The sequence below is a fragment of the Anabrus simplex genome, chromosome 9, assembly GCF_040414725.1.
Source record: "Anabrus simplex isolate iqAnaSimp1 chromosome 9, ASM4041472v1, whole genome shotgun sequence".
NCBI classification, from domain to species: Eukaryota; Metazoa; Arthropoda; class Insecta; order Orthoptera; family Tettigoniidae; genus Anabrus; species Anabrus simplex.
The window spans coordinates 100,341,284-100,413,372 of record NC_090273.1 but is presented as its reverse complement, the minus strand read 5'-3'; the positions used below and the strand labels follow the sequence as shown (position 1 = coordinate 100,413,372).

At 44.0% G+C, this 72,089-nt stretch overlaps 5 non-coding genes across 5 annotated transcripts; all 5 read right to left on the bottom strand.

The window, feature by feature from the left end:
* Nucleotides 1-45,167: 45,167 nt before the first annotated feature.
* TRNAR-UCG (transfer RNA arginine (anticodon UCG)) lies at nt 45,168-45,240 on the bottom strand. The gene has a single exon. It is a non-coding gene; the product is annotated as a tRNA-Arg (tRNA).
* A 3,904-nt stretch (nt 45,241-49,144) lies between these two features.
* TRNAR-UCG (transfer RNA arginine (anticodon UCU)) lies at nt 49,145-49,217 on the bottom strand. The gene has a single exon. It is a non-coding gene; the product is annotated as a tRNA-Arg (tRNA).
* A 12,479-nt stretch (nt 49,218-61,696) lies between these two features.
* TRNAR-UCG (transfer RNA arginine (anticodon UCG)) lies at nt 61,697-61,769 on the bottom strand. The gene has a single exon. It is a non-coding gene; the product is annotated as a tRNA-Arg (tRNA).
* A 3,256-nt stretch (nt 61,770-65,025) lies between these two features.
* Nucleotides 65,026-65,098, bottom strand: TRNAR-UCG (transfer RNA arginine (anticodon UCG)). The gene has a single exon. It is a non-coding gene; the product is annotated as a tRNA-Arg (tRNA).
* Nucleotides 65,099-70,149: 5,051 nt separating this feature from the next.
* TRNAR-UCG (transfer RNA arginine (anticodon UCG)) lies at nt 70,150-70,222 on the bottom strand. Its single transcript has one exon. It is a non-coding gene; the product is annotated as a tRNA-Arg (tRNA).
* Between the last annotated feature and the right edge of the window lie 1,867 nt (nt 70,223-72,089).

Sequence of the window (72,089 nt, the reverse complement as noted above, 5' to 3'; positions counted from 1 at the left end):
AAATACGTTTGAAAAAAAGTTCCGCTGTTACGCGGCAACCACTAAATGTTGTAACCGCGTTCCTCTGAAAGCGAAATAGCTGCATTTAACTTTGAAAACTTTTGGCAAGTTTGAGTGAAGTGCAAAAAGCAATATGAAGTACAGATTTAACGTGCACACTCGCCTCTACTCGCCAAAAGTTTAACGTGTTGAATGTATACAACTGCGCTTTAGTTTTGACGAATGATAAAGTGAAACTCACATGTGTGTTGATGTTGTAGTCAGCGTGTTTAAATGTATCTCAAATACTTACCCATAAATTTCATAAAACGATCCTTTTCTATTAAGGAAAAATTCTTGGGAGGAATTAAAATGACAGCTGTATAAATGAGTTCGTCTCTGGGGTATAGTAGTTAGTGTAATTAGCCGCCACACTTAGAGACCCGGGTTTGATTTCCGCCTCTGCCACGAAATTTGAAAAGTGGTTCGAGGGCTGTAAGGTGGTCCACCACAGACTCGGGAGGTCAACTGAGTAGAGGTGGGTTCGATTCCCACCTCAGCCATCCTGGAAGTGATTTTCCGTGGTTTCCCACTTCTCCTCCAGGCAAATGCCGGGATGGTACCTAACCTAAGGCCACGGCCGCTTTCTTCCCTCTTCCTTATCTATCCCTTCCAATCTTCCCATCCCCCACCAAGGCCTCTTTTCAGCATAGCAGGTGAGGCCGCCTGGGCAAGGTACTGGTCATACTCCACAGTTGTATTCCCGGACCCAATGTCTCACGCTCCAGGATACTGTCCTTGAGGCGGTAGAGGTGAGATCCCTCGCTGTGTCCGAGGGAAAAACTCTTAGTTTTGGTTTCAATTAAAAGGTAAATAATGATGTAATCATCTAAGATCATGTCGAAGCTGATTGCAATATATCCCTTCTTATTTAAGACAGATTGAAGATAAATACTTTTTGAGTGCAAATCAAATGTCATAATTAATTACAACCCTCGTATGCTCGTTCAAAAGCACCTTGATTTTATTCATGATATAAACGTAATCATAAAAGTAATAAGAAGGATGTGCTAATAATTGTTCATGATGTGATATTTGATCAATTTATAATAATGATTACTGGTAAAAGGAAAGCGATTTTTACATCAAAGATAAGAAAAGTTACAGCAATAAAGAAAGTAGGCTATAATAGCAATATGGAAAAGAATCACTAATGTGACGTTTACGTATACTGTTATGTGCCAGCCCTAAGGTAGTCCCTTTCGGTACTTCCTGGAAAGGGCTAGTGAGCCAGATGACCGGAGATCTCCCAGCCGGCCTGGAGGGCATGGCCGGCCTTTCCATTTATTGTTCTCTTTGTCTAGTATCCCTGTGCGTTGCTGCGAGAATGTTCCGTTTCTAGCCACATAGCGAATATTCTGCTGCACATTACTCGAGCTAAATAAAGGAGACTAGCCACGAACAGTCAGTAAGTGTTGGAGTCGGAGTTAGACTCGGTGCGTTGGAGTTCGGTTGCTGGGCTGAGTTTGGCAGCGGGGCTGGCTATCGCTAGTCTCCCACCGGAGTCTGAACGGGGAGTTGTTGTAGCATAGGAGTGTCGAGTGGACTGGGACGGCTGTTGGCTGCCGGCAGTGTTCGGTCGGAATCAGCGTATCGTCGAATACGGAACAGAATGCTGTGTGCAGTACTGTAACGGTTCAAATCCCGTTACAAGATGATATCTGTATTTTATTATTTTATCTGTATTATTATTATTATTATTATTATTATTATTATTATTATTATTATTATGTCCGTATTATTATTATTTTATCTGTGAGATTACTATTATTTTGTTATAATTCTTGTTCAGTTCAATTTGCAATGCTTGTCGCTTGCAGGATTGTACTTAGATGTATGCATATATACGTGTGTGGAAAATAACACTCAATGCATGTACAGTGAGAATTGTTATATATCAGATGTTGGATATGACGTTGTTATATTTTGCACTACTGGCGATTCTGCCAAGTCATTGCTACGTCATGGCTACGTCATCGTGAGCTTTTAGCAATTCGCTCGAGACTGAGCCGCCCCAGGGGATTTCACCATTACATGCAACAGTTTGAGGCGTTGTGGGAGTATGTCATTGTTATTTCTGGAGATTACGTAGCTGTGTCAACAAACGTCTATAAAAGGTGAGTGCATATTGTAGCGTCAGTCATTACTTAAACGGAAGCAGTACAGTGAAGAAGTCTACTAGATGAAGAGACCTCAGTCGGTCAGTCAACGAGTGTGAACGAGAGATGGAGAAGACTCAGTGAGCCATTAATCATTGGTCATTGAGAGAGTGAGGCCAAAGTTGGTCCGTCACTTAGTGGAAGACACGGACGCAAGGGCTTACCATGGAGTCAGAGAGGGCAACCCTGGACCTGCCAAGAGGTAATACCATATTGATTTACAAAGAAGTCAGATGATATGGAGAAGAAGCAGTCACAAGGATGTATCACCAAGTTAGGCGTGACACATCTTGAGTAAACACCAGATCAAAGGATTACGTCGTAATTACACTCAAAGTGTTGAAGGTACAGTCAAGTGAATCAGTGAGGGAAATATTTCGTATATATTGTTAAATGTCCGGTCAAGAAGAATTCAAATTCATGCCTAGTTTCTTTCAGTTGCAATGTCATAATTTCATATTCTCATCAGTTTTATAGCAACAAGACTCACTATTTTTCATATATTATTTAAAGAATATATTTTGTTCTATCAAACGAATTCATAGTTTTATTTCATTGACAGTAAAATATCTTAACCTCAAAATTAATGGAGAAACCGAACGCCAATCTCCTTTTCCCAGAACTTATATGGTATGTTGTCAAAAGTAAGCTTATTACCCCACACCCTAGAGATAGTTAAGAGTCTCATTCTATTATTGCTGCACTGAGTGGCAGCTGGCGCCCTTCAAATAACGTATGTGTAAGTAAGCAGGTAACAAGTAAGTGTGAGTACAAGGTCCAACGAGTGTGTAATTTAATGAATGTTAATTTTCATAATTTCTATTTTAAATGCAGATATTCAGATTTTTCAATATAAAGCCGTTTTATATGTTTCAAAATTTAGTCAGCGATATGGGAAAGTAACAGTACCTTACGAAGGGAACCCGATTTTCCAGAAAATTAGCTCTGTGAAAGAGGGATCGAAATAGGCGACACATGTTTTGGCTTATGCACGGCGGTTATCGCCGCAACTTCAATTTTTTATGCTTCGTGTTCAAATCCCAGGGGCTGCCTGGCCGAGGCGGTAAAGGCTTGCTTGGTTCGCCCGGAAGGACGTGGGTTCGAATGCCCGTCAGTCAGTCGTAAAATTTAAGAAACGAAATTTCCCCTTCCGGAGGTGCATATGGCCCTGAGGTCCACTCAGCCTGCACCAAAAATGAGTACCAGGTTAATTCCTGGGGGCAAAGGCGGCCGAGCGTAGAGCTAACCACTCTAGTCCATCACGTGCCGCGGTTAACAATGGAGGAAGCCTTTACATTAGACTCCTCCAAGGGCCTTCATGACCTGTACGTAGGTGACTTTGCTTTGCTTTGTTTTTTGTTCAAATCCCAATTAATTGTTTTTTTGTTTCATTTATCCACTTAAGTCCATTGAAGATTGCTACAAGAATGTTTCTTATCAAGTTAGTGGATACAAGGGCATTATGTTGATTGTGAAATTATAAAATTACAACTGTGAGACCCAGTAAGTGTTGTGCTTTTTCTCAATCCGGTTACCGTCCAGGGTTCGTTTTTCCCTCGAACTCAGCGAGGGATCCCACCTCTAACGTCTCAAGGGCAGTGTCCTGGAACATGAGACTTTGGGTCGGGTGATATAACTGCGATGGAGGACCAGTACCTCGTCCAGATGTTCTCACCTGCTGTCCCGAAGAAAAGCCTTGTGGGGGAGATAGGAAGGTTGGAAGGGATAGGGAAGGAAAAGGGAAGGAAGAGGCTCTGGTACCATCCCGACATTTGCCTGGAGGAGAAGCGGGAAACCGCGGAAAACCACTTGGAGGATTGTTGAGGTAGGAGTCGAGCGCCCCCCCCCCTACACAGTTGACCTCCCGAGACTGAGTGAACCCCGTTTCAGTCCTCGTACCACTTTTTCAAATTTCGCGGCAGAGCCGGGCATCGAACCTAGGCCTCCGGGGATGGCAGCTAATCACACTAACAACTACACACCAGAGGCGGGCAAGTATTATGTATTTATTATATATGTGTGGTTTTTTCAGGGACTAAAATGGTTTGCAAGCTCATTCTTATGTATACTAACGCTTCAGGAAGATACGATGCATTCCCTTGGATGTCACCGATCGTAGGAATATTCGAAACATAGAAATTTCGCATACCACGGACATCGCGCAGAGGTAGATTTGCCACAGTCATATTTCTGGGTGGGAATATCACTCGAGAAACAAACATCGTTTTATTACTGAAGATTTGACGTGTTGCCAATAGGTTTGCGACAAAACCATGCATAACGGAAAATTTTTCCAAAACAATTCCAAATAAATTGTTTCAGTCATTTATTGATGTTTTAAAGTTAATTTACCAGACATTTTTAAAATACTTTGAAAAACATTCGTATAGTAATCGTCAATAGGCAAACGTAAAAAAAGTGAAAAAAAAAGGTCATCGGGATTTGAACACGGGGCGTAAACGTTTGAGGTTACGGCGAAAACCACTACGCATCCGCATCTGTTGAACTGTGTGCGTGCTAGTACGCACGTAAAGCACGTCGCAAACTTCGACCGTCATTTTTTCGGAAATTAATTAATTAATTAATTAATTAATTTATTTATTTATTTACTTATTTATTTATTGCACACTATAGGACTTAGTATCCCAATTGCAGTGGCAACTACGACAGATAAGCTACAATTAACATGGTAAAACTTATACCGTATCTAAACTATATTGTACAATTTTATCCAATCTCCTATAATATTGATATAAAATATGAAAGTATTTTTCTAAAGACTAAAGAACCTTATGTTAATGCGGTGGAACAACACACGACAAAGTAAAATGATAAAATAAATGAAGCAATACATTATATTGCATAATATTATAGAACTTCACCTTACAATTTCCCCTATTTTTATGACTTCATACAATTGCGCGATGAAGTTCAGTTACTTTTTTTTTGCTATTTTGCTTAACGTCGCACCGACACAGATATGTCTTATGGCGACGATGGGATAGGAAAGGTCTAGGAAGTGGAAGGAAACGGCCGTGGCCTAAATTAAGGTACAGCCCCGGCATTTGCCTGGTGTGAAAATGGGAAACCACGGAAAACCATCTTCAGGGCTGCCGACAGTGGGGCTCGAACCCACTATCTCCCGATTACTAGATACTGGCCGCACTTAAGCGACTGCAGCTATCGAGCTCGGTAAGTTCAGTTACAAACTCACTCAATGGCAAACTGAAGTCAAGGCCATTATTTTTCTGAATGGTACTGTTGAATGGTCGAGTGTCTACGGTTAAGCCGAAGCATGTGTTCGCTTATTTCGACCCTTCTATCATTGGGCTAAGTTTCTGGGAAATCGGGTTGTTACAGTTGACGGGTTCCCCTCTAATAGAGTACTGTGTGCGGTGTGTACTTGTGTGAGCTGAGGCCCGTCGTAGAGTCAGTGACAGGAACAGCTGTTGTGAGTGTAATTCGGACATTATTAATGGTCGTTGTTGTAAGGAGTACTGTCATGCTGTTTAAAAATTTTGAGCTGTTACTGTTTAGTAGTTCACTGTGTTTGACTGTGTGCATTTCTGGAATTTCTCTGAAGTCGAACCAAGGAACCATGTTGTATGGCGAATACCCCTTTGTTCAAACGTAGCTGTATACAGTTTCCTGCTGTGTGGGGTGACCGGACTTTTGAGCACGAGGATTAGCCTACCAATCAGGATTACCGTCCCACAGGTAATTCTAACGAGCCGGGCCATCCACTGTGTGAAAAACAGAGACTTTTAAATAGCCAGGAATTACAATAGAACGTTGATATCTCGAATCAGCTCGGGAGCTAAATTTTATTCCAGGTTATCGAAATTATGAGATATAGAGAATACCGTTTTTAATATATATACCGCATAATTATGTATCTACGGACTCAGCATTTAAAAATATACTAACAAACTCATATTTTACGGCATCGCTTTAATTATGATCCTTATTAAAGTAACTTTGTAGAAGAGAGAATAAAGTACATATAGTTGTGAAACAAGAAACATACCTCCGTTAACACCTTTGGAAAAAAAATCGTTAGTCTCTTGTGTTTTTTTACTATTAACCTTCTTATCTTCCACATAACTTTCAACAATATTTATTGCTGTGAGAAACATTGACATTTATATTCGACTGATTCTATATGTATGTTCTAAACGACGCAGCAAAGATTCGTAAATGAAGCTTGTCATCCACGACATCCGGAGTTGCTTTCGTTCGTTCGTTCGTTCGTTCGTAATCTGTTTACCCTCCAGGGTCGGTTTTCCCTCGGACTTAGCGAGGGATCCCACCTTTACCACCTCAAGGGCAGTGTCCTGGAGATTCAGACTCTGGGTCGGGGGATTCAACTGGGGAGGATGACCAGTACCTCGCCCAGGCGGCCTCACCCGCTATGCTGAACAGGGGCCTTGTGTGGGGATGGGAAGTGTGGAAAGGATAGACAAGGAAGAGGGAAGGAAGTGGCCGTGGCCTTAAGTTAGGTACCTTCACGGCATTTGCCTGGAGGAAAAGTGGGAAACCACGGAAAACCACTTCCAGGATGGCTGAGGAGGGAATCGAACCACCTCTACTCAGTTGACCTCCCGAGGCTGAGTGGACCCCTTTACAGCCCTCGTACCACTTTTCAAATTTCGTGGCAGAGCCGGGAATCGAACCCGAGCCTCTGGGGGTGGCAGCTAATCACACTAACCACTACAACACAGAGGCGGAGGAGTTACTTTCGTACATGATGGGTAATGAATTTACACCCGAAAAACAACAAGGCTTCGCCGATTTTCCGATCAGTACAAATTTTTTTATGTAAGTTCCCGTCATATTAGCTCCCAGCATCACTGTAACGCTTTCTTTACTTGCTAAGTGTTTCTCAAAAACTACAAACACTGTATTGCACAGTTAATATTGCACAAATTTCGAGTTACAGAGTATTTTTGCTTCAAGGGAGGAAAAGTTTGCTTCGAGAAATTGAGAAATTCGTGTAACCGAATTGCGAATAATAGAGAAATAAATACACGCGAAGAATAGGACAAATAGCCGGGAAATTGAAGTTACTTCGAGATACTGAAAATTCGAGCAATCGAGATTCGAGATACCGAGGTTCGACTGTAGTTAGTGTGGTCATTCATAGCTGAATAGAATTGTCTTTGTATACAGGATATCCAGGAGGAATGGTCAATACTGAGCGATATAACAGGAACAATAATTTGAAGCAAGAAACTCCATATGGGCATATGCCCTATTTCAATTTAATGTACATTCGTTTTTTTGCTAATTCTGCGTACGTATGTGTCTTAGCCACCCAACCTCTTCGATGTTTTATTCTAATCCAACCTACATCATTTCAACCTCTTTGCTCGGGATGTATTTCTGTCATTAAATTAGCTCGTTGAACGCGCAGTTGTCATTGGTATTTTGTGAGTGAAGTAATGCGCGGGATTGAGAATGTATACAGAGAAAAGCATAGGTAACTGTTATTGTACTCGAGCAGGCTAAACTGCCACAAATCTACGAAGAATATGCAGATACGGTGTATGTTTACAGCTTCTGCGAAGGTAGTGCTCCTGCTGCTATCGAGGAATACCGTGGGCCCTTTCCGACACTTCTAATTGCTGATCGTAGACTGTTTGCCAGAGTTTTCAGCACATTGCGTGAAACAAGTATTGCTCCAAGTTCCCATTTTTCTTCTGAGCGTGTACCTCAACAACCTGCGCAGAAAGAGCAATACATTGTTGAAATGGTGCAGCGTAGTCCTACTACCAGCACACGGTGTATTTCTGCACTTAAGTTATCAATAAACCCCGGATTTTTATGCAGTGACAGGTTAGATTGCAAACTAACTTGGTTAGGAAGGACTGTCGGCCACCCGCTCTTCGATAGTGTAGCAAGAGTAACATAAATTATAGGGGTTGTGATGGACAATACCCCTAATGTTTATGCAAACGCGATAGCTTAATCGTTGTGAAGGTAGACTATACTTGCTACTCGCTTGAGTAAATTTACATTCTAACCTATTAATGCGTAAAAATCCGGGTTCTAGTTATCAATGTCCCAGAAACATGTGTATGACGAACATTACATGCGGAAAACTTGTACCCATTTCAAAACGTTTAAGAGGTTGGGTGGTAAGACACATAACGTACGCACCACTAGCCCAAACTAGGGATATGAGCTGCTAATTTTGGGTAAATGAAATGTAATAGAGTATGAGTATTTTTTTTATTTATTCCTAAAAATTATAATGCTTTTGTTAATCATCGTTATTCGGCCGATTAGATCAGCAGTTCACCTTTTTCAACCACTACAAGCGCTAATATGAGCCAATGCAGAGTTTCATTTAAGCTCTTATAACTACATTCGATGTGGACATTTTAAAAAATTAAAAAATACTGAGGGTGTTAAATCAAGGAACGTACTACAGAAATAATTATGTATATAAGTTAATTTGGGTAGGATATGGATGAAAACTAAAGCAAGTAAGGAAACAAGTGATTTTAGGCTGTTTTTCGGAACTGCATTTAGACCGGAAGTGATTTTCGAAATTTATATATTTAGTTTGGCAGAGCTATCCAAGACTCACAATTTGAAACCTTTCCGGGTCCATTAGCTCTTCAACATTCGGCACAATTGAGGAAATTGATTAATTTTACGTTTTTCGTAGTATGGGCCCGACTTTGTCTGCTGAGAAATATTTTCAGCATTAAAACAAATATACATTAAATGTGTTCTATCTCATAAACCATTCGGAATAGGAAATATGTCCATATGAAGATTTTTGCTTCAATTGATTGTTCCTGTCGTATCCCTGAACATTGAACATTCCTCTTGGGACATCCTGAAAACGTGTGTGTGCATTTATTGGGTCATCTTGAAATAAATTACAGCGACAAAACAGACAGGGCCGATTGTAGAAACGATGATTTGTTTTAAGTCTAGGACAACGTCTACCTAAACAATGTCTAAATCAAGCACCATCTTCCGTTGCATAAACATAGCTTAAAGTTTCAATATTGGTTTGAAAATGGAGATAGAAGTATCTTTCATGCAACTCTTCGCTTGTCGCAACCAATGAAATTCGTCAGTGTGCACGCCGAACGTCAATGAGCTGTTTGTCTTCCTACACATTACTCAAACATGGCTTAGCATGAGCATGACTCGCCCACAGATAAGAGTATCGCTTTTGGTGGAAATTAAATCTCATATTATTGTCGACACTAAAGCGCCTCGCCACCGTACGAGGAAGTGTAACTGTGATTATATCGTTGTTACAGTGAGTGTAGTCTACTCGTAAATACAGTAGCTTCGACGAATGAAAGACGAAGTAATAGTAATGTGTAACCGAGTGTGTTGTACGAGCCGTATAGATGTAGCTTGCATTCTGGAGATCGTAGATTCGAAACGCATCAGCGGCAGCCCTGAAGTTTGTTTCCCGTAGTTCCCTATGTTTACACCAGGCAAATACTAGGGCTGTTATTATTACGGCTCTTCTTCCCCAGTTCTCCTCTTTAAACAATAATTACCACCATCACCACCACTTGCCTTTTTCTATCTGACAGTTGCCGAAAACTTATACGATTATACAGTACATAAAAACCACATACAAGCTACTTTTCAGTTTTCACTATTATGTGTGTTTACTTGGCAGTGAATATAAGTGAATCTCTTCCGGTTGATGTATGTGACAGCCCTCTGACGATTGGGACAAGTAATTCTGATATGTATGTAGTCGAAGTGACCTATAATTCCATGGAAATTACCCCATGTATATAATAATATATCGGTTGCCAAGAATTGTATTCAAGTTCACAGTTATCGGACTGTCCCTTTGTCATTCTCAAGAAACAAGTCTCTTGAAAAGCGAACCTTACAGTTTTTTAAGCTCTATCTCCCCATACATGTCAAGTGAATTGCTGCGATTTAGCAGCGGGCGACCCACACAGAGACCGTCGGACTAACCTTCCCTCCCGGAATCATCTCAACACAATAATACATATTGCATGTTTCATGGTACATAACCTCTGATTGTGATTCGCTCTTCTCATTTGAGGTTAAACAGTGCTCTTGGCAGTGTTTAAACATGACCGGTTGAACATCGCTTTTAGACAGTGTCTAAGTGATAAATAACGTCTCTGCAATGCGGCAGCCATATTTAGGCATGTTTAACCGTAGACATAGTCTAAACACCGTTTCTGCAATCGGCCCATAGTGCTTTATTGGTATCTATACTTAGTCTGATATGAGTGGAGTACAGTGTATTTGGGAGACAAGTATACATATTTTTTTCTGTTGGCTATTGGTAGTGCCCTGAATGCATATGACGTCAATTTTTTTAATTTTTTTTTTTGCTAGTTGCTTTACGTCGCACCGACACAGATAGCTCTTATGGCGACGAGGCGACGATGGGAGAGGAAAAAGGCTAGGAGTGGGAAGGAAGCCTCCATGGCCTTAATTAAGGTACAGCCCCAGCATTTGCCTGGTGTGAAAATGGGAAACCACGGAAAACCATTTTTAGGGCTGCCGACAGTGGGGTTCGAACCTACTATCTCCCGAATACTGGACACTGGCCGCACTTCAGCGACTGTAGCTATCGAGCTCGGTGACGTCAAATTAATTTACTATTTTACCGGGATGGTTAGCTCAGGCGGTAGAGTGCTGGCCTTCTGACTTCAAGTTGGCAGGTTCTGACCTGACTCAATTCGGTGGTATTTGAAGATGCTCTAATACGACAGCTTCGTGTCGGTAGATTTGTTGTTGTTGTTGTTGTTAGTCGTTTAGTCGCTTTCGACTCTCCGTGACCCCATAGACCAAAGTGCGCCATTTCTTTCTGTCGTATACAATTTTCCGAAGTCTTTCTAAATTGAGAGCCATGGCTTCCTTGATGTCATCAATCCACCTCATCCGTTGTCGCCCTCTTCTCCTGTTACCATCAGTCTTCCCCAGCATTAAGGTCTTTTCCAGTGAATCATGTTTTCTCATGATATGACCGAAGTACTTTAGTTTTTGCCTGAGTATTTGACCTTCCAGTGAACAGCCTGGGTTGATTTCCTGTAATATGGACTTATTAGATCTCTTCGCAGTCCACGGAACTCTAAGGAGTTTTCTCCAACACCATAGTTCAAATGCATCTATTCTTCGGCGCTCAGCCTTTCTTACTGTCCAGGTTTCGCTTCCGTACATTGCTACTGGGAAGACCATAGCCTTCACTATACGAATCTTCGTTCTTAATGGCACGTAAAAGAATCCCGCAACTTCAGCGTCTCCGGAAAACGTACCGGTAAATGAGATTTGTACTGCCAAAGTGCACATGGCCCTGAGGTTCACTCAGCCTACACCAAAATTGAGTACCCGGTTAATTCCTGGTGGTTAACCACTCCACCCCATCAAGTGCCGAGGTTACGGACAGTGGAAACCCTTATCTTTCACCACTCTAAGGGCCTTCCTGGCTTGTGTGGAGATGATTTTCCTTTGTTTTATTTATAATGTTTCATTAACAAAATTAAGTTAAATATTTGCTTATTGTAGCACAGGTAGACCTGGGTGGGCAAAATTACACTGGCCCCGAAAATAACGACAATAGGACTGACGCAGGATTGGGTATTTTTATTGAACATCACAGAAGAAGCTGGAAAATGACCTCATCTGAAGAAATGAAAAACTGAGGATCCAAAAGTCTTGACTCCACTTCAGTCAGAAACCACCGGCACCGGGCGAGTTAGCCGTGCGGTTAGGGGCGCGCGGCTGTGAGCTTGCATCCGGGAGATAGTGGGTTCGAATCCCACTGTCGGCAGCCCTGAAGATGCTTTTCCGTGGTTTCTCGTTTTCACACCAGGCAAATTCTGGGGCTGTACTTTAATTAAGGCCACGGCCGTTTCCTTCCAACTCTTAGGCCTTTCCTCTCCCATCGTCGCCATAAGCCATGTCTTTGTCGATGCGACGTAAAGCCACTAGCAAAAAGAAGCCACCGGCAGAACTCAACACACTATTTCAACACACGAAGTTTCGTCTGGAGGTTTGCAAACTTTGCGGGAGGTTTTGCCAAAACACTTCCAAACTTAAACTCTTACGCAAACAGTTCTGCACAGGTTTTCCACGAATCGTGCTTTGCGTAACACTCGACAATGAACACGAACCGTTTTATCGTGAGCATAATTTTAAGTTACATTCAAGTGGGCACTAAACACGTCTGCTCTCGTCTCATCCATTCACACGTAATGACACAGCGAATCACTCGGGAGATGCAGGAGATGCGCACGCGCAGGCTTGTGACAGCAACCAATTGGTGCATCAAAATCACGGTTTCCAGCATTTTCTGTGATTGAAGTTCTTTAACAAGGGTCAGTTCCGCATCAGGATTATAAATGTTTTCTGGGCTAGCTTTATTTTGCCCACCCTGTATTTAATGATGAATGACATACGGCTTTGCTTACATACATTGAAATATTTTCCAATACATCTTGTACCTAGAAAGTTTTCATGCAACTTACGCATTTATACTACCTGAAGCTTCGGTGCAGTAATGTACTTACACATTGTTTCTTCCACATTACGCATCCAGATTACGTCCTAAAGCCTCAATGAAGTGAAGTACATTTTGCCTATTTGGTTACAAGCGAGGAGCTATATGAGGGTGAGGTGTGGACACCGGTCTTAAAAGCCAAAACTAATGGCCGAGAGAATTCGTCGCACTGGCGTACATCATCTCGTAATCTGCAGGCCTTCGGGTTGAGCAGTTGTCTCTTAGTAAGCCAAGGCGCATCAGAGTAGCGCCATGGGGTGTTGATGGCAAACAATTTGAATCCTACCAGAAATAGATGCTCAGTGTCCCTAACAAAGAGTGAACTTCTAATTTCAATAAATACGAAAATATCGTGTCAATAATTCTATACTATGATAACCTGATCCTGTTATAAAATCCGCAGTGCCCTTTATTTTCAAAACAAAATCCCGGTTTTCCAATGAAATGTCGTTATTTCCTTTGGAAACGGTGGCAACCATAATAAATCTTCGTGTAATATCAGATATATGCCATAGAATAAAACTTCTGTGTAGTTTCCTCGACCGTATCTCGTATGCTCTCTGTTTATTTAACATAGTTTTAATGAGAGAAATAAATTCCATTATGAAATGTGGGTTAACTGACGCAATTAACTTCGAGCAAGTAACCAAGCAATGCGGTTATTAAAGTTTAAAAGCAGGGAGTCTTGCTCTAACATGTAGTTATCGCTTAAAATGGCAGGGATCCAGTTCTCTATTGTTCCACTCGATTCTGAAGGGCCTCGTGGTGAAACAGAACGAAATTTAATAACTCGTCTGGCATCATTGTTGTTGTTAATTTGATAAGAGGGGAGTGCGTCTTCGTTTTAAGTACTGTACGTTATTCCTTAATTTGATTAGAGGGGTTTAACACCATGATAGTCAGACTAGGGTAGGAAAGGTGATAATAACGAATAAGAGACAGACAAGTAGGTGACGAAATCTGGGCTAAAGCCCTCTCTTTTACTTAAACATTGTACAATGTATAATATACATGGTGGGTGGGTGTGGGAGAGAGATTCCTGAATCAAAACGAGAAAAAATGTCTCCATGAACATATGCCCTTGAGGTACAAGTCTTGCACTTGACCTTTAACATACCGACGCTTTGTTCACGAACGAGGCCACATTTTCAGTCATCAGCTTACATAACTCGCATATACAATCAGTTTAAAATCGTCATGATACGGTTATTGTTGATCATCAGCAGCGTTTTGGACGCAATGTGTGATGAGGTATTATTCGTGATCAACTGATAGCCCATACATGCTAGCTCAAAGGCTGAATGGAGCAGTGTATCTGACCTTCTTGAGGACACACTTCTTGTACTGCTGAAGCATGTGCCCTTAGCAGTTCGCGGTGCCATGTAGCTCATGCATATTCGGACTCCAGAGGAATTCAGTTTGAATGTGGGCGAGTTTTTGAAGAGCAAATTTCCACGACGATGGATCGGGTGTCGAGATCCAGTGTATTTACCTTCTCTGTCTCTTGACCTTAATCCACTCGACTTTTATGTGTGGGGACACATGCAAGTGTGGTATACGCTACTCAAACTCTTTGAGTATCTGCTGTGATGTGGTCAATGTACGCCCTGTAAGTATGTCACGTGTAATTTAGTAACAGCACATTAAAGAACATATACAGTAATCCTAGATACATTTTTCTGATTTCAATACCAGGAATACTGATTAGTAGAGCCTGGAAGTTAGGCAAAATGCCTTTTATACCTGGGTGGATGTACTGAAGTGTCAAATACAGACAAACATGCTTCCATGCGTTTCAGAACGGCAGGACCAGTTATTATTTTGCCTTTTTTTTTACTATTTTAGTTTCCGGAACCTATTTGATAATATAATGCAGTTTCTTTACTTCTTTTTATCTTGTGGATATTTTCTGCTGTTATTTATGTATTAAAATTAATCACTTGAAAGAAAAAATAATATTTATATATTATATAAATCCAATGTACTGTATTATTAATAAAGACCATTTCCATTTTAACTTAACAGATAAGGAAAACGTCCGCCTCTGTGGTGTAGTGGTTAGTGTGATTAGGGCTGCCACCCCCGGAGGCTTCGCCACGAAATTTTAAAAGTGGTACGAGGTCTGGAATGGGGTCCACTCAGGCTCGGGAGGTCAATTGAGTAAAGGTGGGTTCGATTCCAACCTCATCCATCCTGTAAGTGGTTTTCAGTGGTTTCCCACTTCTCCTCCAAAAAATGCCGGGATGGTACCTAACTTAAAGTCACGGCCGCTTCTTTCCCTCTTCTTTGACTATCCTTTCCAATATTCCCATCACCCGCAAGGCCCCTGTTCAGCATAGCAGGTGAGGCTGCCTGTGCGAGGTACGGGTCATCCTCCCCAGTTGTATCCCCCGACTCAAAGCCTGAAGCTCCAGGACACTGCCCTTGAGGCGGTGGAGGTGAGATCCCTCGCTGAGCCCGAGGGAAAAACCGACCCTGGAGGCTAAAAAGATAAAAAAGCAGACGAAGAAGATAAAATATTCACATAAACGATATGTTCGTATTACACAAATCTCTACAGAAAACTTCACAAGCCAAATGGTCGGGAGGGTTGCCAGGTCCCGTCCTTGTTACGTAAAATTAAGTGCTAGTGGTGATTATTGTTCTAAGAGGATAAACATGTTGGTAACCATCCTCTATTATGAACCATTCTGTTCATTGGTGCAATTATATCAATTTGAGTATTGGATATTGGAATAATACTAGGCCACCCACGAAGCCGATGTCTTACAGTATATGTCATAAAGGGGTCCAGAAGAAGCGTTCTTATGTGAAGTGAGTGCGAGCGTCATTATGAGAAATCTCCAGAACCCATTAGAAGGAGTTATGTCCAAAGCGAAGCCTCTTGATGAAGCTTGAGGACGCGTTCCAGTTCCCGGCTAAACTTATTCTAGGAGGGAAGAATGAAATAAATTAATATCTTTGGTTACAGAAGAGTTGCATTGGATTTGAGACAAGAATTGCAACCTGTATTATATCTGCTTTATTTTGATAGGCATTAGGGCTGCATTAATTAATGCATTCGCTAAGTTGCGCTCATGATAATTAATGCGGGAAAATTTTCCCGGGCACGCTAAGATTGCACGCAGCCAAGTGGCTTGATGACGCCACCCGGAATTATAAATTAAGGCCGCCAGGGCACATCAGAGTCATTCTTGGAACGAGAGGCTGCAGGAACGAATCGTCATACGGCGTGTTGGTACTGAGAACAACGCTTTGTCTTCAAGCTACAACGACTACCTGTACTGCTATTTCTGCAAAGATGTAAGTAATCAACTTGAATATCCAGATGAATTGAAGATTTTACCTGTGAGATTATGCTATGGGGAGATGAGGTACTGCTTATAAGAGACTAATGAACTAGGAGCTTCATATTTCTGTGAGGTCAAAGTATGACGGACGAAAGGCTAGTATTAATATTGGCTCAGGTTAGGAATTCTAAAACTATATGTTGTCCGTGTAATAGGGTGAGAGAACAGTGACGGAGAGTAGTAAAGAAACTCTTGTGTACCAGGTTAAAACTCTGAACAAGACTTGGTCAGTGTAACGTGTGAGACACGCTAGTAGTGAAGACAGGCATCAAGTTTGGACAGTCTGTAATATATGAATTTATTTTCAGTTACCCCAGCAACAAGTCAGAACGAGTGTTTGACAGCATCATTCCAAAGAAGCCACAACCAGGAGCTGAAGCCAACACAACAACGGGCATCGAGCCAGGAACATTGGGAGCACCTGACCAGCACAACATCGAAGAGGACACCTCCCGACTACAGAGGGAGCTGTACGAAGACGCTACACCAGCAAGAATGTCTCCAAGTGGTCAACAGTATCTGATGCAAGCCCGACAGTCTATCAGAATGTGGTAGATCCAGTGGTCCACAGGGATGGCCGCTCCGCTATGTCTTCTATTTTAAGGTCAGAGCTTTCCAATTCTGTTTCAAGCATGTCATTTAAATTTAGATAGGAATATGGGGGCCGTCAGTCAGCATATTTGTGTTAATAGGAGAGTTTCCCTTGTAATATAGAGCTAGGCCTCAAACTCGAACCCCGTACTTTAAGGTAGATGTTATTTGTAGAGTCCTTGTTAACGAATTTATAGTTCATTTTGATTGCGTTATTTTGAAGTACATGTTTGTGTAAGGGTCTGATAGAACTCAGTTGGGCATAGGAGGTTAGTCTACAGATAGGTACTTTTATTAGATCACATTCAGGCATTTGTTTCTGCAGACGTAGAAGTGTATAATTATGACCAAGTCGTGACCAGTAATTCACCCAGATTCATTGATAGAGCGAGCGAGTCCAGGTATTAAGAGATTGGAGCCCATAAGCGGCAAAAGTAAGATTTGCAGTCGGCCTGAGAGAGCCCAACCATTGAGAGTTTATTGAGTATATTTTGGAAATGCCAAGTATGGCAATGTGACGATCGCTTAATGATTAGTGTTTTGTAGCACCAGGATTTAGCCCATGAGAGGCATAAGTAAGATGAGCGAGATTGCTGAAGTATGGAGACAAGGGCAGATAGCCCAGGTATATTTAAATGAGGGCTTTAACAGCTGACTACGTGAAGTGTTCTTTGAGAGGCAAGACTTTAGCCTGTCTTCCCGTTTGAGCTCGTAAATTAGGGAACTGCCGCAAGTGGAGGGGTGAGAATGGAGGTCATTGAGCTTGACGTCACAGGCGGGTGTGTTGGTCGTCTGCAGTATTTCAAGTATGCCAGAAGGGGAAGAAACGACCTTCATGGTTTGAGAGCAGAGAGAGATTTGTTTTATGTCCTATTTGTTTACGTAAGATTTTAACACTGGCCCATTTTATACTGACACCCTTGTATGTGTTGATTGGATCTTTGATATTGTTTGCATAGGTATCTTGGACACCTTACCTGTCATAGGACTAGGGTTCGTGACCGTGTCAGGTCATTGTAAATTTTGTGGTGATTTTGTTTGCACCGGGGTTCGACGGCGCGAGGCATTGTAAATTTTTAAGGGAATCATTGTTTTTGTGTCAGTAAGCAGATATCCATCTTTCTAAACTTCGTGACTTACACTATGGTTACATGCTTGTTGCAGATTCACGTGTTTTTGTGAAGGCAGTGAAATGATAGTCATCGGCTCAGCGTCATTTTTCCATCTCATATTGAAATGATCTTTTATTTGTAAATAATTCAATTTTATGTAATAAATCCCTATTTGTTAAACTTGGAATGCAGCGGTGTTTTCGGTGAGATATTTTATTTTAAATTTTTTTTTAGTCGAATTCTTACCTGAGGAGGCACATGTCCTAGTGTTTTATCTTTATGTTGCCCCATTATACCCATGTTATCCTGAGAAGAGCGCTCTACCGGCTGATTGAAGAGGACAGTGTTCAGGTAAGACTATGTGCACCAGCTCACGTCTGTGAGAGTTCGTTCACTACTGTACTCTGGGTTCGAGACCGGCCTTCGCCTGGACGGAACTTCATAGTGCAGTAGGGCACATAGTATTAATGGCGCCCAATACTCGTGGAGCTCGATAACTTAGTAAAAAGGGGCTCATTAGGCCATAGCGCCATAGTATTAATGGCGCCGAGCAACGTGGTGGCCGAAATTCCGTAAAGGGCTAACCATAGCGCCATAGTATAAATGACCAAGCAACGATGGGGCTCGATAACTTTGAAAAAAGGGCTAACCATAGCGCCATGGTATTAATGACGACGATTAACGAATGGCCCTATATTTCAGTAAAAGGGACCATAGCGCCTTTGTCTACATTGTGAACTTGGTGTGGCTAACTGAGGACCCGATATTGCAGTAAGGAGGGTCATACAGCTTATTTTATTATGCCGTCAGGTGATGCTTGATATTTGTGTAAACGAGCTCACACAACCAAGTGGTATTTTGTTGATTTTCCCCATGAAATAGGGCTATAGGTCATGATGTGTATCTATAAAGGCAGGACCGGATATTTGGTAAATAAAGGTCGTGCAAGGCTTGATTTCAGGCATATGTTATGACAGCTGCATTCTAGTACGTGTTGTGCAGGTATACCAAGTTTGGTATCTGTACTGTTAGCTTGGTGATATATTTGGAGTATGTTGTTAAACTTGTGAGGTTGAATGACTGCCAGTTCAGAGAGATAATTTGGGATGTTCTGTCTTTGATCTTACCATTAGTTTATGGATATTGCTGTTGGTGGTGTTTAGCGAGGATATGCTGATTTAGTGGTTTTCTTGAAGTGATGGATGATATTCGAGCGGGGATTTGACCTGCAAGGTGTTGTGTTTTACAGGTGTATAATCGGATAGCTTGGATTTGTGCATGTGGTAGTTTTTGCTGGTTTATGACATTTTGTGGGAGAATTTTATATTGTGTTGTGTATATATTGTTATATCATAGTGTTGTACTGACGGTTACCCTATGTTTGAATGACATGATATTAGATTGAGGTAGCCAATTTAGGCTTTGAAAGTTCGAGAGTTTAGCAGTAGGAACATGTTGATAAATTAGAAAGAGTAGGAAATTTATAGTATTTGAAATTTAATCGAGGACATACGGAGCGGCTTTTCCCGCCGGACTTTATAACAAGTGAGTTGAATGTCGGTAGACATAGGAGAGATGCTGAGGCACCTGAGCGAACAGTTTGTGGCGCTTAGAGAGGATGTAGGAGAGATTAAAGGACAACAGATTAGGGATAAAGAGCAGATGAAAGAACAATTTGTGGCGCTTAAAGAGGAACTTAGGGAAGATATAGGTGAACGTTTGAACGAACAAGTGACTAGGAATCGTGAGCTATTGGTTCAGAACGGTGAACGTTTGAACGACCAAGTCAGTGCTCAATTTAAAGAACAAGAAATTAGGAACTCGGATCAGATAAAAGAACTTAAAGTACACGTGACCGAACAAATAGTACGCACCGAAAAACGGGTAGCTAACCAAATAACCGAGCTAAGGGAACACACTAGCATTCGTTTGGAGCAATTGGCCTCTGAAAATGAAGCAACTAGGGAAACCATAGCAGAATTAGATACCAAAATAGAGAATGTACGGCTGTGCTGTGTTACCACGACCGAGAAGTTAAGTCAACAGATGGAAGAATCGCACAAAACGGTAGAGAAGCAAATTCAGGAAGTAAAGAATAGTATCGAGGGAATAGAACAGCGTATGGAAGAAAAAGATAAGGAGACCCAGTCCGAATTAGGAACATTCAGAGAAAACTTGGTGGCAGTCGTAGTCCGCATGGATCATACTCAGGAAGAACTAGTCAGAATAGAAGAAAAACTAGAGGCTAGGACTCAAGAAGTGGTAGACAAATATGAAAGGACGACCGAGAAAAATAAGGCTAAAATTGCTGGGCTAGAATTGGATCTGCAACGAACTAGGAAGGAAATCAGCGCGGAGGTCCAGGGTTTGAAGAAGTGCCGTGAGCAGGAACAACGGTCAACTGAGAAACGTATACTAGGGTTAGAAAATGAAATGGAGAATATACGTGACAAGTTGGACCAGTTAAAAATTGAGGAAGACAACGGAGTAAAGAAGCGAAAACTGAGTAGGACTCATAGCCCGATGGAACGCCAATATGGAGATGACAGCCTGAATGAAAGTCAGGAAGAGGGACATGAGATACTAGGAGAATCATTTAGGGCTAAGCCAAGGATAGGAAATTCAACCCTATTCAGTCAAGACAGTGTATTCCCGGGTTACCATTGGATTAGGGCACCCGAGGAGAAACCGAAGAAATTTGAGGGGAATGGAGAGGTCACGCCACGTTCATTCTTGAAAGAGTTAGAGACCTACATGGAAGAAGGACAGATACCACCTGAGCGCAGACTACGCACGGCAGAAAAGTATCTTGGAGGGATTGCTGGAGCTTGGTTTAAAGCGTTTGGGCAATCATTTAGGAATTATGATGAGTTTAAACGAGCATTCCTGAATAAATTCTGGAATCAGGGACATCAGCTGGCGCTCAGAATGGAGCTCTACGCACGAAGATATGCGAATAGTACACCCACTAGACTAAGCGAGTTCTTCATTTCCCAATATTTACGCTTGCAAGAGCTAGATCATCAGCCCGAAGAGCTGGAAATCGTCACAACCATCATCAGACAGCTGCCTGTAGAGGTACAGAGGGCTCTTATCGCGGCTAATGTTACAACGGCGGTAGCCGCGGAAGAAATGCTGAGGCTCTGGGACCAAACGTCTGCACTACATCAACCACGGATACGGGCCATAGAGACGGTCCATAATGTGAACATACAGGCAGAAGCGCAGATGGAAGAAAGAAGCCACAAGGAATGTCAAAATTCCGGCACTCAAACACCGACCCGGAGGGAGCGAGATGATGAAAATCCTAAACCCAGAGGAGATGCGAATTGGCGACCTCGAAGATGGAGCACATGGCAGGAGGAACCGGACCGATGGAAAGGGCAAGAACACCGAAGAAATTCATTCGAACAGCGGCGGAATGACCGGCCGTACTGGAGACGAGACGGTGAACGTTACAACTCTAGAAGCAACCGCCAGCGATGGAATGGGAACCGAGCGAGATACGACAGGCCGAGGGAGAGTTCACTGCGCCCGAGAAATGGTGAGAGACAAAACGGCGTCTACCACTCAAGAGGGAGAGAGTCGGGGGAGATGTCAACGCGCGACACATGGCAAGAAGCGATTCGGAATCACAGTGCTGCTAACTCTCCTGGAGCTGCGAGCTTGGCATACCAAGAATTTCATAATGGCGCCAGGCCGAGGGGTCTCAACCCAAATGCACCTAGCTTTGCCGAGATCGAGAGAGAGGATAAAAAAAAACGAGAAATTTAGTGCCAGGAGATAGAATATTTCGCGAGGATGCCGGTTGGATGACTATAGCTATTCATAATTGGGTCATCACTCCTGATGATCTATTAGAGGATCCTAATAAAAGTAATTTGCCCCGACCGAAAGAATTACCTGTAATTTATACCAGAATTCACGGTTTAAACGTACGCTGTCTGGCTGACACTGGAGCCACGGTCAGTGTAGTATCACAGGCCTTAGTTTCGGACATTCAAAGTAGAGTTCGTATCCCGTCTATACCAATTTCAAAGGTCAAAATTAAAGGGATTATACCTGACAAAGTAACGTCCTGTAAGGAGCAGGTATTACTTGACATCCAGATTGGGGATTTACTGGTGTCCCATCCATGTATTGTGCTGCCTAAAATGGAATACAATCTTATATTAGGAGCCGATTTCTTAAGAGAATACGAAGCTGTAATTGACATGGGTACGAACTCTATCCTGTTTAAATTAAATGGTAACCAGGAACGAGTAGAATTAAACCAGAACCAGGATTACCAACCCGGGGAACGTATTTGGACAATGGACATGCAGACGGAAGAACTTCATTCAGAAAGGTGGCTACAGGATCACGAGGAAATTATTCCTGAGTTCGAAATTATGGTATCCGAATTGGAAGAACAGCGAGAGAAAGAAAAATTTCTAGAACTATTGCCGAGTAAAATCGAAGAAGCAAAGATTAGTCCGGAAGACAAGGGACGGCTGCAGGAGTTATTGATGAGGCATGAGACGGTCTTTGGTTCGAAGCCTGGAAAGATCCCGAATTACCAATACAAATTATGTGTAAATAACTGGGAGCCTTTCAAACAGCGACCATATCCAATTCCAGAGAAGATGTTACCCCAGGTCCGGGAGGTAATCGAAGACATGGAGAGGAACGGGATAATCGCCAAGTCCCCGAGTCCGTTTTTAAATCCATTATGTGCTGTGCCCAAGGCGAATGGAACTGTGCGCGTGTGCCTTGACGCACGATCTTTGAACCAACGCCTAGTCCCCGAGTATGAGAGACCTCCAAACCTTAAGGATATTCTCAAGAAGTTCGGTGATATGGAATTTTTCAGTACGGTAGACATGACTTCAAGCTTTCACCATATCGTCTTGGATCCAAGTACAAATATGCTCACTGGATTTTTATTTGATAACCAGACGTATATTTTCCTACGTCTTCCATTTGGCCTAGTCTCAAGTTGCGCTGCTTTGATACGGGCACTGGAATCGAACCTCAGTCCCGAGGTAAAGGAGTTTACGATTCGGTATATCGACGATATTTTAATCTGCACTAAAACCCTAGAAGAACACATGGAAAAATTGAATTTACTATTTCAGGACCTCGAGAGATGCAATTTCAAGGTTAATTTTGAAAAATCACACTTCTGTCAGCGCAGGGTATTGTTCCTGGGGCATGTAGTCGACGGTCAAGGCATACGGCCCAACCCAGCTAAAATTGCGGCGATACAAAATTTTCCTAGGCCGATCAAGATTAAACATGTTAGGCAGTTCTTGGGCTTAACGAACTTTTTCTCCAATCATTGTCCCGGTTACACGGATACAGTGGCGCCTCTTCAAGATTTGTTGAAGACCAATAATAGATGGAAATGGGGAGAAGAGCAAGAAAAAGCTTTTGCAAACACTAAGGTACTCTTAGAAAATTCTGTAAAATTGGGATACCCTAGCTTCGATAGGAAGTTCATCATACAGACGGACGCTTCTGCAGTTGGAGTCGGAGCAGTGCTGTACCAGGAAACACCCGAGAGGGAGCATAAAATATCATATTTGGCTTTCATGAGTAGAAAATTACGAGGACACGAGTTGAAATACACGACCACCGAGTTGGAGATGTTAGCCATAGTTACTGCCTTAGCTCACTGGAGAAAGTATGTGTACGGATTCCCAGTAGTGATTAGAACAGATCACAAAGCACTTACCTTCATTCTTAAGACGGACATGGCTAATGCACGGGTCAGTAGATGGGCACTTCACGTCCAGCAGTTCGACCTCACGGTAGAACATTGCCCAGGGAAACTGAACATACTAGCTGACGCGTTGAGCAGAAATCCTAATCCGGAGGAACTTACAATACACTTAACTCTGTTAGACCAAGAGGATCAAAATATACTGGAGAGACTGCGGAATATTCGTGAGGAACAGGAAAATTACCCAGAGACCGGACGGCTAATCCAGTACTTTCGGAAAGAACTCCAACCCGGGACTCCACAGTACGCTGAAGCGGAGCGCAAAGCGGTAAATTACCACTATTTTAACAACATTTTGCATAAATTTGTGGAATGGAATCATACGAAATTTAGAATTGTGGTACCTCCGCGATTACAGATTGACTTAATATGGATAGCTCATCACTCTACAGGACATTCAGGAATTGATAAAGTGGTAGCAACACTGCAGGAAACTTTCGTGTGGCCTAAAATGAGGTCGATGGTACAGAAAATCCTGCGTACCTGTGACATTTGTCAGAGGGTGAAACCAAATCCGTACCTTCTGAAGCAACCGCCACGACCACTGATACCTACGGGACCCCGTAAATTATTCGCAATAGACTTCTTCGGTCCCTTACCCTCTGCTACTAGGGGCTTAAAGTACATCCTGGTCTGTATGGACGTCTTCAGTAAATTTGTTACATTATGCCCTATTCAAAAGGCGAATACTCGTTCAACGCTATCGCAGATCAAAAGAAAGATAATACCCATTATGGGTAAGCCTGAGAGCATCTTAAGTAATCATGGGAGCCAATTCACTGCTGCAGGGTTTAAGCGTGAACTAGAAAGACTAGGGATCAAGCATGTCTTATCCAGCATCAGACATCCGCAAGCTAACCCGAGTGAACGTATCATGAGGGAGATATCCAAGTATTGCAGGATATACTGCCCTAGAGAACATTATAAGTGGAACACTGTAGTGCCCATTATTACAGAGTGTATTAACACAACTAGACACGAATCGACCGGTATGATTCCAGCATGGATTCACAATAATGAGCTGCCTAAACGTCCTTGGGAAGATGTAATTCCGTGCCCTAGGGATCCTCAACTAGCTCAAGAGATATGTGTTAATAACGTGGCAGAACACTTAAAAGCACAGGCTGAGAAGCGGCTGCGAAGAACTAGGAATAAAAAATTTCATAGACCTTTACAAGTGGGCGAGTTAGTGTTAGTTAAGACACCCACTGTCTCTAACCCTACCGAGAGATACTACCATAAGTTCGCGGAGCTATACACTGGACCGTATAGAGTAATTCATAGTTATGAAAATAACTCATACAAGGTACAAAGCTTGGACGCTACAGTGACTAAGGTCTTTAACTCATCAAACCTTAAGCCCTTTTTCCAACCTGGCCAATATCAATTAGACAATCAAGAAGAAGAAGAAGAAGAAGGAGGCGAAGAAGAGGAAGAAGAACCTGAGGACGAAGAGACCGAAAATATTGCCAGAGAGGAGGTTATCATTCCGGAAGAAGATGGAAATGACAGCGAAGAAGAACAACCAGAGATACCCAATGGTGAAGAAGAAGAAGAAGAAGGAGAAGTGAATATGATTTCTCCAGGCGACCAGAAACAGCGAGCTGAGCAGCGCAAAGAAACGGAGTGTCAAGACTGCGAGAGTAACCACCGGAGATTTCTAGCTCTGCTGGATGCCTATTACCAAGTTAGGAAGGATAGGGAGGCTATCATGTCTGTAGCTGAAGATAGTCCCATGCCCTGAAGTTTGGAATATTGACAGCAGATATAATTGCAATGAGAAAATGATCTTGGAATTTGGGAAAATAAAATTCTTCACAAAATTTTATTTTGTCGTTCACGGGGGGCTATGAACCATTCTGTTCATTGGTGCAATTATATCAATTTGAGTATTGGATATTGGAATAATACTAGGCCACCCACGAAGCCGATGTCTTACAGTATATGTCATAAAGGGGTCCAGAAGAAGCGTTCTTATGTGAAGTGAGTGCGAGCGTCATTATGAGAAATCTCCAGAACCCATTAGAAGGAGTTATGTCCAAAGCGAAGCCTCTTGATGAAGCTTGGGGACGCGTTCCAGTTCCCGGCTAAACTTATTCTAGGAGGGAAGAATGAAATAAATTAATATCTTTGGTTACAGAAGAGTTGCATTGGATTTGAGACAAGAATTGCAACCTGTATTATATCTGCTTTATTTTGATAGGCATTAGGGCTGCATTAATTAATGCATTCGCTAAGTTGCGCTCATGATAATTAATGCGGGAAAATTTTCCCGGGCACGCTAAGATTGCACGCAGCCAAGTGGCTTGATGACGCCACCCGGAATTATAAATTAAGGCCGCCAGGGCACATCAGAGTCATTCTTGGAACGAGAGGCTGCAGGAACGAATCGTCATACGGCGTGTTGGTACTGAGAACAACGCTTTGTCTTCAAGCTACAACGACTACCTGTACTGCTATTTCTGCAAAGATGTAAGTAATCAACTTGAATATCCAGATGAATTGAAGATTTTACCTGTGAGATTATGCTATGGGGAGATGAGGTACTGCTTATAAGAGACTAATGAACTAGGAGCTTCATATTTCTGTGAGGTCAAAGTATGACGGACGAAAGGCTAGTATTAATATTGGCTCAGGTTAGGAATTCTAAAACTATATGTTGTCCGTGTAATAGGGTGAGAGAACAGTGACGGAGAGTAGTAAAGAAACTCTTGTGTACCAGGTTAAAACTCTGAACAAGACTTGGTCAGTGTAACGTGTGAGACACGCTAGTAGTGAAGACAGGCATCAAGTTTGGACAGTCTGTAATATATGAATTTATTTTCAGTTACCCCAGCATCAAGTCAGAACGAGTGTTTGACAGCATCATTCCAAAGAAGCCACAACCAGGAGCTGAAGCCAACACAACAACGGGCATCGAGCCAGGAACATTGGGAGCACCTGACCAGCACAACATCGAAGAGGACACCTCCCGACTACAGAGGGAGCTGTACGAAGACGCTACACCAGCAAGAATGTCTCCAAGTGGTCAACAGTATCTGATGCAAGCCCGGCAGTCTATCAGAATGTGGTAGATCCAGTGGTCCACAGGGATGGCCGCTCCGCTATGTCTTCTATTTTAAGGTCAGAGCTTTCCAATTCTGTTTCAAGCATGTCATTTAAATTTAGATAGGAATATGGGGGCCGTCAGTCAGCATATTTGTGTTAATAGGAGAGTTTCCCTTGTAATATAGAGCTAGGCCTCAAACTCGAACCCCGTACTTTAAGGTAGATGTTATTTGTAGAGTCCTTGTTAACGAATTTATAGTTCATTTTGATTGCGTTATTTTGAAGTACATGTTTGTGTAAGGGTCTGATCGAACTCAGTTGGGCATAGGAGGTTAGTCTACAGATAGGTACTTTTATTAGATCACATTCAGGCATTTGTTTCTGCAGACGTAGAAGTGTATAATTATGACCAAGTCGTGACCAGTAATTCACCCAGATTCATTGATAGAGCGAGCGAGTCCAGGTATTAAGAGATTGGAGCCCATAAGCGGCAAAAGTAAGATTTGCAGTCGGCCTGAGAGAGCCCAACCATTGAGAGTTTATTGAGTATATTTTGGAAATGCCAAGTATGGCAATGTGACGATCGCTTAATGATTAGTGTTTTGTAGCACCAGGATTTAGCCCATGAGAGGCATAAGTAAGATGAGCGAGATTGCTGAAGTATGGAGACAAGGGCAGATAGCCCAGGTATATTTAAATGAGGGCTTTAACAGCTGACTACGTGAAGTGTTCTTTGAGAGGCAAGACTTTAGCCTGTCTTCCCGTTTGAGCTCGTAAATTAGGGAACTGCCGCAAGTGGAGGGGTGAGAATGGAGGTCATTGAGCTTGACGTCACAGGCGGGTGTGTTGGTCGTCTGCAGTATTTCAAGTATGCCAGAAGGGGAAGAAACGACCTTCATGGTTTGAGAGCAGAGAGAGATTTGTTTTATGTCCTATTTGTTTACGTAAGATTTTAACACTGGCCCATTTTATACTGACACCCTTGTATGTGTTGATTGGATCTTTGATATTGTTTGCATAGGTATCTTGGACACCTTACCTGTCATAGGACTAGGGTTCGTGACCGTGTCAGGTCATTGTAAATTTTGTGGTGATTTTGTTTGCACCGGGGTTCGACGGCGCGAGGCATTGTAAATTTTTAAGGGAATCATTGTTTTTGTGTCAGTAAGCAGATATCCATCTTTCTAAACTTCGTGACTTACACTATGGTTACATGCTTGTTGCAGATTCACGTGTTTTTGTGAAGGCAGTGAAATGATAGTCATCGGCTCAGCGTCATTTTTCCATCTCATATTGAAATGATCTTTTATTTGTAAATAATTCAATTTTATGTAATAAATCCCTATTTGTTAAACTTGGAATGCAGCGGTGTTTTCGGTGAGATATTTTATTTTAAATTTTTTTTAAGTCGAATTCTTACCTGAGGAGGCACATGTCCTAGTGTTTTATCTTTATGTTGCCCCATTATACCCATGTTATCCTGAGAAGAGCGCTCTACCGGCTGATTGAAGAGGACAGTGTTCAGGTAAGACTATGTGCACCAGCTCACGTCTGTGAGAGTTCGTTCACTACTGTACTCTGGGTTTGAGACCGGCCTTCGCCTGGACGGAACTTCATAGTGCAGTAGGGCACAATTATCACTAATCAGAAGGAAAATGTTGAGATCCGATACTTCGAAAAATGAAGGTATCGGCAAATGAAAGGGAAAAACCTCCAAGAGCGCAAACGTGAAAGACTCCCTTGGCGTCGCAAATCTAATACCGCTGGGGTCGGAAAAGAACAAGAGTTGAGCAAGGGAGGTCAGACAATAAAGGTGAAAGCGAGGAACCTGACACAAGTAAGTGGAAGCAACGCCAGACTCAGCTGGGGTAACCATGGTCGCCAAACCACATTCTCATGTTGAGAGGCCCTGGTCGCTCTTTTAGTCACCTCCTCTTACGACAGATAGGGGATGCCGTTGACGTTATTCTATCGCACCCACGAAAGTACTAAAATGTGGTTTAGATGTGTGTTACGTAGCTTACGTTAAAACATTTTTATTATCTTAGTGCTCATTTTTGTCATTATAAATGCCCGTTTTAATTACTTTACTGCATATTTCCTAAATGTTAAGTGCTTTTTTGCCTGCCTATTTTAGAAAAACTAAACGTCTGAACTTCAGGCCTCTACTGTAGTTACACTTTCCAGGCTTTATACGGTATTAGATGGAATCAAAACATGCGTGGTAGCATTTCCTTACAAATCATATTGAGTGCAGTTGTAGCTCGGAGTTGTACTTTGAAGTCTATGCATCTGCGTACTCTTGAGATGAGCTTGCTATCCTACTGACAAAAGTAGATGTTAGCCTAACATAAGGATTAGACATCAATCTCACCCCCCCCTCATGGCACTACAGCCCTTGAAGGGCCTTGGCCTTCAAAGCGACCGCTGATCAGCCCGATGGCCTGCAGATTACGAGGTGTCGTGTGGTCAGCACGACGAATCCTCTCGGCCGTTATTCTTGGCTTTCTAGACCGGGAGACATCAATCTCAGCAAGTCCAAACTTGTGATAATTTATCGAGGAGCACAGGTACAATTCATAGGTCGATTAAGGGACTTGGAGATTGTACATTCTTTTTTGCCTATCTTGGGTCAACCCTCTGTGACACGGGAAGTTGTGAAGATGAGATAAGAAGACAGATCACGTTATGTGAATTTAGTGGAAACGTAATCCAGACATTCGCAGGAGATCGGGCATGCGCAAATAGAATATGGGAGCGGTCAGGTAGCGCTGTTATCGATGTGTAGTTTACAGTAGTTTGTTAGGATTGTTGTTGCTGTGCGGCGTTGAAGTGAAGAGTGTCGATTTCACCGCTCTAAAGCATGTTTTTAAAAGGTAATCAGCGTTCATTGATTAAAATCTAGGTTGCCTGTGGGAAAAACGGATCAGAATGTTATTGAAGATGACGTAAAGCCTGTGGCGAGAATGCATTACCTTATAGGAGGGTTGCATGATGGGTCAAGGCGTTTCGTGGTATTTGCAATCAGGGTACAACGGTGGCATTGAGAGGTCTTGGAACACTCTCTGTATTCACCGGACATGAGTCCGAAGTTGAAGTACCCCTCCGAGGCCGCCGATTTCCTAATGTAGCATCTGTACTCCGCGCTGTAGGGCGCTCCGTCGCTGTCATCAACAGAGAACGCCTTGCCAACGGTCTCCAACGGCCTCCCGACATTTGCACTTGACTACATTGAAAGAATATAATGCAATTGTACTTGTTAGTTCGTTAAATACTGCGTTCTGTCAATATTGCCCCTACTTTTTTTACAGGCATCGTAGAAGCTCAGCAAAATCTGTCAGAACAGGGCGATCAGTAACAGTACAAAGATCTGCCTGGTTGAAACACTCGTGTTTTTCGTCTTCTAATATGCTTAAAAAACATGGACTCTCAAGGCCAGAGAGTGTTGTGTATTGATGCATTCAAGCCTTGGTGCTGGCACAGAATGCTACGGATAATACGGACCGAAAAGGGAACGAATGCGTCCATTGTCAAATAACTTAATTTCCCCTACCGCCTTGCTTCCTCTGTGACCGAAAAATTCTCCAGTTCATTTGGCATATTGTGAAAAGAAATGTAGAAAACTTGGATAAATTGGGCATGGAAGGTATAGTTTTGACACACGCTATATAAGTGCATTGCACAGAGTACCGAAGTTGCGAACGTGTTATGCACACCCGTGCACGCTTGTACTATCTGATAACATCGTGGCTAGCGATCGTAACAACTGTTTCTCGCGTGCACGCAGAGTTATCAGTCAGCTTGACATAATTGTCTTAAAGCAGGGCCTCTCAAACGCCCAATATCTCACGCGTGCAAAGTGGGGCGCAGAGGGGCGCAGAGTACCTGTGCACAGTGCATCGGTCACTCTCAGCTCGCCTCGGACCAACGCCTCGTCTCTGGGCTACTCGGCTAAGCTCGGCTCAACTCGGCTCGGATGTGTAGCGCTACGGAGCAACTGAGGAAGAAGGAGACAGGCGGATCGAGCGGGACAGGCGTGGGGAAAGAGAGAGACAGCGCTATTGCTCCAAATCGAGGAGTGGGGGTCTGCATTCTGGTCAACCAAGCGAAGTCGTCTTTTGCACCGTGCACAGTGCATGCCTGCTGGAGAGGTAAACTGGTTATATTCTCGGCTTGGTCTACCCACCTGCTCACTGTTCTCCCACTCGGTCTCATGCTGTCTCTCTCTCTTTCCCCACGCCTGTCCCGCTCGATCCGCCTGTCTCCTTCTTCCTCAGTTGCTCCGTAGCGCTACACATCCGAGCCGAGTTGAGCCGAACTTAGCCGAGTAGCCCAGAGACGAGGCGTTGGTCCGAGCCGAGCTGAGAGGGACCGATGCACTGTGCACAGGTACTCTGCGCCCCCACTTTGCACGCGTTAGATTTTGGGCGTTTGAGAGGCCCTGCTTTAAGACAATCATGTCAAGCTGACTGACAATTCTGTGTGCACGAGAAACAGTTGTTACGATCGCTAGCCACGATGTTATCAGATAGTGCAAGCGTGCAGGAGTGTGCATAACACGTTCGTGACTTCGGTACTCTGTCCAATGCACTTATATAGCGTGTGTCAGAACTATACCGACAAAAAATAATTCAGGGATGCTTTTCGTGTTTTGCTAAGAACGATAGTGCAATCGCATTGGCGGAGGACATTTTAATTTTTGATAAGATGAGGTTATTTTGTTACTTTCGGGCACCCGATTGAAATTGACGAACTCGCCATATTTTCTGCGCCAGAGCTCAAACTGATATCGTGCTTCAAGGAAAAGAAAGGGAGGGAGGATAAGCGAGGTGTATGATGGAGACAGAGATAATGCTCCGCATGCACAAGTTTCCTCTTTCGAGTCTCACAAAATTGTTCTTGTCTCTTACAGACAATATCCACAGTTCTTTTATCAAACAGTCGTAACTGCACACACAGTACAAGAACACACTGTAATCACGACACACTTGTCACTCAAGGAATACACCAAATAGTTTCCCCTCTCGTCTGTTGGTGACAGAAACGTTCTTGATTACTTCACATGCTCGAAGAGACAACACTGGCACGCTACGATTGTGAATTCCTTCACTCACAACATTATAAATGGAATGAGATATTAAACGATGGAAACAATACGCTCAATGGTTCGATTAGAGAAAATTTATAATATGTTCTCTCCTACTTCGATGCACAGTTCACAACTTTTGGACTCTGTTCAGGATGTGTGGTGTGTCGCGACGACCTGGACAGCTGCCCGTATTCGAGATACAAGTTCATCTTCTCTTTCTGCGGGGCTGGGAACCAACTCGACTATGCAAAAGGAACGAGAACGAGAAAACTGTGCAATCACACCGAGCACTACGCTTAGGGTATAGCCACACAGAAAGCGTTTTGAAGCAGCAAGCATTAACAAGCGGTCTCGAGCAGTTGGACGCGTAGAATCAAGCCTGCGGTTGCGCATGACCAAACAGAGAGCAGAATTAGTGCCCAACGCCGCTTCAAGTCATATCAGTTCGTTTCTTGCTGCTCAGCTGTAAGCATGTTGTCCCGAGCTCACTATAACTTTTGGAACAGTCGAATTGATTTCGTCTGTTTTTAAACGGTCGGTACTGTAAAATGTTCTTTCTTTCGGTCTTTCTTTCTTAATCTGTTTACCCTCCAGGGTCAGCTTTTCCCTCGGACTCAGCGGGGAATCCCATCTTCACCACCTCAAGGGTAGTGTCCTGGAGCGGGAGACATTGGTTGTGGGGATTCAACTGGGGAGAATGACCAGTAAGTACCTCGCCCAGATGGCCTCACCTGCTATGCTGAACAGGGGTCTCGTGGAGGGATGGGAAGATTGGAATGGGTAGACAAGGAAGAGGGAAGGGGGCGGCCGTGACCTTAAGTTAGGTACCATTCCGGAATTTGCCTGGAGGAGAAGTGGAAAACCACGGAAAACCACTTCCAGTATGGCTGAGGCGGGAATCGAACCCACCTCTACTCAGTTGACCTCCTGAGGCTGTTTGGACCCCGTTCCAGTCCTCATACCACTTTTTCAAATTTCGTGGCAGTGCCAAGACTCGAACCGGAGCCTTCGCTGGTGGCAGCTAATCACGCTAACCACTACACCACAGAGGCAGACACTGTAGAATTTATCTCACAAATATTTTAAAGACAGGAGCGTTACCTGACTGAAGTTGTTAAATTTTGTCCGTTGTTCTGAATATCATTATGTATCCTTTACCTTTATATGAAAATATGTTTCTAAGCCTGCCTGGTGGCCATGATCGTTAAGGCGTTGAAGTCTACAAGGTCTCACACTCTGGTTATCCGGTTCAAGTCCAGTAGGTAGAAAAACATTTCACCATCAGAATGTTGGATGGCAGGGTGAGGGGAGTGGTGGTATACAATTGTTAATAACTAGATTGCGTGCCAAAAGCCTAGATTAAATTCCAAACATTTCCACAGTGCTCATATGGAGTGAGGGCATATGACGCTGTTGATGGTGATTCGTCCGTCGGATGGAGACGTTAAGCCTTGATCTTGAGCAAACTTCTTGGTGCTGCTCGACAGGAGTAGGCTATGTGCCGGCACAGGGTTTCACCCTCTCCCTACCTACGATCATATATCACGTCATGCATTTAATCTCATTAACTCCTCTGATGAGGATGACGTCAGAAAGGGCATCTGGTCATAAAAACTCACCACGACTCACCTCATACCCGACCCCGCAGAGAAGTGGGACATGGGTGGGATAAACAAACAAACATATGAAAATATGCTTCTTTCAGTTAATAAAAATGCAACAATTTCTGTAGTGACGTAATGTTATTTTCTTATAGATTTAGTTTCCTTTATTAATGGTTATGTTTAATTTTTTAGTTTAAACAAAGTTCCATGCATAAATGATTTAATAGGTACAGTATATACATTTTTCACCTTTATAAGAACTTCTGCTTCTTTACTGATCTTTTATGAGTATTTTCTTACTTAATTCGAAAATGTGCTTCTTCCAGTGAATAATGTACTATTTAAAATACAATAGAACTACTGTTGATATTTTAAATATCTCTATTAACAACAAGTCTCTACTCTACCGTGATACTTTTTCTGTAATTTAGTTCCATTCTCTGCAGCCTGGGTTTCAGTTTATGTAATAATTTATCAAATTTCTGCAACATTCGCAAGTATTCAACAACATCTTTCACCCTTGTTCTGTAATTCCTTATACAAATTATTCAACTCGCCGAGTTCTTCCCCTCGTAATTAATTTCATGAGTCCACTGTCTATGACTGTCAATCAGATCAATCCAATCTCGTAAATCATGATAGCACTGGTGGCATGTTGTCCGTACAACTGCTGTTGCAATCCTGCTTCCTGTCTGGTCAACGTACCAGCACAGCTCAACGTTGCTTTCCTGCTTGCTCTCGCTTTTTTACTTCTCCAAATTTAAACCTGCTTTCTGCGTGGCCTTAGAGGGCAAGTTTTGATACTAGTGCTTTAAGACAAGCTGGTAACCGTACGGGATGGCGTCGCTTAGCTCACAGGGTCACGCCGCTCAGCTATGAGTCCAACGACTTATGAGGTTATTGATTATACTACAAATTAACGAGATAGTTTACGCATATAAATCAGCATGTTAATTAAATGATAAGGGCGTCATTTACAGCAAGCCACTGCAAAGATTTAGGATTAGTATATCGCAATTAGAATGATTTCTTTTCCTTTAATATTCAGGTGATTAATGACATTCTAAACAAGGAATTTACTTTCTAGATTGCCATGTTGCATACACATGGTCGTACGATGTCTAATAACCCAATCCCCAAAAAGACCACGACTGGAAGTGGCGATATTTAACGAACAATTTCTATTAGGTCATAGAAAATGTTAACTCCACACTTATGCTCCGAAACAAGAGTTCAAAACAATTACAGCAGACCGCACATTAAGAAACAGAAATGTACAGAATGAGTGATAGAGATCTGAAATAGAGAGCTCTCGGGTGCGCATCTAAAGTCAGACAACTTTAGTAGTATAATGCAGGGATTCGGCGGCCTCCTACGCCGCCCGCGGCGCGGGAAATTTGAATTCTGGCGGGAAATTTAAATTTTGGCGGGAAATTTGAATTTTGGCGGGAGATTTGAATTTGTAAACAAAGCCACGTGCTTTTTGACAGCTGTCATCGACAACAACGCATCGCTAACCTCACTGCTGCCATCTTGACGGGCCTAAACCTCACTAGTGCCAACTTAACCTAACTAGCATGAGGTAAACAAAGCCACGTGTTTTCTGACAGCCACGTGCTTTTTGACAGACAACAACGCATCGCTAACCTCAGTACTGCCATCTTGACGGGCCTAAACCTCAGTAGTGCCAACTTAACCTCACTAGCATGAGGTAAACAAAGCCACGTGTTTTTTGACAGCCACGTGCTTTTTGACAGATTTGTAAACAAAGCCACGTGCTTTTTGACATACAACAACGCATCGCTAACCTCAGTACTGCCATCTTGACGGGCCTAAACCTTAGTGCTAACAACTTAACCTAACTAGCGCGTGGTAAACAAAGCCACGTGCTTTTTGACAGCCACGTGCAGCTGTCATCCGCCATCTTTAATCCAGAGAGCACAGTGCTGCCCTCTTTAGCTACTTACCTTTGACAGCTGTCATCCGCCATCTTTAATCTAGAGAGAACAATACTGCCCTCTATGTGGTGGCGGCAAATTCCACGTGCTCTTGTTTGGAAACAAAGCCACGTGCAGCTGTCATCCGCCATCTTTAATCACAGTGCTGCTCTCTTTAGCTACTTACCTTTGAAATGTGGTGGCGGATAATTTGAAAAATGCTTTTTGACAGCAGCCATCTTTGAGCACCGTGCTACCCTCTTTAGCTACTTACCTTTGAAATGTGGTGGCGGTAAATTCCACGTGCTTTACAAACCTATATGCTTTTCTGACAGCTGTCATCCGCCATCTTTAATCCAGAGAGAACAGTGCTGCAATCTTTGTGGTGGCGGCAAATTCCACGTGCTTTACAAACCTATATGCTTTTCTGACAGCTGTCATCCGCCATCTTTAATCCAGAGAGAACAGTGCTGCCCTCTATGTGGTGGCGGCAAATTCCACGTGCTTTACAAAGCCATGTGCTGTTTTTGACAGCTGTCATCCGCCATCTTAGAGCACCGTGCTGCGGGCAATTTCGTCAGTTGTCATTCACCATCTTTAAACACCGTGCTGCCCTCTTTATGGCTACTACCTTAAGCACGTAGTAGCGGGCAATTTGAAAAGTTCTGTTAGCTATCATCCGCCATCTTTGAGCACCGTGCTGCCATCTTTAGCTGAAATGTGGCGGCGGATAATTTGAAAAAATGCTTTTTGACAGCGGTTATCTTTGAGCACCGTGCTACCCTCTATGTAGTGGCGGCAAATTCTACATGCTTTACAAACCCACGCGCTTTTTTTGACAGCCATCTTTAAGCAACAGAGTACAGTGCTGCCCTCTTTGTTGTGGCAGCAAATTCCACATGCTCTTTTGACAGCTGTCACCCGCCATCTTTAACCAACAGAGCACTATGCTGCGGGCAATTTCGTTAACTGTCATCCGACATCTTTAATGAACAGAGCACCGTGCTGCCCTCATGAGGGGCAATTTCGTTAGCTGTCATCCGCCATCTTTTAATAAACAGAGCACCGTGCTGCTCTCTGTAGTAGCGGGTAATTTGAAAAGTTCTGTTAGCTGTCATCCGCCATCTTTGAGCACCGTGCTGCCCGGTGGCGGCAAATTCCACGTGCTACGCGCAGCTGTCATCCGCCATCTTACATCGCAAACCTCAGTGCTACACTCTTTAGATAATTTTAAAAAGAAAAATTCTACAGCAGCCATCTCTCGACGTTAATTGCACAAGATGGTGGCTATACATGACTCCTTAAAGGTGCTTATGCAAGATGATCGCTATACATAGACGCCCTTGGGATGCTTGCGCAAGATGGCGGTTATACAAGGCTCCTTATGAGGGATGCTTGCGCGAGATGGTGGTTGCTCTTATGAGGCGGCTTAAGGATCCATGGCTGGAGACGCCCTAAGGATGCTTGCGCAAGATGGCGGATGCAAGATGGCGGCTATACATAGTTCCTTATGAGACAGCCAGTACTCGATACAACATGTGATCAGAACATTGATTGATGTGTTCAGAACACAAAATAAGTAGAATCGAACACTGTACTCGATACAACATGTGATTAAGACATTGTGTGGTGTGTTCAGAACACTACATAAGTAGAATCGAACGCTGTATTAGGGGATACCTTTGTTTAGATTGAAACATAACAAGACTAGAATTGAACACTGCACATTGATTGATGTGTCCAGAACACAAAATAAGTAGAATCGAACACTGTACTCGATGTCGTTAACTTCAACATGTGATTAAAACATTGGCTGGTGTGTTCAGAACACTACATAAGTAGAATCGAACGCTGTACAACATGTTAGGGGATACCTTTGTTTAGATTGAAACATAACAAGACTAGAATTGAACACTGCACTCGATGTCGGAAGATCAGATTGAAACATAACAAGACTAGAATTGAACACTGCACATTGATTGATGTGTTCAGAACACAAAATAAGTAGAATCGAACACTGTACTCGATGTCGTTAACTTCAACATGTGATTAAAATATTGTCTGGTGTGTTCAGAACACTACGTAAGTAGAATCGAACGCTGTACAACATGTTAGGGGATACCTTTGTTTAGATTGAAACATAACAAGACTAGAATTGAACACTGCACTCGATACAACATGTAATCAGAACATTGATTGATGTGTTCAGATCACGAAACAAGTAGAACCGAACACTGTACAACATGTTAGGGGATACCTTTGTTTAGATTGAAACATAACAAGACTAGAATTGAACACTGCACTCGATACAACATGTAATCAGAACATTGATTGATGTGTTCAGATCACGAAACAAGTAGAACCGAACACTGTACAACATGTTAGGGGATACCTTTGTTTAGATTGAAACTAACAAGACTAGAATCGAACACTGAACTCGATGTCGTTACATGTGATCCGATACAACATGTTAGGGGATACCTTTATCCTAAGAACCGAACACTGTACAACATGTTAGGGGATACCTTTGTTTAGATTGAAACTAACAAGACTAGAATCGAACACTGCACTCGATGTCGTTACATGTGATCCGATACAACATGTTAGGGGATACCTTTGTTTAGATTGAAACATAGCAAGCCTAGAATCGAACATTGTTTGATGTGTTCAGTACAACTTCAATGATTAACACACACTGTGCACATATTGCATAGCTAAAAACACACTGTGCACATATCGCATACCTAACACTTCAAATGATTTGCTTAGTACGAAAATAAAAAAATTTATACCGCGTAGCTAACTCGTTCATCACACTGCTAAGACGCTTAGTAATTGTGAATACACTCATACGAAAATCAAGAAAGCACACTGCGTAGCCAACTCGCTCGGCTCACTCGCTTAGTAATTGCAACACTGATACACACACGGATAAGAATGTTCCGAGATACTTACATGTTTTTTAAGGGGGGTGAAAGATCATAAATTATATGTACACATGTTGTCTCCTCCAAGTTGTAAGATGAAATAGACGCAGTACTGCGAGTTTCCGCTCTAGCTGGCGAACGGAAGTAGCATGATATCTCAGCAAAAAATAATACGCTGAGCTTGCAAGTCAGACACAATGATGGATACCGCGATTTAAATCCTGGCAACTTATGCCGTCGGGAAGGGCATCCGGCGAGCATCTAGCTGTAAATCCCCGATTCTCGACAGATTCTTAATCCCAGTTCTTTGACGTCAGGAAGGGCAACCGGTCGAAAACAATAGTGTATGATGTAAGAGGCTAGATACTGCTAGTTTTGCGTCAGGAGGGGCAACTCAACAAATTCTTGCGATTTAAAATCTTAGTCAGGAAGGGCATCCCGCTGTAGTGATACAGCGATTTAAAATCTAAGAAGAGCATCTAGCTGTAAAACCCCCGATTCTCGACAGATTCTTAATCCGAGTTCTTTGACGTCAGGAAGGGCAACCGGTCGAAAACTATAGTGTATGATGTAAGAGGCTAGATACTGCCAGTTTTGCGTCAGGAAGGGCAACTCAACAAATTCTTGCGATTTAAAATCTTAGTCAGGAAGGGCATCCGGTAGTAAAACAATAGTTCGTGATACTGCGATTTAAAATCTAGCAGTAAAACCCCCGATTCTCGACAGATTCTTAATCCAAGTTCTTTGACGTCAGGAAGGGCAACTGGTTGAAAACAATTATCGAACACGCATCGCGAAGGCAAGAGTGTGCAGCGATATGCTTGTTTAGACTTGCAGATTACGAAAGAAACATAACAAGACTTGAGTCTTAAAACAAATTCTTGCGATTTAAAATCTTAGTCAGGAAAGGCATCCGGTAGTAAAACAATAGTTCGTGATACTGCGATTTAAAATCTAGCTGTAAAACCCCCGATTCTCGACAGATTCTAAATCCGAGTTCTTTGACGTCAGGAAGGGCAACCGGTCGAAAACAATTATCGAACACGCATCGCGAAGGCAAGAGTGTGCATCGATATGCTTGTTTAGACTTGCAGATTACGAAAGAAACATAACAAGACTTGAGTCTTAAAACAAATTCTTGCGATTTAAAATCTTAGTCAGGAAGGGCATCCGGTAGTAAAACAATAGTTCGTGATACTGCGATTTAAAATCTAGCAGTAAAACCCCCGATTCTCGACAGATTCTTAATCCGAGTTCTTTGACGTCAGGAAGGGCAACCGGTTGAAAACAATTATCGAACACGCATCGTAAAGGCAAGAGTGTGCAGCGATATGCTTGTTTAGACTTGCAGATTACGAAAGAAACATAACAAGACTTGAGTCTTAAAACAAATTCTTGCGATTTAAAATCTTAGTCAGGAAGGGCATCCAGCAGTAAAACAATAGTTCGTGATTTAAAATCTAAGAAGTGCATCTAGCTGTAAATCCCCCGATTCTCGACAGATTCTTAATCCGAGTTCTTTGACGTTAGGAAGGGCAACTGGTTGAAAACAATTATCGAACACGCATCGTGAAGGCAAGAGTGTGCAGCGATATGCTTGTTTAGACTTGCAGATTACGAAAGAAACATAACAAGACTTCAGTCTTAAAACAAATCCTTGCGATTTAAAATCTTAGTCAGGAAGGGCATCCGGTAGTAAAACAATAGTTCGTGATGCTGCGATTTAAAATCTAGCTGTAAATCCCCCGATTCTCGACAGATTCTTAATCCGAGTTCTTTGACGTTAGGAAGGGCAACTGGTTGAAAACAATTATCGAACACGCATCGTGAAGGCAAGAGTGTGCAGCGATATGCTTGTTTAGACTTGCAGATTACGAAAGAAACATAACAAGACTTGAGTCTTAAAACAAATTCTTGCGATTTAAAATCTTAGTCAGGAAGGGCATCCGGCAGTAAAACAATAGTTCGTGATACAGCGATTTAAAATCTAGCTGTAAAACCCCCGATTCTCGACAGATTCTTAATCCGAGTTGTCAGGAAGGGCAACTGGTCGAAAACAATAGCGTATGATGTAAAGCTTAGATACTGCCAATTTTGCATCAGGAAGGACAACTAGTCTTAAAACAAAACAGATTCTTAATCCGAGTTCTTTGGCGTCAGGAAGGGCAACCGGTTGAAAACTATAGTGTAAGAGGTTAGATACTGCTAGTTTTGTGTCAGGAAGGACAACTCAACAAATTCTTGCGATTTAAACACATTTTTATGGGTTTTATGGGTTTGTTCTACTGTCCTTGAAGTCGTATCAGCGCAGAGCGAGCAGCGGAATGCATGTGTTGGCTGAAATTGTACACGTATCTTCCGGCTGTAGTAGTAACCTTGGACGAAGACACGGTGTGCTGATAAGCGACTTGTAACTCACGAACGTCTTCTTAGCTGAGTAGCATTCAGCCCATGTAAGCTCAGTACGGAGAGGTTAAAACACAGTACCAATTAAGGTTGTAAAATATTCTGTTCTGTAAAACTGAAATAGTCCTCCTCTGTGGTGTAGTAGTTAGTGTGATTAGCTGCTACCCCGGAGGTCCGAGTTCGATTCTAGCCTACTCCTACCGAAGAAGCCTGCGCAAGGCTTATTGCCTCCATCCGACAAATGAATCACCCTCAACGTCTTGTACTCAAAAAATCATTTTCGAAGGAGTCTGCACAAGGTTTAACGCCCCCATCAACAGCCCTTACTTATTGCTAGCTTTTTTGCACACCCCGCCTCTTAGATCATACACCATAGTTTTACGACCGGTTGCCCTTCCTGACTAGGATTTTAAATCGATGTTCCGACATAGCCTATTCCTACTGAAGAAGCCAGCACAAGGCTTATTACCTCCATCCGACAAATGAATCACCATAAACGTCTTGTACTCAAAAATCATTTTCGAAGGAGCCTGCACAAGGTTTAACACCCCCTATCAACAGCCCTTACTTAATGCTGGCTTTTTGCACACCCCGCCTCACACCATAGTTTTATACGACCGGTTACCCTTCCTGACTAGGATTTTAAATCGATATCCCGACATAGCCTACTCCTACCGAAGAAGCCTGCACACAGCTTAACGCCTCCATCCGACAAATGAATCACACTCAACACTCTTCAATCATTCTCACTACTTCGGGGGATAGCGGGTTCGAACTGGAAGCCGTAAATGCTAGGCGAGGGACCTGCGCGATCGTCATTACATGATCTAGCCACCACATAGAGTGTAGCACTGAGGTTTGCGATGTAAGATGGCGGATGACAGCTGCGCGTAGCACGTGGAATTTGCCGCCACCGGGCAGCACGGTGCTCAAAGATGGCGGATGACAGCTAACGAAATTGCCCCGCATGAGGGCAGCACGGTGCTCTGTTCATTAAAGATGTCGGATGACAGCTAACAAAATTGCCCGCAGCATAGTGCTCTGTTGGTTAAAGATGGCGGGTGACAGCTGTCAAAAGAGCATGTGGCTTTGTAGAGCACGTGGAATTTGCTACCACAACAAAGAGGGCAGCACTGTACTCTGTTGCTTAAAGATGGCTGTCAAAAAAAGCGCGTGGGTTTGTAAAGCATGTAGAATTTGCCGCCACTACATAGAGGGTAGCACGGTGCTCAAAGATAACCGCTGTCAAAAAGCATTTTTTTCAAATTATCCGCCGCCACATTTCAACTAAAGATGGCAGCACGGTGCTCAAAGATGGCGGATGATAGCTAACAGAACTTTTCAAATTACCCGCTACTACATGCTTAAGGTAGTAGCCATAAAGAGGGCAGCACGGTGTTTAAAGATGGTGGATGATAACTGACGAAATTGCCCGCAGCACGGTGCTCTAAGATGGCGGATGACAGCTGTCAAAAAAGCACATGGCTTTGTAAAGCACGTGGAATTTGCCGACACCACATAGAGGACAGCACTGTTCTCTCTGGATTAAAGATGGCGGATGACAGCTGTCAGAAAAGCATATAGGTTTGTAAAGCACGTGGAATTTACCGCCACCACATTTCAAAGGTAAGTAGCTAAAGAGGGCAGCACGGTGCTCAAAGATGGCTGCTGTCAAAAAGCATTTTTCAAATTATCCGCCACCACATTTCAAAGGTAAGTAGCTAAAGAGAGCAGCACTGTGATTAAAGATGGCGGATGACAGCTGCACGTGGCTTTGTTTCCAAACAAGAGCACGTGGAATTTGCCGCCACCACATAGAGGGCAGTACTGTTCTCTCTAGATTAAAGATGGCGGATGACAGCTGTCAAAGGTAAGTAGCTAAAGAGGGCAGCACTGCGCTCTCTGGATTAAAGATGGCGGATGACAGCTGTCAAAAAGCACGTTGCTTTGTTTACCTCATGCTAGTTAGGTTAAGTTGGTACCACTAAGGTTTAGGCCCGTCAAGATGGCAGTACTGAGGTTAGCGATGCGTTGTTGTCTGTCAAAAAGCACGTGGCTTTGTTTACAAATCTGTCAAAAAGCACGTGGCTGTCAAAAAGCACGTGGCTTTGTTTACCTCACGCTAGTGAGGTTAAGTTGGCTCTACTGAGGTTTAGGCCCGTCAAGATGGCAGTACTGAGGTTAGCGATGCGTTGTTGTCTGTCAAAAAGCACGTGGCTGTCAAAAAACACGTGGCTTTGTTTACCTCATGCTAGTTAGGTTAAGTTGGCACTAGTGAGGTTTAGGCCCGTCAAGATGGCAGCAGTGAGGTTAGCGATGCGTTGTTGTCGATGACAGCTGTCAAAAAGCACGTGGCTTTGTTTACAAATTCAAATCTCCCGCCAAAATTCAAATTTCCCACCAAAAATTCAAATTTCCCGCCAAAATTCAAATTTCCCGCGCCGCGGGCGGCGGAGGAGGCCGCCGAATCCCTGCATTATACTACTAACTTTAATGATTATTCACTCGACAGCTGTACTGAACACCATCGCAGCGCACACTAGCGATGAACTTCTTCGTATTTTACAGCTGTAAACAAACAAACGCGCGTCTCAAATACCGCACAGTTGTGCCACCACTTTCTTGATTCTCATTGTTCGCATTTCTGGTGGAAATCAACGTAATAGCCAAAACCGCCCAGGGCAGCGTTGATGAATACAGCCTCTGTGGTGTAGTGGTTTTTGTGATTAGCTGCCACCCCCAGAGGTCCGAGTTTAATTCCCGACTATGTCACGAAATTTCAAAACTGATATGAGTAATGGAACGGGGTCCACTCAGCTTCTGGAGGTCAACTGAGTAGATGGGGTTTGATTCCCACCTCAGCCATCCTCGAAGTGTATTTCCATTGTTCCTAATTCTTCTCCAGGTCACTTCCTTCTCTCTTCGTAGCCTATCCTTTCAAATCTTCCTATCCTCCACAAGGGCCCTGTTCATCACAACAGGCGAGACCGCCTGGGAGAGGTACTGGTTCTCCTTCCCAGTTCTATCCTTGACCCAAAGTCTCACGCTCCTGGACACTGCCCTTGAGGTGATAGAGGTGGGATCCCACGCTGAGTCCGAGAGAAAAACCAACCCTGGAGTGTAAACGGCTAACAAATAAAGAAAGGAAAAGAAAAAAAAAATGTTCACGCATTAACTAACAACAGCATGCGTCCATTGTTGCTGGAAACGTACAGCGACACCAGCGCACGAGAATATTGTTTTCAAAAGTTATAAACAAAATGTTTATTGCCTTTCGGAGCTTTCCTACTCTGAAAACCCAACAGTTCTTCAGATATGTTTGGGGTGGATCCTTCCGTTGTTCATTTGCGGGTGCAAAGGAACAGAAAAATGGCGTGAAACGATACTTGAATTAACATACAGGAGTGATGCTTCCTTTATGATTGCAAGGGACCCACCATCCAGCCCCTAGAAGTATTCCTTTTAATCCGTTCACTCTCTAGGGTTGGTTTCTCCCTTGGACTTAGCGAGAGATTTCAACTGTACCGCCTCAAGAGCAATGTCCTGCACCCTGGGATATTTGGTTGGGGATACAATGGAGGGGCAGCAGGTAAGCTGAACAGGACCCTTGTGGGGGTGAGAAGATGGAAGGGTTAGGGAATGAAGAGGGAGAGAAGCGGTCGTGGCCTGAAGTTGGGTACGATCCAGGACTGGCACATGATTGGCACTCCGATGACCTCCCGAGGCTGAGTGGATCCGGTTCAAGTCCTCGTATCACATTTCAAATATCGTGGCAGAGCCGGGAATCGAACTCGGGTCTACGGGGGTGGTACAATTCTTCTTCCCTTTTCCTTTCTTCCTTAATCCGTTTACCCTTCAGGGTTGGTTCTTCCCTCGGACTCAGAGAGGGATCCCATCTCTTATCACCTTAAGAGCAATGTTTTGGACCTTAAGACATTTGGTTGGGGATAAAATTGGGGAGGAGAATGAGGACCTCGCCCAGGTGGCCTCATCTGCTATGCTGAACAGGGTCCTTTTGAGGGGATGGGAAGATCAGGTGGCATAGAAAGGAAGAGAGAAAGAAGTGGCCGTGGCCTTAAGTTAGGTCCATCCCGGCATACACCTGGAGGAGAAGTGGGAAACCACGGAAAACCACTTCGTGGATGGCTAAGGTGTCAATTAAAACACCTTCTACTCAGTTGACCCACTGCGGTTGAGCAGATCCTGTTTAGTCCTCGTACCAAATTAAAAACTTCGCGGCAGAGCCGTGAATCGAACCCAAGCCTCCGTGGATGGCAGCTTATCACACTACCAACTACACCACAGAGGGATATATATAATCCGAAATCCCAACCCTTCTTCAGTTATAATTGGTGTGAACGTTTCCATTGATGACTCATGGGTCAAAAAGCATAGAAAAATGACGTTAAACGTTACCTGAAGCGAAGAAAGCAGAGGTCCTTCTTTTATGCTTGCGAGGGACCCAAAAAAACCGACCCTAGAAATATTCTTACTTATATAAAAGAATTAAAATGGAGACTGTGCAATGCGAGAATTACGACCAACTACGGCTGTGATGTGGATAATTTTCCTATTTCTACTTGGTAAGCAACTGGCAGCAAGGTAAAAATAATCGATCGTGACAGGACTCGAACCTGCAATCTTCGGATCCGAAGTCCGACGCCTTATCCATTAGGCCACAAGGTCACTGCCTGCAACAACCGTAGTTTGGCCCCACACCTTGCAATACAATAATATTTCTCTTTTGAAATAATTCGCCGGCTGTGATGAAGACAAGCTTCCTATTGTCTCCGATAGAGCTCGTGTCGTGTTTACCACTGGGCTGCTGCGTTCAGTGAACGTAAGAAAGCCACACGCGGTTTGAAGTTGTTGCGCTAGAGTCACTTGAACCTTATTTTGTGTTACTTTGTCACATTTTAGCATGACTCCAAGCGATGCTAGAGGCCTGTTGACCGCTTCGCTTGCCATCAGTCAATTCAAACATCATTAATGATTTGCATTTAGGGCTGTCGCCCAGGTGAAGGATTTCTTTCCGCCCTTTCCGCGTCCAGGATAGGTGACGTAAAGAAATACCGACCAGTTCTCAGGGTTCTTTCTTGCTTTCTTTCTTTCTTAATCTGTTTACCTTCCAGGGTGGTTTTCCCCTCGGAGTCAGCGAGGGATCCCACCTCTACCGCCTCAAGGGCAGTGTCCTGGAGCGTGAGACATTGGGTCGGGGGAGACAACTGGGGAGGATGACCAGTAACTCACCCAGGCGGCCCCACCTGCTATTCTGAACGGGGGCCTTGTCGGGGGATGGGAAGATTGGAAGGGATAGACAAGGAAGAGGAAGGAAGCGGCCGTAGCCTTAAGTTAGGTACCATCCTGGCATTCGCCTGGAGGACAAGTGGGAAACCACGGGAAACCACTTCCAGGATGGCTGAGGTGGGAATCGAACCCACCTCTACTCGGTTGTCCTCCCCAGGCTGAGTGGATCCCGTGCCACTTTTCAAATTTTGTGGCAGAGCCCGGAATTAAACCCATGGCCTCCGGAGGTGGCAGCTAATCACACTAACCCCTACACCACAGAGGTGGACAAAATTGTGAAACTAAGTTTGGAAATTAATTCATCTTTGTTCTTCTGAAATGTACTAATCATCTAGGCTGCCACCTGGGCGGCTGCCCTAAATGCAGATCAGTATTGATTGATTGATTGAAGACAGGTTAGTACAACGCAACTTTCGAACCTCTTATTTTCTTTGATCATGTTGTTAGTCCGCCTGTCTGATCTCCTTAAAATGCTCGATTGAAAAGACAAAATATATTGATGAAATCAGCTGTTGACATTTTATCGTTTTCAAAATCTTCTAACATAATTTTACTATTTAATTCCGATTAATATTGCTTCGTATAATCTCAGTTGCTATTAAATCTCCAATATATCTGCTAATATTTCAAGTTTATCTCGTATAGAATGGCTTTTCTAGTTATTGATCGATTATGCTGCGATGTATTGAATGTCTGCTTTTATAGTCATGGCCTTGTCTTTGTAGATTTTCTATGCCGCTGCTAGTCAATTTACAAGTCTCGTATTTTAATATTTCACGCGTATTATTTAATCCTGGTATATAATCTTCTATAACATTCTTCTTGTTTAGACATTAGATATATCTTTCTCTTCTTGAATTCTTCTCTCGTTATTAATTTCGTATATGATTTATGCCTTTCTTGCTCCGAACACGTCCAATCCCTTGAGTTAGCTTTTCATTTGTATATTTAAACAGTGTCCGCCTCTGTGGTGTAGTGGTTAGTGTGATTAGCTGCCACCTCTGGAGGCCCGGGTTCGATTCCCGGCTCTGCCACGAAATTTGAAAAGTGGTACGAGGGCTGGAACGGGGTCCACTCAGCGTCGGGAGGTCAACTGAGTAGAAGTGGGTTCGATTCCCACCTCAGCCATCCTGGAAGTGGTTTTCCGTGGTTTTCCACTTCTCCTCCAGGCAAATGCCGGGATGGTACCTAACTTAAGGCCACGGCCGCACCCTTTCCTCTTCCTTGCCTGTCCCATCCCTCCACAAGGCCCCTGTTTAGCATAGCAGGTGAGGCCGCCTGGGCGAGGTACTGGTCATCCTCCCCAGTTGTCTCCCTGACCCAATGTCTCACGCTCCAGGACAATGCCCTTGAGGCGTTAGAGGTAGTTTTCTTCGCTGAGTCAGAGGAAAAATCCAACCCTGGAGGGTAAGCAGATTAAGAAGAATAATATAATATAATATTCTTGTTTAGACATTATATATATCTTTCTCTTCTTGATTTCTTCTCTCGTTATTTATTTCGTATATGATTTATGCCGCTTCTTGCTCCGAACACTTCCAATCCCTTGAGTTAGCTTTTCATTTGTGATATTTAAGCAATTCGAATATCTATTTTGTCTTGATCACTGCCATCACGTCCGACTCCATGCCTAAATGGTTAGCGTGCTGGCCTTTGGTCACAGGGGTTCCGGGTTCGATTCCCGGCAGGTCGGGAATTTTAAGCATCGTTGGTTAATTTCGCTGGCACGTAGGCTGGGTGAGTGTGTGTCGTCTTCATCATCATTTCATCCTCATCACGACGCGCATGTCGCCTACGGGTGTCAAGTCAAAAGACCTGCACCTGGCGAGCTGAACTTGTCCTCGGACACTCCCGGAACTAAAAGCCATACGCCATTTCATTTTTACTGCCATCACGATCTCATTCATTCCGACTTTGCGTTACTCTCAATTCCCTTGACATTTTATATAATTCATTAATTGTGTTTAACTTCATTACTAGTAATCAGTTTAATTTCTGGAATAGTGGAATGGCACATTACTTTAATTGTTTTCAAAAACCTACCAAATTTATCCTCGTCCTAAAACTGAATATTTGCTAAAAATTTTCCCTCACTCCAGTTTATTCGTCTCCTAATAGCATTGCAGGTCATCTCTCCACTGATAGCTCGGAACATACTGCGTAGTCGACCAGCTTGTCTCCCTACTCCCAAGTCTTCCCAGCCAAATGTTTGCAACATTAGTCCTTTGTCGGAATTCACCAAGAACAAACCGTGATGGTTTCCTTGGATTTTTTCGAGTTCTCTTATCAAGAAATCCTGGTGTGGGTCCTGTATTCATTGTGGTCTTATCAGAGACATATGTCACCCCCGGAGTCCCGGGTTCGATTCCCACCTCAGCTATTCTCGAAATGTTTTCCATGTTTTCCGACTTCTTCCCCAAGGCAAATGCTGACAAGGTACCTATCCTATGTCCCCGACCCCTTATTTCTCTCTTTCTTGTCTAACACGTCCAATCTTCCCATTCTCCGCAAGGTGGTGGTGGTTATTATTGTTTTAAGAGGAAAAACCACAAGGCAACTATACTCTATATAACACTAATCAGAAAGAAAAAAATGGAAGGTATCCGACACTTCGAAAAGTGAAAAATATCGTCAAAGAAAGGCTAGAGCCACGAAAGGCGTGAAAATGACTCCCTAGCCTCGAATGCTATAATACCGCCGGGATCGGAAAAGCACAAGAGTTGACCAAGATAGGTCGTACAGGATAGATGAAAGTGAGGAGCCTAGTACAAGTAAGTCGAAGCAATGTCAGGACTCAGCTAAGGGTCCTATGGTAACCAATCAAGTTGTGAGACCCTGTGACTCCCTTTTATTCCCTCTTTATCCCCTTTTACGACAAAGTGGGATACTGTGTGTGTGTGTTATTCTACCCCTCCTACTCACAGGGTGACCTCCGCAAGGCCCATATTCAGCATAGAAGGTGAGGCCGCCTGGGCGAGTTACTGGAGGTACTGGTCCTCCTTTCCAGTTATTTCCCCGACCAAATGTCTCACGTACCAGGACTATGCCCCTGAGACGGACGAGCGGAGGAGTGGGATCCCTTGTTGAGTCCGTGGGGGGTGGGGGTGGAGACCAATCCTGAAGGATAAACGGATTTATAAGGAAGAAGAAGACAGCTCTCGAAGAAATTAGGCATTTCTCGTAAACAAATATCAATACTGGAACACGCACAACCGAATTGATGTCCATACTAGAAAGCATTGTTTTGTAGCTGGTAAGCGAATGACAGTAAGGTAAAAATTTTCGACCGTGACAGGACTCGAACCTGCAATCTTCGGATCCGAAGTCCGACGCCTTATCCGTTAGGCCACACGGTCACACACCACAAATTTTGTAGTTTCCATAGACGAATAGTCCACTGCTGCAATATACAACTCGAATATTTTGAAATCACTCGAGTGCGCCTTCTGGTACTAAAAAGGGGAGATCATTCCACTAATGTTTCTCTAGGAGAATGTATGTCACTGTTTCTGCCTCTACTATTACCTGTTACACCTGCGATAAAATCGCTAATTTTCTACACAGTCTGATAATATAATCTCTCCATACTGTTTCCACATAGCAATTCTCCCAGGAGAATATTAATTTCTCAGCGCGAGAAATAATTCCCATGCTGAATGTTTGAATATTGGTATTTAACTTTCACTTTCACTTTAACACTTTAACATCCATTGTTGAAAACGTACACTGAGAGCAGCGCGCGAGAATATTGTTCTCTTCTCCTTCTACTTCTTAATCTGTTTTCCCTCCAGGGTCGGTTTTCCCCTCGGACTCAGCGAGGGATCCCACCTCTACCCCCTCAAGGGCAGTGTCCTGGAGCATCAGACTCTGGGTCGGCGGATACAACTGGGGAGGATGACCAGTACCTCGCCCAGGCGGTCTATTACCTGTTACATCTGGGATAAAATCGTTACTTTTCTACACAGTCTGATAATATAATCTCTCCATACTGTTTCCATATAGCAATTCTCCCAGGAGAATATTAATTTCTCAGCGCGAGAAATAATTCCCATGCTGAATGTTTGAATATTGGTATTCGAGGGTTGCTATGCTGAACAGGGGCCTTGTGGAGGGATGGGACAGGCAAGGAAGAGGAAAGGGAGCGGCCGTGGCCTTAAGTTAGGTACCATCCCGGCATTTGCCTGGAGGAGAAGTGGGAAACCACGGAAAACCACTTCCAGGATGGCTGAGGTGGAAATCGAACCCACCTCTACTCAGTTGACCTCCCGATGATGAGTTGACCCCGTTCCAGCCCTCGTACCACTTTTCAAATTTCGTGACAGAGCCGGGAATCGAACCCGGACCTCCGGGGATGGCAGCTAATCACGCTAACCACTACATTGTTTTCATGTACGCCTCTGTGGTGAAGTGGTTAGCATGTTTAGCTGCCACCCCCAAGGACCGGGTTCGTTTCCCCGGCTCTGCCACGAAATTTGAAAAGTGGTACGAGGGTTAGAACGTAGTCGACTCAGCCTCGGAATGTTAACTGTGTAGAGGGTTGTTCGATTCCCATCTCGGCTATCCTCGAAGTGGTTTTCCATGGTTTCCCCTGCCAAATGCCGGAATGGTACCTAACTTAAGGCCACGGCCGCTTCCTTACCTCTTACTTGTATATCCCTTCCAATCTCCCCATCCCCCCACAATGCTCCTGTTCAACGGATTAAGAAGAAGGCAGGAAAGAAAAGTGATGTATAAAATAACGTTATTACATTTCGGAGCTTTCCTACTCTGAAGACCCTATTGTTCTTCAGTTACAATTGGGGTGGACACTTCCGTTGCTTTTTCGCGATTGAAACGACATGGAAAAATGACGTGAAGTAGCGTGGAAGAGTGATGCTTCCTTTGTGCTTTTCAGGGACCCACCAGCCCACCCCTAGAAGTATTACATTTTGATTCGTTTACACCCAGGGTTGGTTTTCCCTCGGAAACAGCGAAGGATCCCACCTCTTCTGCCACAAGGGCAGTGTCTTGGAGCCTGAGACATTTGGTAATGGTTACTATTGTCCAGGAGGACCAGTACCTCGCCCAGTAGGCCGCACTTGCTATGCTGAACAGAGATCTTGTGTGGGGATGGGAAGATCGGAAGATAAGGAAGGGAAGGAGGCCATCCTGGCTTTAAGTTAGGTACCATCCTGGCATTTGCCTGGAGGAGAAGTTTGAAACCACGGAATACCACTTCGAGGAGGGCTGAGGTGGGAAGCGAACCAATCGCAAACCCCTATACTCACTTGACCTCCGCAGGCTTAGTGGAAGTGGACACCGTTCCAGACCTATCACCACTTTCCAAATTTCGTGGCAGAGCCGGGAATCGAACCGGGCCTCCGGGGGTGGCAGTTATCACACTAACCACTACACCACATAGGCATAGAGGAGTCTTGTTCTTCTCAAGGGAAGTGTCCTGGAGCTTCAGACTCTGGGCCGGGTTGATACAACTGGGGAGGATGACCAGTACCTCTCCCAGGCGGCCTCACCTGCTATGCTGAACAGGAGCCTTCTGGGGGAATGGGAAGTTTGGAAGGGATAGACAAGGAAGAGGGAAGGAAGCGGCCTTGGCCTTAAGTTAGGTACCATTCAGCATTTGCCTGGAGAAGAAGTGGGAAACCACGGAAAACCAGGATGGCTGAGGAGGGAATCAAAACCCTCTCTACTCAGTTGACCTCCCGAGGCTGAGTGGACTCCGTTCCAGCTCTCGTAGGACTTTTCAAATTTCGTGGCAGAGCCGGGAATCGAATCCGGTCCTCCGGGGGCCGCAGCTAATCACACTAACCACTACACTACAGAGGTGGACTATGGCATTTCTCCCAGGAGAATATTAATTTTTGTAACGCTACTCTTTTGTCGGAAATCACACAGAACAAATCGAGCTGCTTTTCTTTGGATTTCTTTCCAGTTCTTGAATCAAGTAATCCTTGTGAGGGTCCCATACACTGGAACCACACTTTAGTTGGGGTCTTACCAGAGACTTACATGCCCCCTCCTTTACATCCTTCCTACAACCCCTAAATACCCTCAAAACCATGTGCAGAGAACTGTACCCTTTATTAACAATCATATTTATGTGGTTACCCCGATGAAGGTCTTTTCTTATATTAAGACCTAGGTACTTACAATGATCCCCAAAAGGAACTTTCACCCCCTCAAGGCAGTAATTAAAACTGAGAGGACTTTACCTATTTGTGAAACTCACAACCTGACTTTTAACACCATTTATCAACATACCATTCTCCACCGTCCATCTCACATTACCGAGGTCACCCAGCAGCCTTTCACAATCTTGTAATTTATTTATTACTCTGTACAGGACAATAACATCTGCAAACAGCCTTATCTCTGATTCCACGTCTTTACACATATTATTGATATACAGGGTGAAGCGTAATTCGCGCACTCGGGCGTCGCAGCACGACTCCTCACATGCCAGCAATAAAAAAATGTCTCTTACAAAATTTCGTCTTCCGAGTATATCCGGCAGAAAAACGACTTTGAAGAGTAGCAATCTGGCAACACTGTAACCACATGTAGGGTAACTACCTCTGTCAGCAGAAGTTAGTCGTACTGTACAGTTGGTGCAGTGGGTAGAGTATTTGGTTGGCATGCAGGAGGTCGATGGTTCGATCCTGGGTTGAGGCACATTTTTTATTTGCTAATTTCCATGTGACATTACCTATTGTAATACAGTAAGACACCGTTTCTGAGGTCACATGTATCCTACATTTACAACATTTTGTAACGCTGAAACAACGTAACGTAACGTAAGGCCCCAACGAAATGTAATGGACCTGAACGAGGCAAGAATAATAGTTGGTACTAATCTATAGGGTCCGCCTCTGTGGTGTAGTGGTTAGCGTGATTAGCTGCCACCCCCGGAGGTCCGGGTTCGATTCCCGGCTCTGCCACGAAATTTGAAAAGTGGTACGGGGGCTGGAACGGGGTCCACTCAGCCTCGGGAGGTCAACTGCGTAGAGGTGGGTTCGATTCCCACCTCAGCCATCCTGGAAGTGGTTTTCCGTGGTTTCCCATTTCTCCTTCAGGCAAATGCCGGGATGGTACCTAACTTAAGGCCACGGCCGCTTCCTTCCCTCTTCCTTGCCTGTCCCATCCAATCTTCCCATCCCTCCACAAGGCCCCTGTTCAGCATAGCAGGTGAGGCCGCCTGGGCTAGGTACTGGTCATTCTCCCCAGTTGTATCCCCGACCCAAAGTCTGAATCTCCAGGACACTGCCCTTGAGGCGGTAGAGGTGGGATCCCTCGCTGAGTCCGAGGGAAAAACCGACCCTGGAGGGTAAACAGATTACGCACTAATCTATAGGACCATTGGAGGAGGGTACAAAGAAGGGTACAAAGAAAACAGGTTTCAGATCTAGTAGATGAAGTGGTGCGAATAAATTCACGCCCACGACGTGGAAAGGGCTGACCAATGAAAACGATAGTTCGTTCATTTTTAGGATCGTAGTATGTAAGAGCAAATGGTTTCTAGAGGACCCACTGCAATCGCTGTTGACGATTAAGATGCCAGATACCATATCACCTGGACTACATTTCATCATCATCATCATCATCATCTGTTTACCCTCCAGGTTCGGTTTTCCCTCGGACTCAGCGAGGGATCCCACCTCTACCGCCTCAAGGGCAGTGTCCTGAAGCTTCAGACTCTTGGTCGGGGGATACAACTGGGGAGAATGACCAGTACCTCGCCCAGGTGGCCTCAACTGCTATGCTGAACAGGGGCCTTGTGGAGGGATGGGAAGATTGGAAGGGATAGGCAAGGAAGAGGGAAGGAAGCGGCCGTGGCCTGAAGTTAGGTACCATCCCGACATTCGCCTGGAGGAGAAGTGGGAAACCACGGAAAACCACTTCCAGGATGGCTGAGGTGGGAATCGAACCCACCTCTACTCAGTTGACCTCCCGAGGCTGAGTGGACCCCGTTCCAGCCCTCGTACCACTTTTCAAATTTCGTGGCAGAGCCGGGAATCGAACCCGGGCCTCCGGGGGTGGCAGCTAATCACGCTAACCACTACACCACATAGGCGGACTGGACTACATTTACGAAATAAAAAAACATACGCCTCAACCCAGGATCGACCACTCGACCTCCTACATGCTAACCCAAAACTCTATCCACTGCACCAACTGTACAGCACGAGTAAGGTGTGCTGACAGAGCTAGTTACCCTTCATGTGGTTACAGTGTTGCCAGATTGCTACTCTTTTCTGCCGGATATACTCGCAAGACGAAATTTTGTAAGAGACATTTTTTTATTGCTGGCATGTGAGGAGTCGCGCTGCGATGCCCGAGTGCGCGAATTACGCTTCACTCTGTATATAAGAAAACATAAAGGTCCAATAACACTGCCTTGAGGAATTCCCCTCTTAATTATTACAGGGTCAGATAAAGCTTCGCCTACTCTAATTCTCTGAGTTCTATTTTCTAGAAATATAACCACCCATTCAGTCACTCTTTTTTCTAGTCCAATAGCACTCATTTTTGCCAGTAGTCTTCCATGATCTACCCTATCAAATGCTTTATATAGGTCAATCGCAGTACAGTCCATTTGGTCTCCTGAATCCAGGATATCTGCTATACCTTGCTGAAATCCTACAAGCTGAGCTTCAGTGGAATCTTCTTCTTCTTCTTATGACGCCGTCTCCTTCCGAAGGTTGGCGATCCAATTGATTATGATTACACGCGAAACGGCAGCACGGAAGATTTCTATTGACGTATGTCCATACCACCGCCGCAAGTCTTTCAGCCAGGTATTTCTCCGTCTTCCCACAGATCTCTTCCCATCAATCTTCCCTTGAATGATCAGTCGGAGAAGTTCGTATCGTTCACCTCTCATGATGTGGCCGAGATAGCTGAGCTTACGCTCCTTGATGGTTATGAGAAGCTCTTTCTTCTTGTTCAAGATGTTGAGGACTTCTTCATTTGTCTTCTTTTCTACCCAAGATATTCGGAGTATTCTTCTGTATAAGTACATTTCAAAAGATTCAATACGCTTCTCCAATAAAGGGCTAAGCGTCCACCCTTCGAAACCATACAGAAGGACAGGAAAGACATAACACCGTAGCATTCGAACTCTGAGCTGGAGGTTGAGTTCTCGGCTGGTGAATAAGGTCCTCATGGTATTGAACATATTTTTTGCTTGTCCAATCCTGGATAAGATTTCGCATTTTGAATCACAATGCTGGTTAACTATTGTTCCAAGATATTTGATAGAAGATACTTGTTGGACGATGTTGTTGTTGATGTTAAGGGAGGCCTGTTTTGGTGTTTTCGAGAATACAATCAGCTTGGTCTTGTTAATATTCAAGGATAAACCGTAGGTTTCACTGGTCCTCACGATGTTGTTTATAATGATTTGAAGATCACAAGGTTGCTGGCTAACACAATCGTGTCATCAGCAAATCGGATGTTATTAATGACAAAGCCATTGATCTTGATACCTAGATTAACATCTTCCATAGCCTCTCTGAACACAGCTTCAGAGTAGATGTTAAAAAGGAGTGGGGACAGGACACCTCCCTGGCGGACACCTCTTCGTATAGCTATGTCCTCAATAGTAGTTCCTTCTATTTTGACCTCTGCCGTTTGATTCCAGTACAGATGGGAAATGATACGAAGATCACCAACATCTACACCAGTAGATTTTAAAATCTCAACAAGTTTTGCATGAGATACGCAATCAAATGCTTTTCGGTAGTCGACGGAACAAGCGTGCACATCTACATTCATATCTAGGCATCTCTGAGTCAAAACATTCTAGGAGAAAAGAGCCTCACGAGTACCCAGTCCATTCCTAAAGCCAAACTGAGTATGTCCAACTTGGTGTTCGCTTTTGAGGTAGATTCGAGTGTGGATAATACGCAGAAATACCTTTAGCACATGGGACATTAGACTGATCATACGATAATCATCACAATGTGATGATTATCGTATGATCAGTGGAATAACTTTTCCTAATCCCAAACTACCTTCTGTCAAACCAGTTATTAATTACGCCAACATGTCTAGTATAATCAGAAAGAATGCTTTCCCAGAGCTTACATGCAATTCATGTCAAACTGACTGGCCTGTAATTTTCAGCTTTATACACAGGGGCTACTATAGCAACTCTCCATTCATTTCGTATAGCTCCTTCAACCAAACAATAATCAAATAAGCATGTCAGATATGGTACTATATCCAAACCCATTGCCTTTAGTATATTTCCAGAAATCTTATCAATTCCAGCTGCTTTTCTAGATTTCAAATTTTGTATCTTACTGTAAATGTCATTGTTATCATAGGCAAATTTTAATACTTCTTTAGTGTCCGGCTCCATGGCTAAATGGTTAGCGTGCTGGCCTTTGGCCACAGGAGTCCCGGGTTCTATTCCCGGCGGGGTCGCGAATTTTAACCATACTTGGTTAATTTCGCTGACATGGGGGCTGGGTGTATGTGTCGTCTTCATCATCATTTCATCCTCGTCACGACGCGCAGGTCACCTACGGGAGTCAAATCAAAAGACCTGCATCTGGCGATCCAAACTTGTCCTCGGACACTCCCGGCAGTAAAAGCCATACGCCATTTCATTTCAATACTTCTTTAGTGTTATTCACCTCCGCTATCTGGACATTACCCTTGTAACCAACAATCTTTACATACTACTGACTGAATACTTCTGCCTTTTGAAGATCCTCGCATACATCCCCCTTGTTCATTAATGATTCCTGGAATGTCCTTCTTTGAACCTGTTTCTGCCTTAAAGTACCTATACGTACCCTTCCATTTTTCACTAAAATTTGTATGACCACCAGTTATGCTTGCCATCATGTTACCATTATCTGACTTCTTTGCTAGATTCAATTTCCTAGTAAGTTCCTTCAATTTCTCCTTACTTCCATAACCATTTCTAACTCTGTTTCGTTCCAAACTGCACCTCCTTCTTAGTCTCTTTACTTCTCTGTTATAATATAGTGGATATTTACCATTCCTTACCACCTTTAAAAGTACAAACCTATTTTCCCATTCCTCAACAATTGTTTTAAACCCATCCCAGAGTCTGTTTATATTTTTATTTACCATTTTCCAGCGATCATAGTTACTTTTTAAAAACTCCCTCATGCCTGTTTTATCAGCCATGTGGTACTGCCTAATAGTCCTAATTTTAATACCTTCCTTTCTTTCACATTTATTTTTAGCTTCGACAAAAACAGCTTCGTGATCACTAATACCATCTCTTACTTCGGTTTCTCTACAGAGTTCATCTGGTTTTAGCACCACAACAACCAAAATATTCTTCCCTTTAGTTGGTTCCATCACTTTCTGAATGACCTGTCCTTCCCATATTAACTTATATGCCATTTGCCTATCATTCACATTCCCTTTGGTTGGTTCCATCACTTTCTGAATGACCTGTCCTTCCCATATTAATTCATATGCCATTTGCCTATCATTCACATTCAGTTGACATTTGGTAAATTGAGATCACTTGCTACAATCACATTCTTCTCCATATCATTTCCCACTCAGCTGATTATCTTATCAAATAATTCTGAATCTGCGTCAGCGCTACCCTTTCCCGGTCTGTACACTCCAAAAACATCAAGTTGCCTGTTATCCTTAGAGATGAGCCTTACACCCAGAATTTCAAGTTTTTTATCCATAACTTTTTCGTAGCTTACAAATTCTTCTTTCACCAGAATGAATACTCCCCCTCCTACCATTCCTATCCTATCTCTACGATACACACTCCAGTTCCGTGAGAATATTTCTTCATCCATTATATCATTTCTCAGCCATGATTCAACTCCTATTACAATATCTTGTAAGTATGTTGTTCAGTCCTCAGCCCGAAGGTCGCTTGGATCCTCAACAGCTCCGCCATCAGCTGTCATAGATGGCCTAGGCATGACTGAAGAGGCGTACTAGGGAAATGAGGAGTGAGGTAGTTTCCCGTTGCTTTCCTCACTTAGCCAGAAGTTGCTGTTACATATCAGTCTGCCAAGCCCACTGAAATGCATGCACCAACCTACTCTATGAGCAATATTTTCACATCATTCATAGCAGGGACTGGCTGCATAAGGAATGGCATTACTAGCATCACTCATACCTCAGTCACTTTCATTTTGTCAAAGCCAAGGATAAAGCTGAGACAGATAAATGAAAGTACCAAATTGCTCTAGCCCATACCAGAAGACAGAGTGCACTGTAAACACTAGGTCCCGCCAGCAAAGGCACCTGGTAAGTATATATCTATTAAATTACTTAATTCGATTCCTCTGTTTACAATGGTTCTACAGTTGAGCACTAACATTTTTATGTCATCCCTACTTGATTTCCAGTTCCCTGCTCGCTTAACACCGCTCCCTAGGCCACCCCGCTTCACTGACTGTACCTGCCCATAACCCTTCTAAACATGTTTCTTAACTTGTATGTACCACTGCGGTTTAAGTGAAGACCATCTGAGCGCAGATTCCTGTCTCCTACCCACCCATTAGGATCTAGAAATCTCACTCCCAGTTTCCCACATACCCACTCTATAGTCTCATTTAAATCCCCAATCACCTTCCAGTCAGTATCCCTCCTACACAGTATTCCACTGATAACAATCTCTGCTTTCTTAAACTTCACCCGTGCTGCATTTACCAGCTCCCACACATCCCCAACTATGTTGGTACTGATACCTTCTTGCCTTACGTTGTTAGTACCAACGTGATACACTACCACCTTCACCTTTCCGTCTTCCTTCTCTTCTACTTTCCTCAACATCTGCCTCAACCTCATTCCTGGATAACACTCTACCCTGGTTCCCTTTCCTCCACACACTTTCCCCACATGTCTGGCGATGGAATCCTCCATGACCAGAGCCTCAACCTATCGGAAATGAATGGCAACAGAAGACACAAAGCACATCACAACAAACAATTGTCAGTGTAATGTTATTGTTGATCAATTTTATGAGCTTTCTATAATTCAGGCTTTCACATTTAGTTTTCTTTCAATTGTGTGATATTAGGGCGTCTTATAAAATGATATATAGCGTAGATTGTAGTACCTTATTCTCCGACTTTACATATCGAAAATTCTGTTTAACCATTTTCTCTTGACTCGGTGCTGATATGGACTTAATAAGAAAATCCAAATTCATGAATATCTCTGTGATCATAGTCGGTACGGTAACAATGTATAAGATATAAATGATCGTAAATTTAATACTATATAACCTTAGTTATGTAGTATTTATCGATACGACCACTAACGACAAATATTTGAGAAATAATTTTAGGCCTTCTCCTGACCTACCATTTTACTCAGCGTGAATGAAATTATTTATGATCTAGTTTATAGCGATTTATTCCCCGACTATGCATTTTCATTAAGATAGGACCACTAATAACATAAATACCACGTATTATAGAATTAAATTTAAGGTCTTCCCCTAAACTACCAATTCACTCAACCTGAATAAAATATTTATGGCCTAGATTATATCGACTTATTACTCCGACTTTGCATACCGATTTTCATTAAGATACGACCAATGACAATATAAATATTTGATAATTTAATTTTAGTCCTTCCCTAAACTCTCATTTCACCCACAGTGAATAAAGTGATTTATGGCCTAGATTGTAGCGACTTATTTTCCAACTTTGCATACCGATTTTCTTTAAATTCTCTTTGGCCGTTTTCTCGTGATGCGTGTACATACATACATACATGCAGACAGACAGACAGACAGACAGACAGACAGACAGACAGACAGACAGACAGACAGACAGACAGACAGACAGACAGACAGACAGACAGACAGACATAAATTACGGAAAATTAAAAAGTGCATTTCTTTGTTACTGTGGACACGACTGCTAGAGAAATACCAAAAGCAAAGCAAAGTCATCTCCGTACAGGCCATGAAGGCCCTTGGAGGGGTGGAAGGTAAAGGCTTCCACCATTCGTAACCTCGGCACGTGATGGGGTGGGGTGGTTAGCTCGACGCCCGGCCTCCTTTGTCCCCGGGAATTAACCTGGTACTCATTTTTGGTGCAGGCTGAGTGAACCTCAGGGCCATATGCACCTCCGGAAGTGGAAATCTCGTTCCTTAAATTTTTACAACTTCCTGTCCGGGATTCAAACCCGCGTCCCTCCGGGCGAACCGAGCACGCCTTTACCGCCTCGGCCAGGCAGTCTTTAGAGAAATACCATACTTTTTAAATTCTGAGCAATGTACAGACAAAACTATTATTTTATATACGAAGTATACATATTACCAATGTTTTACTCTTCTCTGATGGTGGTGGTGATTATTCTTTTAAGAGGAAGTACAACTAGGCAACCATCCTCTACTCTTCTTTGATCTAATGTAAACATTTTCGAATTATGCTCCATCAATTTGCAACAATTTTTAAACATAAATCTACTGATATAAGACAAAAATACAAAAAGTGCGGCAACTCTACCCAAATTATCAGAGACATATGTCACCCCCGGAAGACCGGGTTCGATTCCATCTCAGCCATGCTCGAAATGTTTCTCCATGTTTCCCCACTTCTTCTCTAGGCAAATGCCGGGATGGCACATAACTTATGTCCACGGCCGCTTCACTCCCTCTTTCTTGTCTACTCCTTCCAGTCTTCCCATCCTCAAAAAGGTGGTGGTGGTGGTGATTATTGTTTTAAGAGGAAGTACAAACAGAAAACCAACCTCTATATAACATTAATTAGAAAGAAGAAATGGAAGGGATCCGCCCCTTCGAAAAAAGAAGGTATCGACCATGAAGGGTGTGAAAATGAAAGACTCCCAAACCTCGAATGCTCTAATACCGTCGGGCTCGGAAAAGAACATGAGTTGACCAAGAAATGTCGTAGAAGTTAGATGAAAGTGAGGAGCCTGGTACAAGTAAGTCGAAGCAATGTCAGGACTGAGTTAAGTGTCCCGTGGTCGCCAACCTACGCTCTCAAGTTGAGAGCCACTGTGACTCAATACCGTAGGTTTTATTCTACCGTCGCCACCCACAGGGGGACTTGAGCAAGTGAGGCCGCCTGGGCGAGGTACTGGTCATCTTTTCCATTATTACCTTCTTCTTCTTAATCCATTTACCCTCCAGGGTTGGTTTTTCCCTCGGACTCAGCAAGAGATCCCACCTCTGTCGCCTCAAGGGCAATGTCCTGGAGCTTCAGACTCTGGTTCGGTGGATACAACGGGGGAGGATGACCAGTACCCCGCCCAGACGGCCTCACCTGCTATGCTGAACAGGGGCCTTGTGGGGGATGGGAAGATTGGAAGGGAGATACAAGGAATCGGCCGTGGCCGTAAGTTAGGTATCATCCCGGCAATTGCCTGGAGGAGAAGTGGGAAACCACGGAAAACCACTTCGAGGATTACTGAGGTAGAAATCGAGCCCACTTCTACTCAGTTGACCTCCCAATGCTGAGTGGACCCCGTTCCAACCCTCGTAGCACATTTCAAATTTTGTGGCAGAGCCGGGTATCGAACCCGGACCTTCGGGGGTGGGAACTAATTACACTAACCACTACACCACAGAGTCGGACGTTCAATTGTTATCCCCGACCAAAAGTCTCACCCTCCAGGACACTGCCCCTGAGGCGGTAGAAGCGGAATCCCTCGCAGAGTCCAGGGGAAAAACCAATCCTGGAGGGTAAACGAATTAAGAAACAAGAAGACATCTGTGGAAGTAACCCGGGATCTCTCGTTAACAAGTTGCCATACTGTAAGACGCACAACCGAATTGACATCCGTAATACAAGGCAGTGTTTTTTACCTGGTAAGCAAGTGACAGTAAGCTAAAAAACTCCGACCGTGACAGGATTCGAACCTGCAACCTTCGGATCCGAAGTCCGACGCCTTATCCGTTAGGCCACACGGTCACATACTATACGTAGACCAATAGTCCGGTGCCACACCATACAACACCACAATAACTTTAAATCACCCGAGTCAGTCTGGTACTATAAAAGGGAGATCAACCTACTAATGTTTCTCCAGGAAAATGTATGTCACTGTTCCTGGTGCTAGGGCGAATTTTATACGTTATCACGGCGAGTTGGCAGTGCGGTTAAGGACCCGCAGCTGTGTGAGCTTACATCCGGGAGATAGTGGGTTCGAATCCCACACTCGGCAGCCCTCAAGATGGCTTTCTGTGATTTGCCATTTTCACACCGGGAAAAAGATGGGGTCAGCCTCTGTGGTGTAGTGGTTAGCGTGATTAGCTGCCACCCCCGGAGGTCCGGGTTCGATTCCCGGCTCTGCCACGAAATTTGAAAAGTGGTACGAGGGCTGGAACGGGGTCCACTCAGCCTCGGGAGGTTAACTGAGTAGAGGTGGGTTCGATTCCCACCTCAGCCATCCTGGAAGTGGTTTTCCGTGGTTTCCCACTTCTCCTCCAGGCAAATGCCGGGATGGTACCTCACTTAAGGCCACGGCCGCTTCCTTCCCTCTTCCTTGTCTATCCCTTCCAATCTTCCCATCCCTCCACAAGGCCCCTGTTCAGCATAGCAGGTGAGGCCGCCTGGGCGAGGTACTGGTCATTCTCCCCAGTTGTATCCCCGACCCAAAGTCTGAAACTCCAGGACACTGCCCTTGAGGCGGTAGAGGTGGGATCCCTAGCCGAGTCCGAGGGAAAAGCCAACCCTGGAGGGTAAACAGATTAAGAAGAAGAAGAAGAAGAAGAAGAGTAAGAAGAAGAAGAAGAAAAAGATGGGGCTGTAGGGCCTACCATAGTTAAGGCCCCGACTGCTTCCTTCGAAATCCTGGCCCTTTCCTATCTCATCGTTGCCATAAGACCTATCTGTGTCGGTGTGACGTAAAGCCACTAGAAATAAACTATATTTCAACACTGTCTTAAAATATCATCTCTTCATATTTCCATATGGCGTTTATTTCTTTCTTTCTTAATCTGTTTACACTCCAGGGTTGGCTTTTCCCTCGGACTCAGCGACGGATCCCACCTCTACCGCCACGGGGGCAGTGTCCTGGAGCTTCAGACTCTGGGTCGGGGGATGCAGCTGGGGAGGATGACCAGTGCCACGCCCAGGCGGCCTCACCTGCTATGCTGAACAGGGACCATCTCTGCCACGAAATTTGAGAAAAGTGGTACGAGGGCTGGAAGGGGGTCCACTCAGGGAGATGCTATGCTATGGGAGATGGGAAGACTGGAAGGGATAGACAAGGAAGAGGGAAGGAAGCGGCCGTGGCCTTAAGTTAGGCACTATCCCGGCATTTGCCTGGAGGAGAAGTGGGAAACCACGGAAAACAACTTCCAGGATGGCTGAGGTGGAAATCAACCCACCTCTACTTAGTTGATCTCCCGTTCCAGCCCTCGTACCACTTTTCAAATTTCGTGGCAGAGCCGGGAATCGAATCTGGTCCTCCGGGGGCCGCAGCTAATCACACTAATCACTGCACTACAGAGGCGGACTATAGCATTTCTCCCAGGAGAATATTAATTTTTCAGTGCGATAAATAATTCCCATGCTGAATGTTTGAACATATCCGACTCATTGGCTGAATGGTCAGCATTGAGGCCTTCGGTTCAGAGGGTCCCGGGTTCGATTCTTGACTGGGTTGGGGATTTTAATCGCCTCTAATTAATTCTTCTGGTTCGGGGACTGTGTGATTGTGTTTGTCCCAACGCTTTCCTCATCATATTCAGACAACACACAACACTACCAACCACCACAGAAACACGCAATAGTGATTTCATCCCTCCATATAAGGTTGGCGTCAGGAAGGGCATCCAGCCGTAAAATCGGGCCAAATACACCTGTGCGACACAGTTCGCGACCGCGACCCCACAGGTGTGGGAACAGCGGTAGATAAAGAAGAAGAAGAAAGGGATGCTGAATGTTTGAACACCGGTATTTAATTTTCACGTCCGCATTTATGTCTCGTTTTGATCAGGTATTAACTAAACTACGCGTCCATTGTTGTTGAAAACGTACAATGAGAGCAGCGAGCGAGAATATTGTTCTCAAAACGGATAAATGTCCGCATCTGTGCTGATGTGGCTAGCATGTTTAGGCTGCCACCCCCGGCGGCCCGTGTTCGATTCCGGGCTCTGCCACGGAATTCGAAAAGTGGTAGGAGGGTTGGAACGTAGTCCACGTAGCCTCGGAAGGCCAACTGTGCAGAGGGGTGTTCGATTCCCATCTCAGCTATCCTCGAAGTGGTTTTCCGTTGTTTCCCCGGCCAAATGCCGGGATGTTACCTACCTTAAGGCAACGGTCGCTTCCTTCCCTCTTACTTGTCTATCCATTCCAATCTTCCCATCCCCCACAAGGCCCCTGTTCAACATAGCATGTCAGGCCGCCAGGGTGAGGCACTGGTTCTCTTCCCCTGCGTATCTCCCCGAACCAAAATCTCATGTCCAGGACACTGCCCTCGAGGCGGTCGAGGTGTGATCCCTCGCTGAGTCCGAGAGAAAAACCAACCCTGTAGGGTAAACGGATTAAGAAAGAAAGAAAGAAAGAAATAGAGTGATGTATAAAATAATGCTTATTGCATTTCGGAGCTTACCTACTCTGAAGAACCTATCGTTATTCAGTTACAATTGGGGTGGACTCTTCCGTTGCTCATTCGCGATACAAAAGGCATAGAAAAATGGCGTGAAGTAGCGGGGAGGGGTTATGCTTCCTTTATGCTTGTCAGGGATCCACGAACCCACCCCTAGATGTATTACATTTTAACATGTTTACCGCCCAGGGTTGGTATCTTCCCTCGGACACAGCGATGGATCCCACCTCTACCGCCTCCAAGGCAGTGTCTTGGAGCCTGGGACATTTGGTCAGGGTTACTATTGTCCAGGAGGACCAGTACCTCACCCAGTAGGCTTGTGGGGCCTTGTATTGGGATGGGAAGATCGGAAGATAAGGAAGAGGGAAGAAAGCTGCCCTGGCTTTAAGTTAGGTGGATTTCCGTGGTTTCCCACTTCTCCTCCAGGCAAATGCCGGGGTGGTACCTAACTTAAGGCCATGGCTGGCTCCTTCCCTCTTCCATGTATATCCCTTCCAGTCTTCCCATCCCCCCGCAAGGCCCCTGTTCAGCATAGCGGGTGAGACCGCCTGGGCGAGGCACTGGTCATCCTATTTCTACTTGGTAAGCAACTGGCAGCAAGGTAAAAACATTCGACCGTGACAGGACTCGAACCTGCAATCTTCGGATCCGAAGTCCGACGCCTTATCCATTAGGCCACACGGTCACTGCCTGTAACAACCGTAGTTTGGCCCCACACTTTGCAATACAATACTATTTCTCTTTTGAAATAATTCGCCGGCTGTGATGAAAACAAGCTTCCTATTGTCTCCGATAGAGCTCGCGTCATGTGTATCACTGGGCTGCTGCATTCAGTGAAAGTAAGAAAGCCACACGTGGTTTGAAGTTGTTGCGCTAGTGTCACTTTAACCTTACTTTGTGTTACTTTGTCACATTTTGTCACATTTTAGCATGACTCCAGGCGATGCTAGAGGCCTGTTGACCACTTCGCTTGCCATCAGTCAATTCAAACATCATTAATGATTTGCATTTAGCGCTGTCGCCCAGGTGAACTACGCCATTTCCGCGTCCAGGATAGGTGACGTAAAGAAATACCGACCAGTTCTCAGGGTTCTTTCTTGCTTTCTTTCTTTCTTAATCTGCTTACCCTCCAGGGCACAAATTGTTTAAATACCGATATATTGAAAACTTATTTTCGATAATAGATATTTATTGCAGATAATATATCGTATATTCAAACGATATCGATATATCGTTAATGGTAACCCAAGAGTCCAAGACCAACAATATCAACAGACCTGGTTGGTTGAGTTTATCTTGCCACTGGAATTCGCGGTTGAATTATCCATGGAATATATCCATCAACGGCTGCTAAATTCAGATGACTACCAGTCTGCACGGTTGCTAAGGTCATACTCCCGAAACGCAAGGTTTCATTGATCCTCAGCCACCACAAGATATATTTATGTCAATAGGCGCCAGCAGTCGAGGTATAGATCCTGAATAATTAGCTTTTTGAAAGAACTGAGTACACCTGTGAAAGAGAGTGAAAAAATAGTGCCAGTAATGCTTGATTAAGTTCATATAAACCTTGTAAAATATAAACCTCTTAAATTAGTAGGCATGGCCGAAAATACCTGTAGTTAAGAATATGATGCAGAATCTACCGCGCAAGTATTTATGGCTTTATCATTGCATTAGTCCACCTCTGTGGTGTAGTGGTTAGCGTGATTAGCTGCCACCCCCGGAGGTCCGGGTTCGATTCCCGGCTCTGCCACGAACATTTGAAAAGTGGTACGAGCGCTGGAACGGGGTCCACTCAGCCTCGGGAGGTCAACTGAGTAGAGGTGGGTTCGATTACCACCTCAGCCATCCTCGAAGTGGTTTTCCATGGTTTCCCACTTCTATTCCAGGCGAATGCCGGGATGGTACCTAACTTAAGGCCACGGCCGCTTCCTTCCCTCTTCCTTGTCTATCCCTTCCAATCTTCCCATCCCTCCACAAGGCCCCTGCTCAGCATAGCAGGTGAGGCCGCCTGGGCGAGGTACTGGTCATTCTCCCCAGTTGTATCTCCCGACCAAGAGTCTGAAGCTCCAGGACACTGCCCTTGAGGCGGTAGAGGTGGGATCCTTCGCTGAGTCCGAGGGAAAAGCCGAACCTGGAGGGTAAACAGATGATGATGATGATGGGAATAAAGATGGCATTGGTCTTTTTTCTGGTGAATAACATTAACTCAGACACTTAGGTGTTAGAATTCATGATTGAATTGGGTTTTGATGTTTTGTATTTCACTGGTGATACCATTTTACACAAAATATTTTGGTCATTATATTTGATTATCTTGTTTTTCTTGGAACTGCCGTGGTCCCCGTTTTATAGAACTTCAATATAATTTCAAATCCTTGTATTTTGAAAAAAAAGAAAAATTTGAAATCGAGATATATCGATATTTTGTTTTGATAGTAGGATAATATCGGCATGTCGATATCGAAGGAAATATCGATATTTTAGTACGGTATATCGGACGTCCCTAGGTGTTATCGTTGCCTACGAGATAAGTAAAGGCCTCTACATGCACGGTCTCTTAAAGTACTAAATTGGCAGAGTAGCAGCAGTTCAAATAGCGCCGCTGGATGTCAGGTTTTCCCTCCATCCCTGAGCACGTTTCCAATTGGCATTACGAGAATAACTTGCACATAAAAGCACATTACAAATATAAAACATTGCGTTTTGAGTAGGAAAGTGATATTTCTATGACGTGTAATGAAGGAAAATAAATGTATCACCCAGTAATTCAAGATGAGCTCATACGAATCAGGTAGTATCATTTCAACCGGAAAGTTCACGTCCTGATAAAAATGAAAATACTCCATAGTATATTTTAAAACACTGCAGTATTCACATAACCTATGTCGATGAATGCAGAGTGGATCTCGGTCCACAAGTGGCCACGGCTAGTCCGTGGTCCCACAGCTCTGCACTCCGACCGGCCAACCGAAGGGTGGAGGGGTGGCCACGGCTCTACCGTGGCTCTTCACCTCTGTATTCGGAAGACGGGACAGGGCTGGACCTCACGGATGCTCCCCACTGTCGACTGTCCTGAGAATGGTTTTCCGTGGTTTTCCATTCTCCTGCACTAAGGCGAATGTCGGAACAATTCCTAGTATAGGCCATGGCCGCCAACACTTTCGCCTTCTCCGAGCATCTCCTTTACCGTAACAAAACTCCCGGCCTGAGAGACGGCGTCATCGTCTAAGAGGCCCGCCTCCTCCTTCAGGTGAGGAATGAGAACAGTTTAGTAGTACATAGCCTAGTCTTGCCATGCAAATATGATGGATACCCTGAAAAAAGTGTTGGCATTGATTTCGGCTAGTTTTAGTAGTAATGCTAAAGCATGCGCTTTCATGTACACTACATACTACAGACTTCGAGGAAGGTTGCCACATGCTATTTTTCTCGTCACCACGACATGAAATAATTTTAACCCATTTTTCTCGTAGTTCTACGTTTGCTCGTGGAAAGAAATGCCACTATCTCTCTGAAATTTATTTTGGCATAATGGTACACAGCAATAAACCATTGTTTATCACGCGCAATAAACATCCTGTGAATATAATGTTTACAATAAACTCTCTCTCGGCTCTTGTATATTTATCAATATGCACAAAACATTTTATTAATGTAAATCCTCAGCTTGTTTAGTCATTTGAACGTGTCAGGAATGGAACGAATTAAGCCCCATCTAGCGGCGAGGATGGGAACTGTGCCGGCTGTCGAAGCCTGTCACACTTCTCTGGGGCAATAATTAATGACTGACAGATGAAATGAAATTATAGTGGAGAGTGTTGCTGGAATGAAAGAGGACAGCGAAAACCGGAGTGCCCGGAGAAAAACATGTCCTGCCTCCGCTTTGTCCAGCACAAATCTCACATGGAGTGACCGGGATTTGAACCTCGAAACCCAGCGGTGAGAGGCTGGTGCGCTGCCACCTGAGTCACGGAGGCTTCTATTTTCTTAATCTTACGTTTAAATATAAACCATATACTCATCCCAAGCTGAATACACAAATCAACGCCTTTTATAATTAATTTTAAGGCTAATCTCACCTAAAAATTCACTAACCATTTTGCTTCACAGTTTCCTTATACGAATGTGTCGTTAAACAACGGAGGGTTAACACGAAGTCTAGCGACGACTCTGGAACTAGAACCTATTTCGCGCTGTGTAAACTGCCATGCGGAGGCCTTATTACTAATCACGTAGGCAACGGTGTTACATATTCCACCGTTTGTATTCGAATTATAGTCCAGCCTATCAAAGGCTCAGAGCAAGGTATTGATTAAATTGGATATTTCAAGGTTGCAATTCCACCTTCATTAGGACCATCTCTTGAAGAATTATCGGCGTTCTCTACTGCGGATGTTGTTAATGAAAACAATAATTCAAAGAAAAACGATACATTTATGGAAAAACCGATATATTATGCGATAAATTGAATCAAAATTTCGGTATCCATATATCGGTAAATCGAAAGGAAAATATCGGTATTTCGTAAAAACCGATATATCGTTTGCCATCGCTGAGGGTTGGTTTTTCCCTCGTACTCAGCGAGGGATCCCACCTCTACCGCCTCAAGGGAAGTGCCCTGGAGCATAAGACATTGGGTCTGGGGATACAACTGGGGAGAACGACCAGTACCTTGCCCAAGTGTCCTCACCTGCTATGCTGAACAGGGGCCTTGTGGGGGATGGGAAGATTGGAAGGGATATACAAGGAAGAGGGAAGAAATCGGCCGTGGCCTTAAGTTAGGTTTCATCCCGGCATTTGCCTGGAGGAGAAGTGGTAAACCCCGGGAAACCACTTCGAGGATAGCTTAGGAGGGAATCGAACCCACCTCTACTCAGTTGACTTTTTAAATTTCGTGGCAGAGCCGGGAATCGAACCCGGGTCTATGAGGGTGTCAGCTAATCACACTAACCAGTACACCACAGAGGCGGACATCAGCCAAAAGTTTGCAACATTTTCGTAAACAGTACCCCTTTTGTCGGAAATCACCAATAACAAATCGTGATGTTTTCGTTTGGATTTTTTCCAGTCCTCATAATCCTGGTGTGGGTACTATACGCTATTTGTGGTCTTGTCAGAGATGCATGTCATCCCTGGAGGCCGGTTTCGATTCCCGATTCAGTCAGGGAATTTAAAAAGTGTCACGATCATTGGAACGGGGTCCACTCAGCTCGGGAGATAACTGAGTAGAGGGGGTTTCGATTCCCACCTCAGCCATTCTCGATGTGATTTTCCACATTTACCAACTTTTTCTCCAATGCCGGGAGGGTACCTAACGTAAGTCCACGGCTGCTTCCTCCCCTCTTCCTTGTCTATCCCTTCCAATTTTCCCATCCCCCCGCAAGGCCCCTGTTCAGCATAGCAGGTGAGGTCGCCTGGGTGAAGTACTGCTCCTCCTTTCCAGTGTTATGCACGACCAAAAATTCACGCTCCAGGACATTGCCTGCTATGCAATGGATGCAGATATCTCGTTGAGTCCGGGAGGTTGGGACCATGCCTGGAGGGTAAACGTTTTAAGAAAGAAGAAGAAGAAGAAGAAGAAGAAGAAGAAGAAGAAGACATCTGTCAAAGAAACCTGCCATCTCTCGAAAACAAGTTGCAATACTGTAAGGCGCACAACTGAATTGATGTCCATACTACAAGGCAGTGTTTTGTAGCTGGTAAGCAAGTGACAATAAAGTAAAAAATTTGCGACCGTGACAGGAGTCGAACCTGCAATCTTCGGATCCGAAGTCCGACGCCTTATCCGTTAAGCCACACGGCCACGTTATATACAGCTTGTAACATCTGTAGACCAAACAGTTCGGTGCCACATCATTTTTAACTCCACAATAATTTCTCTTGGAAATCACTGGGTCCGCCTCTGTAGTGTAGTGGTTAGTGTGATTAGCTGCCACCCCCGGAGGCCCGGGTTCGATTCCCGGCTCTGCCACGAAATTTGAAAAAGTGCTAGGCCTACGAGGGCTGGTACGGGGTCCACTCAGCCTCGGGATGTCAACTGAGTAGAGGTGGGTTCGATTCCTACTTCAGCCATCCTGGAAGTGGTTTTCCGTGGTTTCCCACTTCTCCTCGAGGCAAATGCCGTAATGGTACCTAACTTAGGACCTCGGCCGCTTCCTTCCCTATCCCTTCCCATCTTCCCATCTTCCCATCCCTCCGCAAGGCCCCTGTTCAGCATAGCAGGTGAGGCCGCCTGGGCGAGGTACTGGTCATCCTTACCAGTTATATCCCCGCCCCAGAGTCAGATGCTCCAGGGCACTGTCCTTGAGGCGGTAGAGATGGGATCCCCCGCTGATCCGAGGGAATAACCAACCACAGGTGTCTTTGCACTGGAATGGTTAGGAGTTATGCCGGCAACTTTTTAGTCCGCGCCCTTAAACGGCTATGCATACCTTCCAGGCGTTATAAATGGCGATGCAAACAGATTTTCATCCCCGCCATATATTTTAATTTCAGAAGTAGATAAAGAAGAGGAAGAAGAAAGAAAGAAAATAAATATTAAAAATTACGTTTATTGCCTTTAGGAGCTTTCCTATTCTGAAATCCGAACTGTTCTTCAGTTGTAATTGGGGTGGACGTTTCCACTGAATACTCACGGGTTAAAAACGTAGAAAAATGACGTGGAACATCAGGCAAATGCTGGGGCTCTACCTTAATCAAGGCCACAGCCTGTTCCCTCCCACTCCCAGCCCTTTCCTGTCCCATCGTCGCCATGAAACCTATCTGTGTCAGTGCGACGTAAAGTCAATTGTTAACAAACAAACCTAAAGTCATCGGCTGCTGCCATGCTGTTTCCCAGGTGACACATGTGTTGATTGCACTCACCATAATGCTATGTCGTGCAGTATGAATTTGTGACGTAGTTATTTCTTGTTCTCCATCATCGTACAGTGTGGAAACTTCTTGGAAAATCTCATAATCACTCTTTCGCTGACAATTTCCTTCTGCGTATCCAAACAGTCAGTCATTTACATCGCCAACAGAGAGTGTTTCTAATTCGTTGCTGTTTATCAGTCTCTCTCTCTGTCTCGCACAATGACAATGAAAATGATGAACATTCTGCGATGCATCCACATTTCAAAGGCCTGAATTCGGTTCATTGACGAAGTCTTTAGTGTTCATCCGTCGACATCATGATGCAGCACCGGTAACACACGTAACACTTCACGACACGCTAATGTGTTCCTAATTGGAGGTAATTGTAGCAAAAATATATCAGGTCTAGGCGTAACCTGGGGACTGGGTGTTTGTGTTGTCCTTATTGTTTCTTTCCTCACATTCAACACTTTACACTTCCATCATTTCCAAATACATGCAAGTTCACAACATATGGTGCAAAGTAGGGGCAAAAGATCTTAGCTCGACGCCCCGAATAATAGCCTTTAAAAAATACAAAAATACAAATACAAAGTCCGTTCGCATAATCCACACAGCTAGGATATTCATCCTGGAGAGGCCACAACCCGCTCTACAGTAGCGATAACACAGGTGTCTTTGCACTGGAATGGTTAGGATTTATGCCGGCAACTTGTTCGTCCGCGCCCTTAAGCGGCTATGCATACCTTCCAGGCGTTATGAATGGCGATGCAAATAGATTTTCATCCCCGCCATATATTTTAATTTCAGAAACA